At 54.4% G+C, this 70,358-nt stretch overlaps 1 protein-coding gene and 1 long non-coding RNA gene across 3 annotated transcripts; one reads left to right on the forward strand and one right to left on the reverse strand.

The window, feature by feature from the left end:
• Window positions 1–19,131: 19,131 nt before the first annotated feature.
• On the forward strand, window positions 19,132–30,903 carry LOC136398092 (uncharacterized). Of its 2 annotated transcripts, none has more exons than XR_010749991.1 (4): window positions 19,132–19,232; window positions 28,384–28,477; window positions 29,684–29,915; window positions 30,351–30,903. It is a non-coding gene; the product is annotated as an uncharacterized lncRNA (long non-coding RNA). The 2 variants fall into 2 exon arrangements; XR_010749992.1 differs by lacking the exon at window positions 19,132–19,232 and adding an exon at window positions 27,583–27,904.
• A 5,586-nt stretch (window positions 30,904–36,489) lies between these two features.
• LOC136398598 (basic salivary proline-rich protein 2-like) lies at window positions 36,490–45,330 on the reverse strand. The gene is made up of 9 exons (XM_066372769.1): window positions 45,278–45,330; window positions 42,323–42,554; window positions 42,167–42,224; window positions 41,367–41,722; window positions 41,070–41,227; window positions 40,306–40,410; window positions 38,113–38,213; window positions 37,511–37,626; window positions 36,490–36,510 (listed from the first exon to the last, which is right to left on the reverse strand). The coding sequence occupies exons 1-9, from the start codon at window positions 45,328–45,330 to the stop codon at window positions 36,490–36,492; spliced, it is 1,200 nt and encodes a 399-aa protein (XP_066228866.1).
• Between the last annotated feature and the right edge of the window lie 25,028 nt (window positions 45,331–70,358).

The raw sequence follows: 70,358 nt of genomic DNA on the forward strand, positions 1-70,358 counted from the left end.
ATTTCCACACGCCATTCTTTCATAGATCGTCCCCTTCCCCAGCTCTGAACTCTGCGCCTAGAGGCAAGACAGCCATCCCCCGCCCGGGTCACGTCTGCAGGACGCTGTCCCTGACTGAGGGCTCCGCGATCAAGACTGCCTCTGGAGGGAGCTTGCTGGAGGGGGCTCTCTGGAGGGGGTTCTCTGGAGGGGGCTCTCTGGAGGGGGCTCTCTGGAGGGGGTTCTCTGGAGGGAGCTCTCTGGAGGGGGCTCGCTGGAGGGGGCTCTCTGGAGGGGGTTCTCTGGAGGGGGTTCTCTGGAGGGGGTTCTCTGGAGGGGGCTCTCTGGAGGGGGCTCGCTGGAGGGGGCTCTCTGGAGGGGGTTCTCTGGAGGGGGCTCTCTGGAGGGGGCTCTCTGGAGGGGGCTCTGAAGCGGGGCTCTCTGGAGAGGGTTCTCTGGAGGGGGTTCTCTGGAGGGGGTTCTCTGGAGGGGGCTCTCTGGAGGGGGTTCTCTGAAGGGAGCTCTCTGGAGGGGGTTCTCTGGAGGGGGTTCTCTGGAGGGGGCTCTCTGGAGGGGGTTCTCTGGAGGGAGCTCTCTGGAGGGGGTTCTCTGGAGGGGGCTCTCTGGAGGGGGGTCTCTGGAGGGGGCTCTCTGGAGGGGGTTCTCTGGAGGGGGTTCTCTGGAGGGAGCTTGCTGGAGGGGGCTCTCTGGAGGGGGCTCGCTGGAGGGGGTTCTCTGGAGGGGGTTCTCTGGAGGGGGCTCTCTGGAGGGGGCTCTCTGGAGGGGGTTCTCTGGAGGCGGCTCTCTGGAGGGGGCTCTCTGGAGGGGGTTCTCTGGAGGGGGCTCTCTGGAGGGGGTTCTCTGGAGGGGGCTCTCTGGAGGGGGTTCTCTGGAGGCGGCTCTCTGGAGGGGGCTCGCTGGAGGGGGTTCTCTGGAGGCGGCTCTCTGGAGGGGGCTCTCTGGAGGGGGCTCTCTGGAGGGGGCTCGCTGGAGGGGGCTCTAAAGCGGGGCTCTCTGGAGGGGGTTCTCTGGAGGGGGCTCTCTGGAGGGGGTTCTCTGGAGGCGGCTCTCTGGAGGGGGTTCTCTGGAGGGGGCTCTCTGGAGGGGGTTCTCTGGAGGCGGCTTTCTGGAGGGGGTTCTCTGGAGGGGGCTCGCTGGAGGGGGCTCTGAAGCGGGGCTCTCTGGAGGGGGTTCTCTGGAGGGGGTTCTCTGGAGGGGGCTCTCTGGAGGGGGTTCTCTGGAGGGGGTTCTCTGGAGGGGGCTCTCTGGAGGGGGCTCTCTGGAGGGGGCTCTCTGGAGGGGGATCTCTGGAGGCGGCTCTCTGGAGGGGGCTCTGAAGCGGGGTTCTCTGGAGGGGGTTCTCTGGAGGGGGTTCTCTGGAGGGGGCTCTCTGGAGGGGGCTCTCTGGAGGGGGTTCTCTGGAGGCGGCTCTCTGGAGGGGGCTCTGAAGCGGGGCTCTCTGGAGGGGGCTCTCTGGAGGCGGCTTTCTGGAGGCGGCTCTCTGGAGGGGGTTCTCTGGAGGGGGTTCTCTGGAGGCGGCTTTCTGGAGGGGGTTCTCTGGAGGGGGCTCTCTGGAGGGGGTTCTCTGGAGGGGGCTCTCTGGAGGCGGCTTTCTGGAGGCGGCTCTCTGGAGGCGGCTCTCTGGAGGGGGTTCTCTGGAGGGGGTTCTCTGGAGGCGGCTCTCTGGAGGGGGCTCTCTGGAGGGGGTTCTCTGGAGGGGGCTCTCTGGAGGGGGCTCTCTGGAGGGGGCTCTCTGGAGGGGGTTCTCTGGAGGGGGCTCTCTGGAGGGGGTTCTCTGGAGGCGGCTCTCTGGAGGGGGCTCTGAAGCGGGGCTCTCTGGAGGGGGTTCTCTGGAGGGGGCTCTCTGGAGGGGGCTCTCTGGAGGGGGCTCTCTGGAGGGGGTTCTCTGGAGGGGGCTCGCTGGAGGGGGTTCTCTGGAGGGGGTTCTCTGGAGGGGGCTCTCTGGAGGGGGTTCTCTGGAGGGGGCTCTCTGGAGGGGGCTCGCTGGAGGGGGTTCTCTGGAGGGGGCTCTCTGGAGGGGGTTCTCTGGAGGCGGCTCTCTGGAGGGGGCTCTCTGGAGGGGGCTCTCTGGAGGGGGTTCTCTGGAGGGGGTTCTCTGGAGGGGGCTCGCTGGAGGGGGCTCTCTGGAGGGGGTTCTCTGGAGGGGGCTCTCTGGAGGGGGTTCTCTGGAGGGGGCTCGCTGGAGGGGGCTCTCTGGAGGGGGTTCTCTGGAGGGGGCTCTCTGGAGGGGGCTCTCTGGAGGGGGTTCTCTGGAGGGGGCTCTCTGGAGGGGGCTCGCTGGAGGGGGCTCTCTGGAGGGGGCTCTCTGGAGGGGGCTCTGAAGCGGGGCTCTCGCCCACGGCAGGGCCAGGCCTGCTTGGTTCAGCTCCCCCAGAAACCACCCCGGGACCAGAGGTTGAGAGCTGGTGGCTCACTCAAAGGGTGACGCCAGGAGAGGCTAGAAAGGCGGAGGGCAGCTAAACAGGGAGGAAGGGAGCCAGCATGACATCCGTTGTCGTGACAGTGCCTGCCCTGACAAGGGGGTCTCAGGGCTGCCAGGAAGCCTGGAAGTCAGGGGAGCATGTGCCCCCGAGTCCTGCCTGGGTGGAGACGTCTGGCTGTGTCGCCACCACTCTGCTTCTGTTCCTGGTGAGGACCACGTGGGTCCCCCAGCCTCCTCGTGTGTGGGTGTCACAGGTGCTCAGGGGGAGCCTTCCCTGGGCGGAGGGGAGTTCTGAGCAGATAGGAGGGGTCCCCAACAGTGCGTGCCACAGGGCTGCTTCCCCAGGAGCCTAGACCTGCCAACGGTTCGGGAAACCAAAGGTTGCCCTCAGGAGGGGCGGAGGGGAGCAGCAGGGAGACCCGAGGTGCCCTCAGGAGTGGCAGAGGGGAGCGGCAGGGAGACCCGGGGTGCCCTCAGGAGGGGCAGAGGGGAGACCCGGGGTGCCCTCAGGAGGGGCAGAGGGGAGCGGCAGTGAGACCCGGGGTGCCCTCAGGAGGGGCAGAGGGGAGACCCGGGGTGCCCTCAGGAGGGGCAGAGGGGAGCGGCAGTGAGACCCGGGGTGCCCTCAGGAGGGGCAGAGGGGAGCGGCAGTGAGACCCGGGGTGCCCTCAGGAGGGGCAGAGGGGAGCAGCAGGGAGACCCGGGGTGCCCTCAGGAGGGGCAGAGGGGAAACCCGGGGTGCCCTCAGGAGGGGCAGAGGGGAGCGGCAGTGAGACCCGGGGTGCCCTCAGGAGGGGCAGAGGGGAGCGGCAGGGAGACCCGGGGTGCCCTCAGGAGGGGCAGAGGGGAGCGGCAGGGAGACCCGGGGTGCCCTCAGGAGGGGCAGAAGGGAGCAGCAGTGAGACCCGAGGTGCCCTCAGGAGGGGCAGAGGGGAGACCCGGGGTGCCCTCAGGAGGGGCGGAGGGGAGCAGCAGGGAGACCCGAGGTGCCCTCAGGAGTGGCAGAGGGGAGCGGCAGGGAGACCCGGGGTGCCCTCAGGAGGGGCAGAGGGGAGCGGCAGTGAGACCCGAGTGCCCTTCGGGAGAAGTCCTTTCTGGGAAGAGGAAGGCACCTCCTCTAAGGAGGCCGTGTTGGCAGAGGAGAGGCAGACCCCACACTGAATGCGCAGTGCCGGAGGGCGGCTGGGGACACCAGCACCCGGTCATTTCCTCGGCTGGCCTTGGCGTTGTGTTTTCACGCTAATAAAAAACACCGAGAAGCTGTCAAAATTATTCTTCTTTCTTACAATCATGCCAGCGTTCTTTGGCTTACTCTTGCCTCTCAACAAGACCTCCGTGGGCTGGAGACAGGAATCTCAGTGAAGAAGGCGCCAGGGACACGCGTCGGACAGGAGAGGCGTGTCCAGCTTCATCAGATGGGGGAATGCACACTCCTCCTCCCTGCACCCCCCCCCCCCATCAGAGAGCATCAACTAAACTGGAAACATCACCTCCCCGGTTGAGCTGGAGAGAGAGAATTCGGTCTTCCAAACTCCGCTTCTTAGGATCAGAGGCGGCTCGTTCTCTCGGGGACTGTGGCAAATAGAGCTTGAGAACTCTAGCTCTTGTCACGCCGCCCTTAGCCTGGACGGATACACTTGAGTCTTTGTGTCAGAAACTTCCCAGCCGGCTGCGGGTGTAACTGACACTGTACAGCGTTTCTGTGCACTGTGGTCTGTGCAGGGGACCGAGCTGACGGGGAGGCAGACAGCGCCCGTCCTGCCTCTGGGAATTCACGGCCTGGCGGGGGAGATGGTACGGGACACAGGTAACTCACGGGCGAGCTGAGAGCCATGCAGAAGGGCTCTCTCCAGAGGGTGATGGGTGAAAGGACGGGGGCTGCTGAGGGTGTGACCCGGGGCAGGCTCCACAGGAAGGGGCTGTCTGAGACCAGCTTCAGGCGGGTGGCTGCTGACTCCTGTGTCCTGGGGGACTCGGATTTGTGCGTGGGTGGCCGAGAGAAAGCACGGGCTGTGGGTGTGGCTGCAGGGAGATGATGGGTCCTATCACGTGTGACATTAGGGGAAGATCCGGGGAGACGTCCTCACAGAGGTGCAGGCCGGGACCGAGGAGGAGCCATCTGGGCTGGAGCCGTGGGTCTGAGAGTCAGCAGCGTGGACCCCCATCTGTGGCAATGAGGTGGAGAGTGGTCCCTCTCATTATGACAGGGGGTACAAGTTAGGGACTGGAAGGGGCGCGGGCCAGGAAGAGCTGAGCAGGAACGGCACGGGACGTGGGTGTGGGTGTGTTTTCCAGAGGTGGGTGTGTTTTCCAGAGGTGGGGGTGTTTTCCAGAGGTGGGGGTGTTTTCCAGAGGTCGGGGTGTTTTCCAGAGGTGGGTGTGTTTTCCAGAGGTGGGGGTGGAGGCGGCACTGACGTTCTGTGTGGCGCCTTCCGTTCAGCGCTGGGTGTTCATAGGCTGCGTCACTGGTTCCCCACAGCACTGATGACAGGGAGTGGTTACCATGGCACAGAGAGGGACACGGAGACCCAGAGTGACGGGGTGGGTGGCCAACCTCGCATATCCGCCAGGGAGCAGGGGCCGCTGTGGAACCTCCTTCTCCCTTCTGGCACCGAACCGCCACTGAGGAATCAGAGATGGGAGATAGAAAGCGTTCAAAACGCCAGCTCTGTGGCACAGGGAAGCGCCTGGGACTGCAGTTCAGATGTGGAGCCCTGGAGGGGCTCGAAGACCTCCCCGCACAGTGGAATGTGCCTGCTCTGCCGTGGCCTCTGAGCACCCGCGGGAGAGCACACGGCTGTACACGCACACGGCTGTACATGCACACATGGGTGTACACGCACACGGCTGTACACGTGCGCACACGGCTGTACGCGCGCACACGGCTGTACACGCACACGGCTGTACGTGCGCACACGGCTGTACACGTGCACACACGGCTGTACGCGCGCACAGGGCTGTACACGCACACGGCTGTACGTGCGCACACGGCTGTACGCGCGCACACGGCTGTACACGTGCACACACGGCTGTACGCGCGCACAGGGCTGTACACGCACACAGCTGTACACGCACACACGGCTGTACACGTGCGCACACGGCTGTACGCGCGCACAGGGCTGTACACGCACACGGCTGTACACGCACACACGGCTGTACACGTGCGCACATGGCTGTACGCGCGCACACGGCTGTACACATGCACATGGCTGTACACACGCACACACGGCTGTACATGCGCACACGGCTGTACACATGCACATGGCTGTACACGCGCACACATGGCTGTACACGCGCACACATGGCTGTACACACACACACGGCTGTACACGCGCACATGGTGCAGCGGCAGGGCGGCCTGGGGCCAACACGGGCTCTCCCTTGTGAACCAGAGGTCCTTCCGAACTGGCCCGTCGGACAAATCCTTCCCTTGGTCTGGACAGCCGAGCGAGGGACAGAGAGGAAGTGAGGCTCTTTCCCTAGAGAAGCTCCCTGGACGGGAGCAGGGTGGACGTCCCTTCCCGTTCTGGGCAGTACAAGCAGCGGGGCAGCTGGCCAACGTCCCGTGAACTCGAGGCTGCCTGACTGGGGCCGTCGTTGTCAGCCCGCCCGAGAGGCGCCGGCTGGAAGCATGGGCCTCGGAACCACAAGATCAGACATTCACGGCATCCAGTGCCTTCTCGTGCCCACGCTGCCCTCGGTGGCCTCTTCCGGGGAGGAGCACGCCTTCGGAAGCCTGGGCCGTGGGTTCCCATCCTAGCTCCATCTCAGTCTCCTGATGAACCCCAGGTATTCTCCTGACGGCTCTGTCCGCTGGGGTGCAGACCGCGCCGGGGTGGGGGGAGGGTAGGCTGCGTGGGACTCTTCCTTTCTCCGTAGGTGGTGCTGGGAGTTAGGGGTTCCTTTGCTCTGCTCTCAGGAGCAAGGTTTGCCAGTGTTAATGCGACTCGATGAGGCAGCCGCTGTACTCCTTGCACGAACGTACTGAACCCTCCTGTCTTCTACGCACAGCACTGTCGAGAAGGACGTCGTGTGAGTGGGAGGTTAGGGCTGGGCTTGCTTTGTACCCTAGTTCACTGGCGGCAGGGGGGGGTGCGTTCTTATTTTTCTTCACGTTGTTTACTCAATCCTAACACCACACCCTCAGTTTAACCACGTCCACCCAATTTAATTCTTCCAAACGTAACCAGCTCACCGGACGTCATGAACAGAAGAAGTTCTCTGTAAGTCCAAAGAAAGTACTAAATCGGTCCCTCAACCAAACAGTACTGAGAACCGACAACAGTCTGGGTCAGGACAATGTTGGAATAACTGTCCGAGATTATGGAGGTAGTTAGGGTGTGCCGTTGACCGAAACTGGGGGGATTCTGAGAGGAATTGAACTGTGAACTCTGTTTGCAAGGGTGATTCACAGCCATCTTGCCAGAAAAGGGACACCCCGGGCATTCTGGATGGAAGGAAGAACACAGACAAAGTCTCAGAGGTGATAAAAAGGATAGAAAAATCCTAGGAATCCCAAGAAGTTCTATGTGCCTGAAACAGAATGCAGGGAGAAGGCGGGACGGGCGGGTCTGAGGGGGACGAGGCGGGAATGGGGGTCATGCCCGCACCACAGACAGCATTCTGTGCCTTGCCCAGGGCTCTGGCACTGACCCGGAAGGAGCCACCCCTCACTTACTGCTGCAGATGGCGTTTCCTGGTACTGCACTGACCCTTGGGGGAAATCTCAGGCCCCGTCCACACACTGGCCGGCTACGACGCCCCTCACTTGCAGTCCGCCTCCTCTGCCTGTCCCCCACTCCCCCCCCCCCCACATCTTTCTCTAGCTTCCTAACTACCGTCTTTCTAGACTGAGTCCTTCTTTACAGATTTCCAAACAGACGCTCTAATCTAATCCTAGGAGCAACGAGCCCCCTGGGTCGTTGACACTCTGCGTGTGATGGTGAGAGCCCACGGCTCTGCCTGTTGGGCCTCTTCTGTACCCACGGCGTACAGAACACATATTCTCTTTCGACAGAACACAGCTCCCCTACTTCCTGGTGTACTCAGCCACTCGGATGGAGAGAGGAGGTCTGGCGGAAACCCGGACTCTTGTAACGAGGAAATGAAGAACAAAACAACACAGAGGCAGGTGCTCCGTGTCCCCCCCGACCCTGGGCAGGTAACACCGTTCACGGAAAGAGAGGAGGGAGGACCAGAAACCGGGGCTCCTGCCAGCCCCTCGAGACGGGGCTCTGGGACCTGTGGGGAAATAACAGCGTGCTGACTGACGTTCGGACAGACTCCTTGCCTCGTTGAAAGGGCCGCACCACGGAGACCTCCTGCAACCTGGTCCTGAATTATTCTAATGCTATATTTCCGTGGCTAGTTTCAGGAACAAAGCCCCCGGAAATATCACAAGGACTTTAGGAAGCATGTTGAAGAGAGAAAGAGAGAAAGAAGAGAGAGAAAAAGAAAAAAGCACACAATGACCATATTCAAGCAAATAATCAGCGGTGAAATTGGCCACTGAGGCATATTATCTCTCACTAATTATCATTTTAAATAATGAGAAAACTCAGAATGAAGGGCGCTTTCTCCATCCCCGTGCTGCAGAGGGTGCCCCTTCTCTGCAGCTCCAGGTGCCACGGGCCTAATTATTTCACTTAATAACTCCGCCCCATCTCCTCGCGCTGCTGTGAATGGGGCCCCGCTTCTCCCAGACAGTGCCATTGTTACAAATAGCCCCCTTTCCCCCCTCCCCACTCCCTCTCGTGAAGAATGACTATAATTAAGAAGAGCCCAGTGGTCAGCCACAGCTCAGGGCCCATCACCCCCCCCCCCCCACCACCACCACCACACACACACCCGGCAAGCCTACCGGCTGCTCTGCCTCGAGTGGGACATCCCTCCCCGGGGAGTCGAGTTCAGACAGGCACTCCAACTCGCTCTGGGCTCAGCACAGCCCGACTGGCCCTCTCCCAGCTGTGCACGTCCCTCGGGAGGTTGGCTAAGGACCGGAGTGCTGGGTACTGGGCTCTAGTATTAACGCCGGTCATCTGGTAGCCTTCTGGGAAGAGTCCCAGCTCCCACTCTTTGCACGCAGATGAGAGGTGGTATGTTGAGCGCCCTCGCCGATTCCGCGTCTCACTGATCGACCGGCCGCAGGGTGAGCACCTGTCTCGGGGCGAGCATCCCGCTAGGAGATGCTCCCAGGATAGCGTCTGTTCCCGGAGCTCGGGTCCCTCAGAGGCGGGCAGGTTTGCCAGCGATCAGGGCACGGAGAAATGACTGGAGTGGCCCCTAGGGAGCTTCTGCCGTCGGGGCAGATAAGGGGACGTCTCTGAACACTGCAAAATAAGGACACGCTCTCTGCCTCGGCCACGCCGACGCCCCGCACTTCCCCGAAGCCGCGTGCCTGCACGCCTCTGCCCTCGCTGTTTCGTCCCCCGACACGCCTCCTCCCTGTTCTGAATGTGGAGTTCCAGACCACCTCTCAGGGCCCCTTTGAGGCGGCATGCTCTCACGGGAGGGATGTGGACTTCAGAGAGACACTGTCTTCAGTCCTGGCTCTGCCGGGCACTGGAGACGGCAGGCGGTCCCCTCCCTCTGAGCTCGGTCTTCTGCCGAAGGAAGGCAGGGAGAGCGGCTCGTGTTGCTGAACGGAGCCAGAGCTGGGGACTGGCACGGTGGGGCACACAGTGGGTCCTCCACCGGGGCCCCGTCCTCCTGGCTTCAGAACCAAACCGCAGTGAGTTAGCTGAAGGAGACAGACGAGGAACTTGATCGTTACAAACGGGAAGAGATGCACCATCTTCTGTGGTCCGAACCCCGAGCAGCAGCTACAGGAAGTCCGCGCCGTGAGACCAGGAGAGTCCGTCGGGGAGCTGACTGGAGGTGTGACAAGACCAGCGCACCCACGACACAAAGCAGCCCAGTATTTGGTTCTGACATCCACGTGCACCACGGGAGGGAGGGTGTCCATCTTTGACCCTCCGGTGACAAGCATGGTGCCTTTTATTGAACAAACGCATACATGACTGAACTGAACAATTAAATGAATATAATTTTTCAGCACTCTCTACAGCAACTAGTCCAAAGGACGAGCTAAGCAAACGATTATTAAATATTTAATTTAAGGAAGGAGTGGTTGGCACTCCATGTCATAGGCAGTGTATGACTCAGAGAGATGGGCAGCACCTTTGGAATCAGAGGGAACCAGGTCTGACCTCAGACCTGCCTACTCGCCTGCTCCTTGTTCTCTGTGACCTTCAGCAAGCCGAGGATTGATGACCACCCCAAGACTTGGAAGAGCAGAGGTCACAAAAGGACATCTCTCTCTCTCTCTCTCTCCGTCTCTGGCCCAGAATGGGTTTCGGGGGTGTCACAGTCCCCTCTACTCCCCGTTGTCATCCTGTCCACCTGCAGATTAGATGCCTAAGCACACTCCCTCAGGGTCTCCATGGGGAAGGCCGTGCTCGCGTTGGTTTCAGAGGCTGAGCAGGAGTGAGCCAGAAGTTAACGGGGCAGAGGGCACCACGGGTCAGAGGTCATGGTGCATTCAGGGGCCTGTGTGCTGAGCAGGCGAGGGTGGAGTGGGGCTGGCAGGGTGGCTTGAAGGGACAAGGACAGCTGGGGAGGGGGGCAGAGAAGGGCGGGGCTGGGGCATGAATGGCCTCACAAGACACGCTCAGAGGTCGTGATTCGGATCAGGTGGACTGACGTTCTTCCATGGGGGCTGTTGTATTCCAGACTGTGTCCTCATCACCAAACAACGGGCAGCGAGGAAGACGGGGTCCCTGAGCTCGGGTCACCCAGTCCCCAGGGGAACAGCTGGGCAAGGAACGGAACATCTCGGTGTCATCTGGTGGATGCGTGAGGGAGGTGACCGCAGGCGGCTGGAGAGGACGGTGTCCTTCTCACTGTGACGCCGCTCTGGCGAAAATCCCGCTTCAGAGGTGACGAAACCAAGCTTGGCTCGGCTCCCGAGTCTGAGTTGGTTCCGCTGCGCGAGAGACGCAGACAGAACGGCAGCAGTGGTGCCTTGGGCGTGGATCTGCCGTACTGGCTTCTAGGCCACGGAGAGGAGAACTCACCCTCCATTGCCCCTTGAGTGGTCCTCGCTGTCGGGGGCGGCGTGCCCCGGGTGGGTCTCTCTCCGCGTGTCCTGGCGTGCCTGGGCCTTGGCAACCTCCCTACCTTCTATCTCCCTGTCCCCCTGACATGCCGCCAGGCAGTTGCTTAGCAACCCCTCCAGCGAGACGGTGCATCCTGGCATACATAAATCGCTATTATGCACGGAGGGAGATTTCTCTTTCCTTCTCTCTCTCCTGCATTTTAAGCACAGAGACATCCCAAAATAGGACATTTTTTTTTTCTTTCTTTTCTTTCTTTCTTTTTTTTTTTTTTTGACAGACAACTTCTGTGTAAATGTTGAAATCTGTGTTGTCTGTCAGGAGCAGTCAATCTGAAAACTTTGCTAAGGAGAACGTATATTTAGTAACGGGTGACAAAGAAGAAGACATGGAGATGTCAATTATTCTGGGTAGTTAATGCAAAAGCTGGGCGTTTAAATCAAGCGGTTCAGGGAAATGAGAAGGCAGTAGAGAGACAGCTCCGCGCAGACCCTCTTATTTTGAATGGCGAGGGCGCTGTTAGGTTTCACTGCAGCTGTCGCGGGGGCCGTCCAGGTGCCAGCCCGGCCCCCAAGCGTCCGTGAAAGCATCCTGGCCACTAGGTTGCTGCTCACGCTGGACTTGTAGGTGCAGAGGCTGGGTTTGAGCCCCAACTCTGTGGGTTTTCATAATAGGACACTGGTTTGTTAAAATTTTAGACTTCTGAATGAGTTTGTAAATGGCCTGTCTCCACCTCCGACCAATCCCTAAGTCCCCTCCAAACTCTCTTACTGGCCCCTCAGGACCCCCGACCCCTGCTGCACTCAACCTGGGCCTCCAGGACCCTATTCCGGTGGACTTCTAGGAGGTCAGCACCAGGGCTGGATCTCACAACTAGGGCGGGGGCGGGGACGGTGGTGCCCCAGCTTCTGAGAGTCTGCTAGACGTCTGCTAGACACCTGTAGTGCACAGGACGCCTCCCTGCAGCGAAGAGTGGCCTGGACCCCAGAGTCAGTGGCTCGGAGGTGGAGACGCCCACCGGGCCCGGACCGCACACCTTGCAGGTGCTGCCGAATGCCCCTCGCCTCTCCCGGCCTCCCCCACGCGGCTGCTCAGAGAACCCCTCTTCAGCGCGCAGACTGCCGAGCGAGAGACGAAGGACCCTTGGGACGGCGCCGACGTTTCCCTCCCAGTTTCAAAACCTGGAGACGGAACCCTCTTCCCACAGCTTGGGCGGTATATCACTTTATGTCACATTTATGCTGGGTTCATCTCCCCAAAGTAGCAGTCACGTGACTACGAGGAGTACATTCACCATTGAGGAAGAAAGCGGTTGGAGATTAGGCTCCTCGAGTTGCCTTTTGGGGCACGGTTCTTCTGCAGTTGGTCAACCGTTCGTTGATGCCCATAGAGTTTTAGCTGTACCCCTTGGGCGGGGCTTTCTCGTTCCTGGCATCCTCCTTGTTTCACCCTCAGCTCACCCTGACCTTGGAAAGATCTTTAGGTAGTTGGATCTTTGTCTCACACCCTATGATGGGGCAAGACAGGCTCAAGAGAGTCAACATGTCCACATCGCCTGGGTAGTGAGTCGCCCCAAAGAGATGCCCAAGTCCAAAACTCCCAGGAACTGTGACCGAGACCTTATTTGGTAAAACGGTCTTTGTAGATGTATAAGGTTTACTGGAAAGTTCTGTTTGTTTTTGAAATAAGACAAAATACAAATTTGTCTTACCATCAATAAACTTTATTAAATAATATAATTGCCATTATTATTAATGATTTCTTGCCAGCGTGAGGGCAATTTGTATATCCCATTTTTGAAAAATGTTTTATCTTTTGATGCGAAAAATTGAACCAGTGCTTGTTTGATATCTTCTTCATTTTTTATTTTTTTGCCCTTCAAAAAATTGTGTAAGGACAAAAACAAGTGATAGTCGGAGGGTGCTAAGTCTGGGGAGTATGGTGGATGCGACAGACATGCTTCTGTAGCATTTCTTCCTTGTTGAAATTCGTAAAAATTATAGTGGTGTAACTGAACTTTATCAGTAGCCATGGGTACACTATCGCTTCACACATAAGACTAACGTGAATCAATTTTGTTTTAGTTAATTTGCTACGTCAGTATGTATACATTAAGTGATAAAAATAGAGAGGCACACATGAGCCAAATAAACATATGCTTACGTGTCGAAACTTGTTGTGATAGAAAAGGACAGAACTTTCCGGTAGGCCTTATATTTAGTCAGGAATCTTGATATGAGGTTACCTTGGATGTAAGGTGGGCTCTAAAGCCGATGACATGTGCCTTAATAAGAGAAAGGTGACATGAGACTTGGCACCGAGAAACAAAGAGAGACAGCAAGAGGAAGACAGAGACAGAGGTCGGAGTGATGTGTCTACCAGCCAATGAGGGCCAAGTACTTGCAGGGGCCACTGGGAATTAGGGGAGGGTGATTAATTTCACGTGCAAAGCTGACTTGACTCTCGGGTCAGCTATCTGGTTAAACATAGTTTCCGGGTGTGTTTGTGAGGATGCTGCTGGCGGAGATGAGCATCTGAACCGGTGCACTCAGTAAAGCGGATTGCCCTGTCCGATATGGTGGGCATCACTCAACCCGCGAGGGGTGAATCGGCCAGAGGACACAGGACAGAGGACACAGGACAGAGGACAGAGGAAGGGGGGATTCACCCCTTCTGTCTCCCTGCTGAGCTGGGACACTGGTCTTCTGCTCTCTCCTCAGAACTCTCTCTTCTGGCCTCAGGGCTTTGGGCTCAGACTGAACCCCACCACTGGCTCGGCCGGGTGAGAGATGCGTGGGAGGCAAGTCTCATTCCCCTGGCCTGGAGAATCCCGACCAGCGCACTCCCTGAGAGCCTTCTGGATGAGCTGACCCCGCTAACAGCTCGACTTCACACTTCCGACGTCCGTCCACAAGCACCACAGAATACCGTCCTGTTGCTATAAGCCACCAGGTGGTGGGAGTTTGTCACTGCAGCCCTAGGAAACTAATCTGCACCCCCACCTGTGCTGTCTGGCCCCCCCCCCCTTATAGCAGTCACGGCCGGTCAACCCCTCTAGCGTCCATATCTTTCCTGCTTCTCTTTTCTCTCCTCATTCACTTTTATGATTTAGAAACACATCACCGGCCCGTCCCGTGACCGGTCCTTGTGCATGTGCCTGGGCACGCGGAGGTGAACAGCGCGGAGCTCACGCCTGAGCCGGGGAGAAAGACACGGATCATGACTCGCTCTGGTCCAGGTGAGGTGAGTGAAGGGGAGGGGTGGCCAGTGTTGTGAGTGACTGATGGGAAATGGGGTTATTGAGTGGCGAACCTAGTTTAGGGACAGAGAAATCTCTCCCTGAGGAAGCGGCATTTTGCTGATGGGCAGAGAGGTGAGCTAACGGGGGGAGAGAGGGACAGATGGGGACGGCCCCACTTGGGGTGCAGCCTGGCACGCTGGGAACCTGGGTGGAGGCGAGGAGGCTGGAGTGAGCCGTCGGGACAGAGACGGTGTGAGGTCAGTGGACAAGGACAGGATGGGGCACAGGGTCCCAGGGGGCGAGATAAGGGGCCTGGACTTTATTCTAAATAGAAAATGAGAAGCTCTGGAAAGGCTTTAGGTGGGGAGTGAATGGGTCAGACAGAACTGAGCTAGCACGAGGCTGCCCAGGGGAGGTGGACTGAGGAAGGGCAGGCCTTGGGACACGCGTCACACCCGTCAAGAGGCCCCTGCAGTCGTGAGAGGGGACGGCGGCCTGACCCAGAGTGGGGCCCAGAGGTGCATCAGCGGGACCTGCCGGCTGGCCGTGGGGTCGGCGATGTAGAGAGGGAGCCGCCAAGGGGACCCCAGGACTCTGGCTGAGAACCAGGCTGGTCCCACTCACTGAGAGAGAGAAGACAGGGGCGTGGCCGGGGCAGGGGTGGGGGTGGCTGATGTCCAGTGTGAGCCTGCCAGTCCCCTGGCTTCCCCCTCGCCCTTCTCCCTGCAGATCTTGCTCTGGGCACTCCCCAGCGCTGTCGTCTGCGGCCTCGCCACCAGCTGCCCTTCCGTCCAGAATTCCAGCTGTGCTTTTCTCCCCAGGGGTAACCCTCCTCTAGGGAGCCTTGTCTGCTCCTCCACCCTGTGTCTGGTCAGCCCCCTCCCCGCACCCGGAGGACTCTCCCTCCCGGATTCCCCCCTCTGCTCCTCCAGCAGGTCCTGTTCTCGGTATCAAGTCATCACCTCTCAAGGGTGCGCGCGCCCCTGCGCACGGATAACGTCGCTGGGTGAGAGGAGGGTTGCCTGCCTCCTCACAGGGGCACATCTGAGCCGGCTCACACCCAACCGGGACCCCAGCTGCCCGCCCCAGTGCCAGAAGGACCCCTCTCTACCTTTCCACCTGTGGCAGCTGTGAGCGCCTGGCGAGGGAACAGGCGGGACAATGTTTGATAGACTCACGGCACCCCTGATCCGGGAGGCGTGCTGGGACGCAGGATGGGATCTGAGTCTGGACTCTCTCCTGCTGGAATGCTGAATTCAGTTATGGAAATTTCCAAAAGGCTCCTTCTGTCACTTACATGTGTTACTGAAATATATCCTCTAAATCAGGAAAACCAGAGACAGTGATGTCTTGAGAATCTTGGACATATATTTTAGAGCAAATGTTCCCAAACCCGGGTCTGTGGGCCAAGATGTGCATAGAATGAAGCTGTTACCTGTTCACAGTAAACATGTCAAAATAATGTGGCCAACTCGCCTATTTTACATTGCTGTCTTTTACATTGATGTTAGTATTTTTAAATTTGTTTTTAATGGACTGTATTGGGGATGACATGGGTTAATAAAATTATCTAGGTTTCAAGTGAAGCAGTCTATCATACATCATCTGCACATTGTCTTGTGTGTGCATCACCCCAAGTCAAGTCTCCCTCCATCGCCAGATGTTGTTGTTGTTTTTTTAAATAATCTGTATCAAAAGAATAATGTTCTCACCTTAGCCTTGATTATTCAATTGCCTTGATCATTATTTTTAAACAGCCAAAATAGATAAAAGTTGTGTGCACTGTTTTAGGATACTCTTTATTTTGGAGTTTTTTTTTTTTAACCTGTTGAATTTCTTGTAAGTGCTGAAGGAACCCCAAGGGAAATAAATCGAGTTGTAGCGCCGGTCTATCCGCTCAAGGTCTTCGTGGGGCTGGGAGTCGAGGAAGAACCATGATTTATTGGGCTCTGACTGGAACAGACAAGTTATCCAATCCCACACCCACCCCGAGAGACGCCTCCGTGCCCTCAGTAAGGTCCCCTGAGGTCTGTGGTTCACTTCCAGGGGCCGAATTCTCACTCAACCCCAGAGGGCCCTGCCGTCCCTGACCGGTCTGCCTCTCGGAATGACCTCCCCGATGCCCAGCCCAAACCTGTCTTCACCACATGCTGCGTACTGATCGAAATTCCCTGCCTGGAGTCCCAGAGAAGATTCCAAATGTTCTCTCCATGGGTGTGATTCAAATAAGAGAAGTGAGCATTCTTGATATTTTTCTAAGGTGATGCACTTGGGTTCCCAGGAAACACACTGGACGACTCGAGCAGAGCGCCTTCTCCATGTTGGTGGTTCCTCTCCGTCCCCACCTCTGACCACGGGGCTGACAGCCCCGTGCAGAGGCCTGGTGATGAGGCTGGTCTGGACGAGAAGTGGAACCAGCTGGGTTTGGGGGGCATCTCTGGGAAGAGCAGGGGGACTCATGATTAGGCCTTTGTGGCCCTGAAGACTCAAAGATGTCAAGGTGGCTTCAGCACATGCGCTGCGGCCACACTGCATCCCCGTCCATCCCCGCGGCCGGCCACGTGGGAGGGGGGGATCATCGCCGGCACCCCGAGAAGCCCTGTAGGGAGCGGGAGAGATTCAGTCTTGAGGCACATGGGCTGTGAGGACCGGCCGGCAGACAAAACAGAGGACAAGGAGCCAGGGGGCTTTCTCAGGGGTCTGGGCGCAACGTCCGCGGCTTCAGACCTCTCGTGCACTCACAGTCCACGGCTGGGGGGGGGGGCCCAGAAGAGAACAAGAGGCCCCGCCCGCCCCACCCGCACCCCGCAGCGGAACCTCCGGGGGTCCTCTGCATGCCGAAGTCCATTTGTATCAACAGCAGCTCTGTGAGCACAACGCAGATCTCATTATCGGTACACCAGGCCGGCTGAAACGCTCGGGTGCGTCCTTAAGGAGAACACTATTGTTACGGCTGATTTGTGGTTTCACAGCCATGGAGGGGAGGGGCAAGGAGTCAGCAGGGTGATGAAAAAAGTATCTCCCAGACATACCATCGGGGTGTGTGTGTGTGTGTGTGTGTGTGTGTGTGTGTGTGTGTGTTTTAATGCAAAATCTAACATGGAAAGAGAGCCTCGATCCTCGATCAGCAGGAGACTCGAAACCGAAGGGAAATACATTGTGCTCCCTTCCAGGGACGCCCATCTCCGGCCTCGGTTCCTGCGCTCTGCCCGGCGGACAGACAGGGCGACGGTGGATTGCTCACCCAAAGGGGAGACAGGGGTTGCAAACAGTTAGCTTCCTTGTTGTGTCTGATGCTCTCCTCAAGGGTTGCGTCGTCCCCCCCCCCCGCCCTCCCCCCGCCCCAGCGTTATTGTACACCTGACACGGCGATTATGAGCGCTTTAAAGTGCATGTGGTGCAAGGATTCCCCTCACGCTCATTACCACCTCCATCAGCTCCCGCAGTTCTCTCTCTCTCTCTCTCTCTCTCTCTCTCGCTATCCGGGGGTGTCACCTGCAGCCCCGTGATGGGCGTTAGGTCCGCAGGCCTACTTCATCTTGCAGCTGACACTTTGTACCCTTTTACCAACCTCTCCCTGTGTTCTCCACCTCTCAGGCCCGGGCAACCAGCTTTCTACTGTCTCTCTCTAAGACTTTGATTTTTTTTTTTTCCTTGTTCATTTTTAACTCCAAGTCTTCCCTTGAAATAGGGCCTTGTTGTACCATGAGAGATTAACCAGATTTCTAGAGACCAGAGAATCCTGTTAAAGGAGGTCGTCTGGCCCAAAGACTAAAAAACAACCTACAGGAATAATGAGCTTCACATTGGGGTGACTGACGGTCGCAGTACAGGGGACCCCGGGTGGTGGGAAGGGTGGCATTTTTGTTAAACCGTCTGGGTGGGCCCTGGCTCCCTTTCGTATAATCTGTTAAACCAGTTGACTGACTTTGATTCTCAGTTTTCTTTCTTCCATGAGGACAATGAGGAGAGCCCTGTCCCGTGGGGAGGGCGCCGGGTAAACAATACGACATCAGATGGTGTGTGAGGACAGGGACCGGCGGAGCCCTGGAGAGAGGTGGCTCTGTATCAGCAGCTCTGGGCCTGTCTCCTCACTCGTTAAATGACAGACTGGACCAGTCTCTGAGCTGCTTCCAGTTCCGAGACAGCCAGCTCACAGAGGGCACACACGGCCGGCTTCTTCCACGGTGAGCAGGTCATGACCCCCTACCTTGCAACGCATTGACTGAGACCAGCAAAGAACCAAGATGAAGAAGACAGTGCCCTCCCAGGGAAGATGGGCATGTGAGTAAACTAACCCCAGCAGGCAGGGAAGGCCGAGGGAGGGGGTGGGAGGTGCCAGTTCAGGAGGAAGAAGAGCATGGACTGAATGCACCCCCCTCCCGTCTGAAGGCTCCACGTTGGCGTCGGTTCTAAAGCTTTCGACCCTGACATCTCAGACTGGCCCACGGGGTGGCCTGGAGGTCCGGTTCTTAAATTCCTTCTCGGTGGCTTTGTAAGAGGTGAGTTATTGGCAGGGAGGAAGGAGGTGGGCCTCCTGTCCCCGTTCGGGCAGTGGAATCCTAGTTGCCAGCCCGGCTGTCCTCCAGGTGTGAGGCCGGGCTAAGTGTCTCATCAGGGTCAGAGTCAGGCAGAGGGGCTCTTGGGGGGCCGCTCACCCACTGTTGGAAGTAGCAGCCCCGAGGATGAGAGCTTCCTCATTGTTATGAATCTGTCTTCTCCCACCCTCTTCCCTCCTCTGCGCCATCCGACGCAGAGGGTTCCCAGTCCCGACCGCCCCCCAGAATCGCGGGAGAGCCGGAGGGCCTGCAGACTGCGCCCTGGGCCCGCGGAGATGGAACCTTTGAGGGTGGGACCAGGATATACCGGGGTTCTTACTGTGCCCCAGCTGAGTCCAACGTGGGGCGGGTGGAGAACCCCTGGCCTGAGACTCCTCGTCGGTGCTGGCTCCCCGGGTTGCTCAGCTGTAGGCACCCCATCTCTGTCCCGAAGACTCGCTCTGCCCAATTCCTGAGTCAGGGTGGTGGAGGCAGGCTCGCCCCAGGGAGGGGGGTCCAGACTGGGTCTCCTGGCTCTCACAGGGCCGCCGGGCCACCCAGCCCCCTCCTTGACTCCGTCTCCGCTGCCTGTCTCCCCGCTCCCTGTGCCTCGGTCGGTCCAACCTGCCTCCTTCCCGGTCACCCCGCACTCAGGCCAGACCGGCTGGGCCGCAGGGTCCTGGCAGCTGCTCCCTCCCCTGGTTGGAAGTTTCTTCCTTTCGAACAGCTGCGTGGGGGTTGTTTTCCAGCCAATCAGAGCTCCGCTCAAAACTCCCCTCCTGACCCCCCCCCCCCACCCAGGTACTGTCAGTCAGGGTCACGTGGGGGTCTGTTCTCCCTGCGGCTCTGACGAATGAGTGGCTGGAATCTTCCTCCTACTTGTGAGGATCCCTCTGGTTGCACGGGACGTACAGCCGGTGAGTGCAGCAGGCCCGTGCTCCGGGGCAGGGGGTAACTCCCAGGTGGGGGCCTTGCTGCTCAGGGCTCAGGCGTCTTCCTGAGTATTTACCGCTGGTTGGTGTTTCCTGCCCGATTCCCAGGTTGTTAACCTCACCTTTGTTTACCGTGGACCTAGCTCCATTCTTAGCCGGTTCTGTTTCCTGCGGTCTCCCCTCCTCCCTGTCCTCCACCATCAGGAGTGGACGTTCACGTCCTGGTGGGAGGGATCTACAAAGCCTTCAAGCCCCGGGGTTGGACCCGGAAAGTGTTAAGTACAGAGAGCCTCCCATCCGCAGAAGCGACGTATCCCTTGGAAAACCGTTCTGTTTTCTTCCTGCTCCGTTATGCCCCTGGTTTGGAGAACACTTTTCCGGAACAGAACGTTTCGTTTGAGAGCTGCCTGTACACTCTGCTGCCTTCCCTTTCTCGAGGGGGTTTATTAACTTAAAACGGAAACTCTCCCTTGTGGGAAGTAGGTTGATTTCAGAACACGCTGGACCGCAGGGTGCAGGTGGGTCCTCACTGGGCCCCGTCCCCCGGCTCCACCCTGTAGCCCGGGGCTTTTCCCACGGGACACACGCAGGAGGGGCCCCCCAGGGCCCCGAGCCTAAGTTCAAAGCTTCAGCCGTCTTGGTCACAAAAACAGAAAGGGGGAAAAAAAAAAGTAAAAGGGGCTGAAAAGAAGATTTCAACCCTAAACCCGGACAGGGCCGCCAGGAACCAAGGCCAAGGCAGCCGGGCACTGGGCCACAGAGCCAAGAGGTCGAATGACACGCAGGGTCAGTGGCCTCCCCTCCCTGGGGCACTCGCCACGTGGCGGAAGCTCCTTTTTCATCTTCTGGATGCTTGCACGGCTCCCTTGCACGCCCATGCTCTCCCATGGCTGAGACGATTGTGAGCGGGGCAGTTCTGACATGAGGACGGCGTCCTGCGTCCTGCTTTAGGGCGAGGAGCGCATGGGGACAGAGTCCGAGTGTGCAGGGCGGCTGCCTGGGGCCCCACAGGGGACGGCCCGGAGGCTGCGGCTCCGCCCCCCAGCCGTGTGCATCCGCGTGCAGGGTGGGCCCACGGTGCCTGCGTTCCGGCAAAGGAAGGGCAGGGGCTACTGAGACCGGGATCCACAGCTGCTCGGGTCAACGCGCAGTGTGGAGATTCACCCGCTAGACTATCCTGAGCAAACGCCTTCCCCTCTCTCTCTCCCGGGCAGATCCTCGGTCTGTGAACTGCTCAGGCCTCAGCTGGGGGCCTCCGAGACCCTCTCCTCCCGCTCCTCTGTGTCTCTGACACACTGGCTACCGTTCCCCCCAAAACATAAAACCATGGTGGGGGTCTCCGGGGTAGTGTTGCTATTAGAAGTTTAGAGGCTTTTAATGTAAACATGGATGCCTCCATTCTGACTAGTTTTTGGTCAGATTTTCCCTGGGTGAAGAACTACCCTTCACTGGGACATACGATGGGAGAAGAAGAAGTGACCATGAACACGGAAACTGGAATGAGGACCCGTCAGGGCGCCAGCTCGCTCCTCTGCGAGTCGTGTGTGGTGTTGCTACCTTCTTCCAGGTGTGACGCGATGATGAACGGGAGGGGGGGTTTGCACACAGGACGCCGGCATCCCCAAGTGCAGAGTGGGCAGGGAGCACCTGGTTCCAGGGAGGGTCTCCCTGCTCCCCTGAACTCGGTGCCCCTGCCCTGGTGGGGGCTGCTGGACGTGACCCCTTTGCTTAGGGGTCCTGCTCTGCCCAGGCACAGCTGCGACCTCCGTGGCTGGAGGACTGACAAGGTTCCAGTGGACGTGGTCAGCTCAGCCCAGACCGTGCCCTCTCTTCAGGAAGCGGTGTGCATGCAGACGTGCGGCTGCGGGCTCCTGCGGTGTCTTTCCTGTGTGTGGCTGGCAGGAAGGGTGTCCAGGCCACCACGGAGGGCGACCAGGAGACAAGTGGTCTCCTTCCACAGTTCACTTAACAGGCCACTTGGCTCTTACTCTCCGGTGACACTCTGACCTTGACCCGCCTTTCCGTTCATGCAGTGGCTCAGGGTGTTGAGAACCTGGGTAGGAATATATACTAATAATGTGCAGCCCACCCCCACGCCATGCGACCCCTCCCCCTCAACTCCCACTTGACTACGCCTGGGCTTTTCCCTCAGCACCCAGCACCTGACTTTGAGAAAGACTGCATCACCTTGCTGGGATCTTTAAGGGGGCAGGTGACAGCCTCATTCGTCTCTCACCCCGTTCTCTCACAGCTCGCCCGGACACGCTCCCCTTCCGGCCGAGCCTACATTCCACACGCCGTTTATCAGACCCTCCCCTCTGGGCGCAGGGCACCTGGCCTCATTCGGGAGAAGATGGATACCTTGCGCTGTTTGTTATGTAGAGAGGTCTCCAACAACGTGGTTTTTGTTGGGTTGTCTTTCCCAAGCACAGCTGAATGTCGGGCTCATAGACTGCCGGAGTAGCAAAGTGGGCAGGACTCTCCCCCAGGGGGTCTTGCTCTCCCCCTGGGCACTAGGCGTTCAAAGGTGCTGGAGGTCAGCTCCGTCTGCCCCTCTGCCCACACTGCCCAACAGACGAGAGATGTGCCTGGCTCAGACCCCCCACTGCCCTGTCCCCGGTGACTAACTGAGCTTCCCAGCTCTGACCACCCCACCAACCACATCACAGGATAGTCCAGGTCTGGAGTTCCTGGGGAATGGGGGCCTCTGTATGTTTCTGAGACGGTCCACGGACCCTTGGTAATAATCTGGTGACTTGTCTGAGAGCTGGGCTCTGAATTCGGGCCAAGGACAGCATTAGCGCTTGGTTCCATGAGTCCCTCCCCTGACCGGAACCCTGTGCCCTGGAATTCAGTGATCTGTCCCCCTCACCGTAGCTCCCTGGGTCAGTCAGGATAGGCTGGGTTGTGCTGCAGTAACAACAACTCCGCAGTTTCAGGGTCTTAACGTGTTGGTCAGCAGAGAGGGCTCTGCCCACGGTGGAGATCAGGCCGAGGGAACAGACACCATCCTAAATATTGCCAGTCTCTACGTCAGAAGGGAAAGGGAGTTGGGATGAATTGTGCATGAGTCCTTGAACAGTCCCACGAGAAGTGACCCGTGTCACTCTGTTCGCACATCACGGGGCCAAAGCAAGGAACGTGGGCGTATTGAACTTCACCGGGGTGGGGACAGCAGTCACAGCACGCATCTGCCAGCAAAGAGCCAGAAATACTTGGCAGACCCACCAGTGCTTTTTACATCTTCCAGCTCCTTTTCTCTTTCCAGAGGGGGGAAATTCTGTAAAACGTCAATTAAAACGGAGAAACTATCCAAGCATGTATTCTAATTTATTTAGTTTATTTCTTTAGTTTTTAATGTATTTATTTTAAACTTATTTATTGACCTTTTTAGAGAGAGAGAGGAAAGGAGAGAGAGATAGACAGAAACATCGATCTGTCCTGACCGGGGATCTAACCGGCAACCTCTGCGTTATCGGGATGACGCTCTAACCAACCTAGCTATCCAACCATGGCCTAATTTGTTGAGTTTAAAGGGAATGACCAGATGGTGGCACAGTGGATAGAACGTCAAACTGGGACACAGAGGACCCAGGTTCAAAACCCCAAGGTCGCCAGCTTGAGCACAGGCTCATCCAGCTTGAGTGCAGGGTCACTGGCTTGAGCATGAGGTCATATACATGACCCGATGGTTGCTGGCTTGAGCCCAAGGTCACTGGCTTGAGCCCAAGGTCACTGGCTTGAGCAAGGGGTCACTCGCTCTGCTGTAGCCCCCTGGTCAAGGCACATGAGAAAGCAGTCAATGAACAACTAAGGTGCCGCAATGAAAAACTGATGATTGATGCTTCTCATCTCTCTTCCTTCCTGTCTGTCCCTATCTGTCCCTCTCTCTGTCTCCCTATCTGTCCCTCTCTCTGTCTCTGTCCCTATCTGTCCCTCTCTCTGTCTGTCAATCAACAACTAAGGTGCCGCAATGATGAATTGATGCTTCTCATCTCTCTTCCTTTCTGTCTGTCCCTATCTGTCCCTCTATCTGTGAACTTTAGCCAATTGGAGAGTGTGATTGTCCTAAAATCACAGAGAGCTGATGGCACATTAATTAGTGCTAGAAACCAGGTCTGTTGGCATCTTTGTTTTTTCCCTTTTGGAACCACAGGTCATGTGGACCTGTTGTTTCGTGGATTCATCCAGATCCATGTGGTTTTCTGAATCAGTACGGTTGTTACTAATTTTAGCGTGAATGGCTGGAGGGCAGGGATACTACGGTTGACAATCAGTGAAGGAGCTAATTAATTAATTAATTAATTGTTTTAAGAGTTATTCTTTATTAAGACAGGCATTGCTCTAACCTCTTTGACTGATGGACAGCAACCTATATACAGCAACCCCATAAAAGAGAACCTATTCTTTTTTATTGGATTTATTGGGGTGACATTGGTTAATAAAATTATATAGGTTTCAGGGATACAATTTCATAATACATTATCTGTATATTGTAAAGGGAGGATAAATGGTGATGGAAGGAACTATTTTAATTTAATAACCCTCGGGCTTGCAAGGTGGAGCACGGGGAAGGTTGTCTCCTTGGGAACGTACATCTAAACAGCAATGCTGCCTGTGTCTCCTGTGGAGACGCCCAGCTTCAGGGGAGACCCAGGTTACTGAGCATGCGCTCACGGTCCCGCGTGCCGCTGGGCACGTGAACGGAAAACGCCGCGGGACGATTACATCGGACAGCAGCCGCTGCCTGTGTCTCCTGTGGAGACGCCCAGCTTCAGGGGAGACCCAGGTTACTGAGCATGCGCTCACGGTCCCGCGTGCCGCTGGGCACGTGAACGGAAAACGCCGCGGGACGATTACATCGGACAGCAGCCGCAGCAGCACCGAGAGTCTCCTCAATGCCCTGTGCTGGGCTGCTTGTCATATTTTCATGGCCTGACCTGTGTGAGTCTCACGCTAACTTGGCTGGCGGAAATTGGTAGCCACCATTTATAGTTGAAAATATTGATGGTCACAAAGGTTCAATAACTTGCTGGTTAGAGAGAATACCTTTGTCTTGACCACCATCTCCATTGATTGGGTAGAAAATCCCATATCGAGTTATTGTGGTCATTTATTTATTACTTTTGAACAGTGTCCCCCAGTGGTGGCTTACACACCTGTGAGGGCAGTGATCAGGGCTGTTTTGTCAGACCCATAGCCATCGCTTCTAGCACTGGGTCTGCCGTAGCATAGCTATTCCACAAATAGGGAGTTTCCATTATTACAGACCTGTGCTGCCAGGGTCCCCAGCAGACTGGGAGTGCAGCCTTCTGCCCGGTGTCGCCCCGTGCTTTGGAATCCGCGTTAACCCCCTGCCATGCCCTTCCCTGCCAAAGCCTCATTCATTTCTCTGGAGTGTCTTCAGCTTCTGCACACAGAGTATCTGAATTGTAATATGTTTGTCCCTCTCTTTCTCATTCCTGCCTTTACTCTTGTCCTCTCTTGCTGTCCCTCCCTTCCTATTTCCCTCTCATTCTGCTGTTTGTTCTTTCTCTGTTTTAGTGATCCAGGCACGGATGTACCGAGTCTGAAACTCACACTGGGTGAGTGGCTCCTTGCTGGGCGGTCACCTTCCGAGTCGAGGATGCACACCTCGTGTGCACGCCCCAGAACGCAGCCTGTGATGTGGCGTCCTGCCATCCCGTTTAGGGTCTCTGCCAGGGGTCCCCAAACTTTTTACACAGGGGGCCAGTTCACTGTCCCTCAGACTGTTGGAGGGCCGTACTATAAAAAAAACTATGAACAGATCCCTATGCATACTGCACATATCTTATTTTAAAGTAAAAAAAACAAAACGGGAACAAATACAATATTTAAAATAAAGAACAAGTAAATTTAAATCAACCAACTGACCAGTATTTCAATGGGAACTATGCTCCTCTCACTGACCACCAATGAAAGAGGTGCCCCTTCCAGAAGTGCAGCGGGGGCCAGATAAATGGCCTCAGGGGGCCGCATGCAGCCCGCAGGCCGTAGTTTGGGGACCCCTGGTCTCCACTCATTAGGGCACTGAGATTCCCTGTAATTATTTTAGTCACCCAAGCTTAATTTTGCAATTTAACCATGGAATGTAATAATTGGGTTCAGTATATCCGAGCCTTACAGAAAATGGATGCAGCCTCTCATGTCCCTTTGGTCTGGGCTGTCTGGTGACTTCATGTTATCAATTGGTGAGTCGTCAAGTGTGTACCGAGCATGTGCTCTGTGCCAGGCAGTGCGCTGGTTCTGATGAGGTAGCAAAGAGGACAGGGACATGTGGCCTTCCAGCAACAGGCTCACAAATTATTGGGGGAGGAGGGCATCCGACCAGAGGATCGTTTATTCTTGCTGGCAGTGGTAGATACACTCTGAGATGGCTCCCAATTACCCTGCCCTCTGGTACCCTTGTCTCTGTGCGATCACCTGCCCCCAGAGGGCCTGTCACTTCCTCTACGCAATGCAAAGCAGCAGAGATGACTGGTGTCACTTGAGTACATTGTGGGGGTATAACGTCCACTTTGTGGGGGTATAACGTCCGCCTTGCTCCCCGCCTTTCTCTTGCTGACTTTGATGAAGCCCGTGGGCACGGGAACTGCCCTGCGGAGAGACACATGTGGTGAGGGATTATAGGCAGGCTCAGGCCAACAGCCAGCGAGAGACTGAGGCCTTTGGCTCGGCGGCCTGCCAGGGACCGGGTCTCGCCGGCAGCCACACGGGTGGTGAAGGGCTGGGAGGAGAACCCAGCTCTGGCCGGAACGTCAGTGGCGGCTCTGTAGAAATGTAACTGCCCGAGGTTCCGGCCCTGCGGGGGCTGGAAGTGACCGCTGAGCCGTGGTCACACCGCTGGGTAGCCGTGCATTGCTAACGTGGTGCTCCAGGAATCCTTCCTGCGGGAAGCGAGGCCCGTACTGTGCCCTGAAGAGTGAGCAGGGCTTGGCCTGGGAGCCCTGGTGGAGTGTGGGTGCTCAGGGGACGGGGACAGTTAAAGCTGGATGAAGGACATTCAAAGCAGGGGTGAAGGTTTGGGACAAGAAGGTCTGGGTCCTAAGGGGGCCCATTAGGCAGAACCACGTGAAATTGTTTCTATTCAACAGGTTTGGATTCACAGAAATGCCAAGTCCATTAGGTCTGACCTATTTTAAGCGTTCCAGCGAGGCCAGAGCTCAAATTTTGACAGGAAGGAGGTCCTATGAACTCACTTTGACTCGTGCAATGTGTTTTATTTTTGTTTGTTTGTTTTCTTTTTACATAAGAAAAATTAGGGTGGTCGGTCTTTGTGAAATATCCTCCATTTTCCTGAATTCCTTTGAAACGTAAGACTTTCTGCAGGCCTAAGTGAGCTTCGCAAACTTGTATTTTCCCATGGTCACAGCCAAGCAGGGCTGCTGAGGGTCGAGACCCCCCACAGCTGGCACACAAGAACATGGTAGTTTAGGGAGGTTAGTCCAGGGCTGGGTGGGAATGCCCTCAGTCCCTCCCTACCGGATGACCTACACCCGCCCCCGCACGCTCTCCACCTCTGAGCATGCGTCCTTTCCCTCCCGCACCAAGCCGGCCCCTGGCCCACGGGCGTGACCCCGCCCACTCTGCAGGTCCTCACCATGGTCTCCCCTCTCCTCCTCCTCCTCCTTCAGGGAGGGCTGAGAGGCTGAGCCTGGCCTGCCCACCTCTGCAGTTCACAAGGCACCCAGGTCATTGCCTCTCTGCTCAGGTGACATGGCTGACCACACCCACTTCTGCCTTCTGGGTCAGTGCCCGCCCCTGTGCTCTGCTCCTGTCCTCTGATTGGCCCTCCCGGCTGAGACCCGAGGGAGGGAGAGCAGCTAGGTCACTGGTGGGCTCCGGTGGGGGTGGAGGGGTGGGAATGTTGCAGGTGGCAGGAACACCTGTGCAAGGATGCAGAGGTGACTGAAAGCATGACTTCCTTAAAAAAAATGAATGTGGCCCCAAGGCCTGACGTGCTGTGTGAAGTGGAGTCTGCACACGGCTCTGACAGCAGCAGAGAGAACAGGTGGCCGGCGGGGGTCAGAGGCACCAGGGAGCCCCGCAGGAGACTCACAGCAGCACAGTGGGAGGGGACACTGCAGAGCGCTAAGTCAGATGGGGTTGATCTGTGCTTGTCACAGGTGTTAACAGATGACAAGTGGCAAAGGCAGCTGCTGAACCCAGGCCTCTCATGACCACACCCCTCCACACCACGTGGTCAGGGGTGCAGGGCCAGGCGACACTTGTCTGGACGGAGGTTTGTGACTCACACAAGCCTCCGCTCTGACTGCGGCCCGCCCACGGCTTCTCTTGGGAACAGAGGAGGGAACAGCGTGTTAACTCAGAACTGGCAGCCGCGGATGCTGCTTCGGGTTTTGAGTGACCACATCGACTCCAGCTTCTCTGCCAGCATCGAGTGACAGGAAGAGAACAGATGTCTCTGCTTCGCATTTTTTCAGTCCGCCTTGATCAGAAGCAATCAAGGCGATGGGGCTGCTGCTGAGCTCTGCAGGGAAATCAAGCTCGGGCCAGCCTGGAGCGCAGTGGGAGCCGGGACGCGGGAGCATTACAGAGGCGGCCCTGCAGCAGAGGGCCTGGGCACCGCCTACCTGAGGCTCTAATGCCGGCTGGCTCAGTGGGGCGACTTAGAAGTAAATTTGTCTGTTTCTGGGCACTTGGAAAAGAACCAGGAGGAAAGATATTTATGTTAGATGTTACCGTTCCCTGTGTTTTCTTTCAAAAGCCCTGATTTCCTTTTGTGCCAGTGCCCCCCCCCCCATGCATTTCCAACCCACCTCCCCCAGCAGAATGCAGCTGTGCAGTCAGAAATGTGGGAGTGTGGGGGAGGGGCTACGGGGAAAACGGCTTTTCTCCCGCCTGTAAGGAGGGGCCTAACAGTGGCATGGGCCCGCTCACCTCTCTGAGGGCACCTTTGGGTATCCCTCCGACTCTGACAGGTGGGCGGGGTGGGGAGATCCCTGCAGACCCGCCTGGACTTTGCTGGAAAGGCCGCAGGCCTTCTGGCCACGATGGTTTCGTTTTCCCAGTCTTGGGTGGGGACGGTTTCCTCATCTTTTGCTCAGCAAACAAAAATTAAATATATATTTATATATACTTTCTTCTTTTACAGGTGAAGAACCTTGGGCTTAGGGATGAAGTGAATAATTAACTGCCCAAGGTCACGCAGACACTAAGTGGCAGGAGTCGTATGTCAGCGATTCCGTGTAAATTAGTTGCTCCACCCTTACAAAAGTGAGCTGTTCCGTGCGCTCAGGACTGCGTAAGCTGAGTCTCAGCGAATTGACTTCTGAACCCGCGTTGGTTATAATTTAATGGGGAACATGAGAGGCGCAGGGGCTGAGAGGGGAGCAAACGCCTTGGGCTGTGGCACACAAAGACGGGGCTGGTAGGCTCACAGGGTCTGGAGAAAGGAGGGCGGACCCGCCACCGTGGAGAAAATCTAGGAAGAGAGGAGAATTGCAGATGGTCCAGGAAGAGTCAGACCAGAGGAGGCGAGGGGGAGGGGAGAGGGCTGGTTGTTCTAGGTGATGGGAACCGGTGGGTGGAGCTGTGGACACAAAAGGTCAGGGCCAGTCTGAAAGCCCTTCTGGCCTGGGCCACATCAGTCACACCGCTGGCAGGCTGTAATGACTTGGGCCTGGCTTATTAAGCACATTTGAAAATTGGGTGAATTGCTTGATTTGGTAAAAAAAAAAAAAAAAAAAAAAAAAAAAAAAAAATATTACACGGTCCATTTAATCAGGCTTCCTTTAAGGAACAAATGTCATTAAACACCACATAATTAGCTGCCCCTGCAGCCTGACTGGGTGAAAATTATACCCTTGACAAATGACAAAACATAATTTTAAGGTCAAATAGGGAGAATAAAAATACTGCTGGATACCCCCGGGGAAGAGGCCCATCAAAGCTTGACTTATTCTTGGTCCCCGCTGATCAGAACCCGGTGGGCTTCCTCTGTGGCAGACCCTTAAGACCCAGGGTGTGTGGGTCTTTCTACAAAATGGGTGGAAAATAAGAGAGCCAGAAAAACAGACACACACACACATATTCAATTATACACGTGCTTATCGGCCTGATGATTTGCTACTGGCATAAAAATGTCTGCTTGCGCTATTAGTCCAGGACACCATGGTATCTTATAGCGACCTGCGCTCTAGCTGTGCCCGGATAGTGAAATCTGACCAGAGAGTAGCGGAGGGACGGAGTGAACGCTCAGAGCCATCGCTTACTTTACCGTATTTTAAAAACAACTTTTCAGTAACACTGTGCACACACTGCACACAGAGATGGAGATGAGCGTGCCTCTCCCAAGGGGGCTGCTTAGTCCACGTCCAGCTGCAGTCACTGGTTAGCGCCACATAATCAAGGACGCAGCCCCCTAACTAATGCATCCTCTCCGTCTTTCCCAGCTGCCTCTGCGCCCTGGGCGGCTGCTGCCCTGACTCCTCACTGAGGACACTGGTGTCCCTGCCCCTACTTCGCGGGATGGCCACATGCAGCAAGCACTCTCCTTACACCTGGCCGCTTTTGCGCAACCGTTTTCATGAGATTTGCCAAGTGGTTGCGTGCACTGTAATCGCTTCGCTCTTACCGTTATGTGGCATTCTGCTTGGTGAATACATTACAGTTTAATTCATTTAGGTGATATATATATATATATATATATATATATATATTTTTTTTTTTTGTATTTTTCTGCAGCTAGAAATGGGGAGAGACAGTCAGACAGACTCCCGCATGCGCCCGACCAGGATTCACCTGGCACGCCCACCAGAGGCAGATGCTCTGCCCACCAGGGGGCGATGCTCTGGCCCTCCAGGGTGTCGCTCTGCTGCGACCAGAGCCACTCTAGCACCTGGGGCAGAGGCCAAGGAGCCATTCCCAGCGCCCGGGCCATCTTTGCTCCAATGGAGCCTTGGCTGTGGGAGGGGAAGAGAGAGACAGAGAGGAAGGAGGGGGGGGATGGAGAAGCAAATGGGCGCTTCTCCTATGTGCCCTGGCCGGGAATCGAACCCGGGTCCCCCGCATGCCAGGCCAACGCTCTACCGCTGAGCCAACTGGCCAGGGCCCATTTAGGTGATATTTTGACTCAGGGATGTCTGGGCAGATTTTTACTTAGAGCTACTATTAACGAAGCTGCCAGGAACCTGCCTTTTGTTGAGGAAATGTTGGCATCTGTGGGTCTATCTAAGCATGAGACTCCTGGGCCTAGCGTACGTGTGCATGATGTAGCCAGAGTGTACAAGACCTCCTTTCCAGTTGTTAGTACGGAGAGTAATACCATAATTAATAAATAACAATAGAGGAATAAACTGTGTTCTGCGTACTCACAACTGTAAACCTACTTTTGTGTCACCACACATATGTATGTATATATATAAATATATATATATATGAAGAAAGAGCATGACTATATATTAATAGCATGTATTTTACATAATATACTATATAGATGTGCAGTACTTATATATACACACAAAAACCTCTCTGTCTGTTCCTATAGGTCAGGGGTCGGGAAACTTTTTGGCTGAGAGAGCCATGAATGCCACATATTTTAAAATGTAATTCTGTGAGAGCCATACAATATATTTAACACTAAATACAAATAAATGTGTGCATTTTATGTAAGACCAACACTTTTAAAGTACAATAAGTCTCTGAATTCTTTTAATAACGTTGTTATGCTGTTTCTAACCAACGATGAATAAAGTACTTCATACCATTAATGCAACTTCTGGTGCTGCATGGTTTTGCTGATGGCTTTGTAGTCTGGTTGATACATGGTGAGGTTAAGCTTCATGCAGGTGTTGAGACTTCCATCCATTAAACGTGATTGTAGGTTGGTCTTAACATTCTTTAGATGTGAGAAAGACTGCTCACATGCATACGTAGAGCCAAACATTGTCAGTACAGCAATACTCACACGCTGCAGTTTGTGGTATGTGATGGGAAGCGCGTTCCAAGTTTTGACAATCAGCTGGTCCGCGGGTTGAAGTTTTTTCATTTCTCCCCACTTGTGTTTGCTCACCAACTCTGCTTGCTGTCATGCAAGTCTTTCCAAATCTTCATTCAGTGACTTGAACTTTTCACACACATGTCTGAGGCCTTCAGGTCAGCAGCTTGTAGCTCAAAATCTCTGACGGAGACACCGGGGATGTAACTCAGGTCAGCACTGTCCAATGCACACTCGTGTGGATGGGTGATGAACTTAAAAAGACAAGTGCGCTCACGAAATTCTCCAAAGGGCCCTTTGAATGACTGTAGGAGATTAGATGTGAAGCCCGCTAGCTGCTGGAGATCAAGATGTTGAGCAGGGTCACTTGCTGTGCATGCATCTTTAAACTCTCCCAGTTTTTCAAAGTATAGTAAATGACCTGTTTCAATGTTGGCGATGAAGAGTTCCAGCTTGTTTTCAAATGCAATCACTGCTTGTTGAAGGGATAAGACTGTATTTCCAACGCCTTGCATTTTCACATTGAGCTGGTTCAGATATTTAGTCATGCCCACGAGATAGTAGAACTTCAGGAGCCACTCAGTGTTAGCTAACTCAGGATGCTAGATGTTTTTCATTCCAAGAAAAGTCCGGATTTTGCTCAGACAAGCCGAGAAAGGCTGAGCACCTTCCCTTTTGACAACCAATGCACATTGCTGTGCAGAAGCAGACCAGGATAATTATTCCTAACTTCATCCAGCAGTGTTTTAAACTGGCAATCATTTAAAGCTAGGGCAACAATAAAGTTGACCACCTTAATGACCAGCAACATCACCTCACCAAGCTGCTTGCCACACATATGAGCACAAAGCGCCTCCTGATGTAGGATGCAGTGAAAACTTAGGATGGGTCTCTTTTCATGTTAACAAAAAAGTGCTACGAATCCTGTTTTTCCCCACCATGCACGGAGCACCATTAGTACACACCGAAATAAATTTATCCATCGGTAGATTTTTTTTCTTTAGCGAACTCAGTGAAAGACTTGAATAAATCCTCCCCTCTTGTTGTCTCTTTCATAGGCAAAACAGCAAGACTTTCCTGACTTAGTGTGTCACTGACAGCATACCTTGCAATCATGCTAAACTGGGATAAATGGCTTACGTCTGTTGACTCATCTAAAGAGAGAGAAAAGAATGGTGCTGCATTTATGTCCTTCACTTGTGTTGCCTCAATTTGATTTGCCATCACGATGGTACGATCGTGAACAGTTCTTGCCGACAGAGGCATGTCTTTTATTCGTTTATTTTTGTCTTTATCCAAAAAGTTGTCAAAAAGTTCATTGGTGACATCAAGCATGAATGTTTTGGCATACTCCCCATCTGTGAATGGCTTTCTGTTTCTCACAATTACTAAAGCACCACAAAGCTAGCCGAATTCCTGTCACGTTGTTGGGTCCAAACACGAAGTTGCTCCTTACTAGCTTGCACTCTGCACAGTAGCTCTTGACATGCTTTCTTCCTGCTGTCCCCCGCTGGATATTTCCATGCAAATGTAGAATGGCGTGTGTCAAAGTGCCGCTTTATATTTGGCCATTTCATCGATGCAATTTTATCATTGCATATTAGACACACTGTAGGACCTGCTCTCTCCACAAAGGTGAATTCTTCTGTCCATTCCTGCTGAAAAGTACAATACTCCTCATCTTTTTTTCTTTTAGCCATCTTCTTCATCAAAAGGGTTTCTGCAATTAGCTAGCTGACTACTTGATTAAAAGGAGGGAAGTTACTTCCTGACCTCACAATGACCCATGTACATTAAGCATTATCCAATAAAAATTTGGTATTGTCCTGGAGGACAGCTGTGATTGGCTCCAGCCACCCGCAACCATGAACATGAGCAGTAGGAAACAAATGGATTGTAATACATGAGAATGTTTTATATTTTTAACGTTATTTTTTTTTTTATTAAAGATTTGTCTGTGAGCCAGATGCAGCCATCAAAAGAGCCACATCTGGCTCGTGAGCCACAGGTTCCCGATCCCTGCTATAGACCATCAGCTCTCGTGGGCAGTGACTTCTGGGTTATTTACCTCTTGGTCTGAGAGCCAAGTGGACTGCTTGGCACAGAGAAATTCCCCATAGAATACACTACTCACAAAAATTAGGGGATATTTCAAAATGAATATGAAATGATAAAAAAAAGAAGCATTTCTTTTTTTTTTTATTAAAGAAGAACATCAGAAAAGCAAATGACAAGTCAAAGAAAGTTGTTTGATTATGCAAATGAGATGCAAAACCAACTTTTATTTCATTGGTGAAAATGCAGGGTACAAAGGCTGAAAGTACTGGAGTATCTGCACATTCATATTCATTTTGAAATCTCCCCTAATTTTTGTGGGCAGTGTATATTTGTGCAACAGAGAGACGAGGATTGGGGTCCCGTGACGGGGACTGGAGTCACTTAGACTCTCAGGGTCTCGGTTTCTTTGTGGGTCTAGCAGGGAATGAAGGCTGCTCAGCGGCTGTCTTTCCTGGGAGCGACCCAGCCGCGCCCCTCCCCCACCCCTCACCTTTCTAGAGTGAGGACCCTGGGTTCCTGTTTCTCATCAGACTTCTCACTATTTTAACCGAGATTGGGGCTCTGACAGGATCTCACCCCACCCCCACCCCCACTGAGAGAGAGGAGCCTAAGGGCAATCAGCAAAGTTAAGCCAAATGTCAATCAGTGCTTGTTTGCACATGGTCTGCTAGTGAGAGCAGCTTCTGTCTCTTCTGGTCACTGCCGCCCCCCCACCCCCCCAAGTCCCTGCTGGGCCTTTTCCCACTTTTCACCTCATTTTAAAGGGTTGACTAAATATCATCTTCTTATACACTGATTGTAATCCAGGTGATGCAAACTAGCAAATATAATTTGAACACAGTTTCTCATTTATAGAAAAACATTGAGTAGATTTCAAATCTTTATATATATATATTCTGTGGCAAAGCTGTCCTGTGGGTTAGGTCACAAACGCCTGACACAGGTGGGCTCAGGGACTTCATGCGACAACGTCCGACTGTCTCCCTGCCCCCGCCCCACCCCGAGGCCAACCCTGGCACTGTCAGAGGTGGCCCTGTTGACCAGGCACTGGGTAAGTTGATGCCTTCCCTGATCACTGGTTAATTGATGCCTTCAATTTCTCATCTATAAACTAGCATTTTTTGGTAAAATTACTTACCCAAACAAATTTGGGGATGACTTTTAGAAGCATTTTGGGGTGCTGTAGATGACAGGGTGTAGTAGACTGCACGATCATTTCTGGTTTCTCACCCCTTCCTGTATCCTCTGCCTTAAGACCCTGCAGTTCCACCCACTCTGGTGGCGGCGACTGCCCCACGCCCCCTCGATGCTGGGCGGGGCCTTGTGACTGGCCTGGGCCTCTGGAAGTGCCTCTGGGCGGCACCAGGAGAAGCTCCGTGGATTTCCACTTCCCTTCTCATGCTTCCTGCCTCCCTCAGGAGGAGATCATGCTCTGGGACAGTGGTTTTCGACCTTTTTACACTTGGGGATGAGTGAAAATTGGAGGATTACTTTGGGGACCGCTAAGGCAGAAATCACCCTGAGCCTATGCGAATCTGACAAAGATCATTGGGTCTATAATCTTCATACAACGTCAGGGTGGTTAACTCTTTGGTGGACCAGCATGACATTTCTGGCAGACGGGTCCATGGACCGGCGGTTGAAAACCATGGCTCGTGAATACAGCTGTTCCCCTCCATCCAGTCGGGCCCCAGGATGGACACGTTTATAACAGAGCATTCCCGACCATCCCACTGACCCTGGGGCTCACTGCTGTACGGCTGGCTGATACGGATTTTGGAAGGAAAGGAGCAATGACAAAGCTTACCTTTGCCTGTGGCCCTCACCATCCTCTCCACGGTCTCCTTGGGAGCCATGTGTCTCAGGTGGTGTCGGAACAAGGGGGAAGCCGCCTGTGCCCAAGTGTCACCGAGAGCTACCTGCCCCTCAGAGGACGGCGACCTGAGTAACAGAACGCTCTTTGTTGGCACGCTGAGATCGAGAGGGTACTTGTTGCCCCGCTCTAACCTGCTCTCTCCTCACTAAAGGTGTGACTCTTCTCTCTGGAGGGACACCCAAGGTATTCCAGTGTCTCATGGCAACAATTTAAGATGAGGAAGAGCCAACATGACCCGCCCAGTGTCCTAGAGTCTCTCTGAACACGAGTGCACAGGCATGCTGGACCTTTCTTGTATTTTTTATACCCTCCGGTCCGAGCAAAGTGCCTGGAGCCTGGCGGACGTAGGTCAGATAAGAAACACAACAGTGAGACAGACGGACGAGGGGAAGGAGGAGAGCTCAAGCGATAAGACTGTCTGAGGAGGTAACCGGGGTCTGATGGTGATGGAAGGGGGTCTCCTGGTTCCCTCTCTGGAGGGGGGAACAGGGGCACCTGTCCCGCCCCTTCTCTGACCTGAACATCAGCAACATCGAGGCAGGAGCTGCCTGTCAGTGGACAGTGGACGGCGGCGTGTGTGATCGTCAGCCTCTGGCCCTGAGGGAACAGCACTGAGGCTCCGGAGCTTGTGGCCAGCCCCACACCCGCCCGGCGGAAGCCCACGGCCAGCCCCACGCCCGGCGGAAGCCCACGGCCAGCCCCACGCCCGCCCGGCGGAAGCCCACGGCCAGCCCCACGCCCGGCGGAAGCCCACGGCCAGCCCCACGCCTGGTGGGAGCTTCCTCTGGACGGCGCCTCTCCTCCCGGCGGCGGGCTAAGGCGGGTCATCCTCCCGGGACTGTGTCAGGACGGCTCTCAATGAACAAAGTTCCACCTGGAGTAAGCTCGTCTTTTTGTGTGTTTTTTTTTTTTTTTTTTAACAAATACTATTTTTTTTTCTCTCTCTCATCTGGAAAGGTGAGCTATAGAGTGTTTACAGTTAATTCCTCACACACACTTTGAGAAGTACGTCTCTAGCCACCCATGGGGGGTTAGAATGGCGAGAGCACAACAAAACAGCTGTGAATAAACCTGGGGTTTCAGAAACATCTGCCAAACAGACAAGAGAGCTGAGGCTCAGTGGGGCGACCGTGTGCTTCACCTCACTGGACGGAGCTAACAGAGCAAACTGGGACCCTGACCTTCTGCCACCAACGCTCGAGCTGTTTTCATTATAGCTTGTTGCCACTGGCTGTCCCGGTCACAAAACTGTCCTGTCTTCCCTAAAGGTGTGACTGTGAATACAGGACACAGAGGCAGGGACGATGGCAGAGCACAGCCAGACAGCCTCAGGAGCCGGGGTCCAGGACCTGTGGGGACCACAGTGCTGGTCACTGGAAGTCAGATCAGAAGGACTCTGGGGCCCCACCCCTTCCCACCTGACTCCTCTCTCTCCCATCATCCTTTTGACCTCATTCCCAACCCGAATCCCCATCGCACATTATTTGAACCATTTACTTCCTTCTCTGGCTTCTCCCACTGGGATGTCACTGCACGAGGCCATGAACCTGTCCCCTCTGTTCGTGGTTCCATTCCCAGCACTGTCACGTAGAAGGTGCTCCATCTTTCGCAGAATGAAGGAGGGTAAGAAAATTGAAGCCCTGAAAAGGAACATGATTTATTAACATCATTGATTCAAGTCAAAAGGAGAGGATGCTGCCTGCCCACACTCCCCTGCGCACTCCACACGTCCGGTCCCTTAGGGCGGGAATCACCATCGCTGCCATCCATGTTTTCATAGGGGTGGATATCCCAAGCCACCGAGCGAGCTCCGGACCCAACATCTTTCCACAATAACAGTTGGCTGTCCCTGCCAGACCTAAACTTGAATCTGGTCCTATTCACGTCTACGTGCCTTTGTTAGATGCAGAGAAATAACAGGAAGGTAGGAAGGAATACTTTGTTCATCCGAGTGTAATCTCCAGGCCGGGTGGAGAGGGAGACACTTTCTATGTGTTGTCTCTTTCAGCCGATGCAACAACGTTACACAGAATCAGGTGTCATCTCAAAGATTAAGAGGGAAGGTACGGGCCCAGGGTCTCTCGTGGAGAAAGTGGTCTACACGTGATCTGAAATCAAAGCTGATCCAGTCCCGTCTGTGTTCTTCATGACGTACCGTGCTGTCCGCTCACGCCTCCTCACTCAGAGGTGCCGACCTCGTCACAGAGTCCTCAGGGGTGAGCTCCACGCATTTTGGGAGAAGTTTTCTCGTAAGGAAGACAACAAGTGAAAACAGCGGAAGCTGCTTTCAGAGATAGATTTTAGAGCCATCATGCTTCTGGGTTTTTGCTTGGAGCCAGTCCGCCTCACCTCAGTCTCCTGTGCTGCCTTGGGTGACGGGTGATGAGTTTCCGGAGCCCCCGCCGGCACAAACACCCACCTGCGTGCTCCAGTCTTTCCCTCCTCGGCCCCAGAGGTGGTGCGACCTGTTTCAGAAACAGTTCCAGAGAGGACTGAAATGGAACTGGGTTTCTGATGGGTCCTGAGTTCAATAAACCTCTTTCTTCCTGCAGCGAGGTCGTGAGTTTGGATTAAGGTGGACTTGGGTCTGAATCCCGACTCGGTCCTGTTTTAGTGGCGACATCTTGAGCAAGGGGGTCATTACTGCCCTTCCTACGTGTTCGAGAGGTGGAGCCACCTGGCTCGCAGGGTTGATGTGAGGCGAGTGTCCTGGTGCTCCGGGTCCCTCTCCCGTGCCCGTGCTCTGTGGGTGCTGTTGGTTCTGGGGGTTTGCCTGGCCTTTCGATTGGTTGAGGACGGCACAGTCCCGGGGAAAGGGCTGACGGGGGTTGGGAGGGTTCTCCCGATGCTCTCGTTGTGTCCTGAGTAGAGATACCGCCCTGCACGTGTGCCAAAGTGGAGGGTACACGGGCGGTCTGAAGAGTGAAGACCTCTCCCTGCCACCTTATGACCTGGGGTGTGGTTGGGTGAGGAACGCTGGGCGAAAGGGCAGTGAGCAGCGGACACTCGGCCCACTTGGGGCCGGCGAGGGGGTGAGAAGGCGGGGGTCCCTCTGGGTGGACGGACAGCAGACACGTTTCAACAAGGAGGCGAGCACGGCGGGTTCCGAGGACGAGAGTGGGCGTGGCCAAGGGCGAGGGGTGCGGGCGGAGGGAGGGGCGCCCCGTGCGATCACGGTCACCCGAGTGTGCTCATAGAGCGAGGCCTCGTTGGAACAAAGCCTGGCTTAAAGGTTACCCACGACAGATTACTAAGGAGAACACATAACATTAAAAGTCCTCAGAGGTGACTGTGGAAGGGAAACGTTTTACCAGTTGTTGTTTTTTTTTTATTATTATTATTTTCTAAATTATTTGGAGTGTCATTTGCAAATAATTGCTATGCTAATTATAAAGAAACATCTATATCTCTTTATTAAAAGAAAAATCTAAGAAACTGTGGGAAAATTATATTTTAGGTAAAACTAGACTTTTTCCTTTTGCTTTCGAGACTACACAGTGGCTCAGATAAAGTTCTCATGAATCTACTTGCAAGGACCCTGCGTTCTCGCCAACACCAGCCACACATTTCCTTGATTTTCAGGTAAAGTTGGTCTTTTTTTCCCCAAAACTCAGACTGTGGTTGCCTGGGCGGTCTCAATTAATGAAGTTTTATTCAACTTGTCGCGTGGTAGGAAATTTATCCACTGGAAAATTAACAGCAAGACAACCGGGGAGCCTTTTCGGAGTAATTAACGTGTTTGGGCTTGGCCGTGGGACGCGCATTGCTGGTTGGGGAACGTCGAGCCTTGCAGCTCCGGTTTCCGGGCTGATGCGGCCTTGGCCTGGGGGCCGGGGGGCTGGGCGAGGGGCGCCGTGGGCTGCCGCCTGTTAATAACTCTGTGTCCTGACACATCCAGTCCAGGCCTGCCGATCCATGCCCCCTGCCACACACACACACACACACACACACACACACACACGGCGTGTTACACACACACACACACACACACACACACGGCGTGTTACACACACACGGCATGTTACACACACACACACACACACACGGCGTGTTACACACACACACACACACAGCGTGTTACACACACACACACACACACACACACGGCGTGTTGGAGTCCGCTGCAGATTCACGGGGGATTTATCTGGGCTGTGTTAATATGAGCCACGTCGTGGGGCCGGGGATTAAGCATTCATGGCCGGCTGTCAGGTCCTCTCTCTCTGCTCTAGGACGGACAGTGACGGATGATGTCTCCCCACTTCGGAAGGAACGTCAGGAAGGACCCCATACCCAGCTGGGAGAAGGTTCCGGCCTCCGGGCCGTTTGTTTCAGAGGCCACAAGCTCCTGCTGCCATTTTTTTTTTTTTTTTTTTTGAACATGAGTGAATGAATTGCTGCTCCCGAAAAATTCATCTCGGCGCTATTGTCTGGTCGGGAAAGAGTCGGGGTGTGTGCCAGGCAACCTGGACTCTTGCCCGGCTCCTGATGCCAGCCAGCTGTGGGAAGAGCTGGCAATTTCATTTCATCAGGCCTTCGCTTGCTGGCCGGCTTGCCGAGAGGCACAGCGCCTTTGCCTCTACCTCCAGGTTGCTTTGCGGTCAGCGGAGACAATAGGAAGACCTCGTAAGAAGGGAATTGGAACAATAACCCATCTCTGCGCTGGTCTGTGTCTTTTTATAGGAAATGTGTGTGCGTGTATTCAAGTCATGGAGGGTGAGCACGTGCTCTATGCTGGAGGGTGACTTGCTGACCCTCTGTGTCTCTGGGATTAAACCTTTTTCTGGTTTTCATTTTTATGCTTTTCAAGGTAGTCGGACCCCTATTCAGTGAATTGAAACCAGCCTAAACAGAAAACAACATTTTTATTTTTAACCAATACCTGTGTGTCTGGTCAGTCTGTTATGACACACAATTCTCAAGTTTATTGTTCCTGTCCATGTCTCACTAGGCATATACAAAGACTGTCGAATATAGCAAAGGGCTTAGTGCAAAAAACAGAAACAAATAAACAAGAGAGCTCTGACAGTCTAGTTTCCGGTTCCGAGCGCTCCTGACTCTGAGTCCTGGGCACGTGACCCCGCTTGTCTATCTGAGCAGAGTCTAACTTCTTGAGAATGCAGCCATATTTCTGCACCTGTCCTTACCTCCTGGACAGGTGGCCCAGGAAGTGGATGGATGAGCTCATTCGAAGTTTGCAGCCAGCAGCCCCAAGGGGCTTCCTGTAAGAGGGTAACCCGGCCTTCTCGGGCCTTTGGAGACTGAGACAACAGTCAGAAAACACCGTCCTGTAACTTGAAAAACATTCCTGTCTGCCAGCAAGAAACAGCCTCCTCGTGAGCCACATCCCACATGCCCTGGGTTTGATCTGTGTGCTTTTCCTCAGTGATTGCTCTTTAATTATTGCCATGCTGAAACGACCGGCTCCGTCTGGAAAGCTCTGCGGCAGGAAGCCAGGACCCAGCTGTCCGAGGTCAGCTGCCCCCACACCCCAGGCAGGAAGCGGGTCCCTGGAGGGACGTCTGGGCAGCACGACACAGTCGCTCCCACGTGCGGTGGGGTCTGACCCGGGATCCCGCTGGACCAACGCCTGAGCCGGACAGCTCCCCTCTCCGGACCTCAGCTTCCTCAGCCCTGACGCAGAAGCAGGGTGTCCGTGGGAGGTGGACGGGTGAGCACTACCGAGCGCCCTTCCTCCGCAAATACGGTCACATTCTTCTAAGTTTGTGAATTAGCTTCTTGGGACGAGACATCAATCAAGTGTCAGGCCTGTTTTTAAGGTACTTTTCGGTAACTTAAAATCTTTGGGACTTGGACCATGTCTCACAAACTTCTCTGTGCCTCGGAGATCCCAGTGGCAAAAGGCGGAGACAGAGGTTGAGTTTGTGGGGCTCCCCTGAGACCTCCTCACTCCTTTTCCATCCCCCTCTGTGGGGTCTCCTCTCCCAGCTCGGGGAGGTGGGGCCACAAGGTCGGGGTCGTCCCCCTCTGTGGGGTCTCCTCTCCCAGCTTGAGGAGGTGGGCCACACGGTCGGGGTCATCCCCCTTCCGTGGGGTCTCCTCTCCCAGCTTGGGGAGGTGGGGCCACACGTCAGGGTCATCCCCCTCTGTGGGGTCTCCTCTCCCAGCTTGGGGAGGTGGGGCCACACGTCGGGGTCATCCCCCTCTGTGGGGTCTCCTCTCCCAGCTTGGGGAGGTGGGGCCACACGTCGGGGTCATCCCCCTCTGTGGGGTCATCCCCCTCTGTGGGGTCTCCTCTCCCAGCTTGGGGAGGTGGGGCCACACGGTCGGGGTCATCCCCCTCTGTGGGGTCTCCTCTCCCAGCTCGGGGAGGTGGGGCCACACAGTCAGGGTCATCCCCCTCTGTGGGGTCTCCTCTCCCAGCTCGGGGAGGTGGGGCCACACGGTCGGGGTCACCCCCCTCTGTGGGGTCTCCTCTCCCAGCTCGGGGAGGTGGGGCCACACAGTCGGGGTCATCCCCCTCTGTGGGGTCTCCTCTCCCAGCTCGGGGAGGTGGGGCCACACGGTCGGGGTCATCCCCCTCTGTGGGGTCTCCTCTCCCAGCTTGGGGAGGTGGGGCCACACGGTCGGGGTCACCCCCCTCTGTGGGGTCTCCTCTCCCAGCTTGGGGAGGTGGGGCCACACGTCGGGGTCATCCCCCTCTGTGGGGTCATCCCCCTCTGTGGGGTCTCCTCTCCCAGCTTGGGGAGGTGGGGCCACACGGTCGGGGTCTTGGAAGACCAGAGCGCCACATCTAGATTTTACTAATTGGCCCCAGGTGCCCAACACAGTGATTACCTCGTCACCCAAATTAATTTAACGTGATCCTTATAAAACCCCAAGATCCTCAACAGGCAACGTCCCAATCATTCCCATTTTACGGAGGAGAGTGAGAGCGAGAGGGAGGGCAGGAGGGAGACACTGGGGTGCGAGACGGGAGGTGTCAGGAAGAGGCGCGGGGGAGGGGAAGAGGGACCATCTTCAGAAGGGAGACGTCACCCACGGTACGCTGACGCACGCAGAGCTGCCGTGGAGACGCGGCACTCCCCTCGACGAGCAGCAACGCCTTCTCACCCACGAATGTCAGAAACAGGAGAGACAGCGGCAGAGTTTGAACTGAGCAGAGGACCCCTTTGTGTTTGGTTTGGATGCACAGATGCCTACACATTCCGACACCCCTCGGGAGATCCGAATGAGTGAGCGTTCTGTTTGTCTCCTCGAATGCTGAGCCTGAGGTCCCTGAATGGACTGGTGGCCTGAGCCAGTGGGTGGGATGATGGCAGCGCTCGGCCGGTGGTGCTCAGAATGCCTCGTGTGGATGAGGCTGGACCGGGCACTGAGAGCAGCAGGGATGCTATTCAGGGACGAAGGGCTTCCGTCTTGGTCCAGCTTTCGTCTTTGGGATGGAGAGGAGCGGATGCGCAGGCAAGACCGTGGGATCGACAGTTTTTGGAAGTATAATACTATACAAAGGATTTTGCTTGTAAAACTCTTCTTCGCTTTCTGGTCTACCACACCCAAGCATTTTCAGCTTGGAGACTCTGGTTGACACAATCCACGTAGAACAACTTGGATCATCTGCAATTTTTATTCTTTCTTCAAAAATTGTCATCGTATTTAATCTATAAAATGGGCACCATCATGTTCATCCCTAAACCACAGGGCAATTCAAGGATTATCAGCGTCCTCTGTATACTCTACAGTACCCGCTGCCCCCCCCCACACACAGTAGGCTTTTTAAAAAGAATATTTAATAATGTTTGGACATCTTCAGAACCTTTCCGGCTGGGAGAGACTACCTATCCCTCCAGGGTCCAGCTAATGCTTAGAGATAGCAAAAGGAGCACGCCTTTGACACGCAAACGCAGGTCACACCTCCTCCGCGGCGGCCGTGCACCGCAGGGGGCACTGTCGCTCTTCTTCACTGTCCCCTCAGTATCCGGCCACCAAGGACCACTCATGTAGATTACAGCCCTCCCAGATTATTCAGATGAGCCAGCCCTACAATGTTCACCCTTCCCTGTCTTGCCCTTCCTGTGAGACCCGCAATAAAGGCCAGGGCCCAGGCTCTCCCCTCCCTACGATGTTCACCCTTCCCTGTCTCGCCCTTCCTGTGAGACCCGCAATAAAGGCCAGGGCCCAGGCTCTCCCCTCCCTACGATGTTCACCCTTCCCTGTCTCGCCCTTCCTGTGAGACCCGCAATAAAGGCCAGGGCCCAGGCCCTCCCCGCCCTGCGGCCCCTTCACCCTTCCCTGTCTCGCCCTCCCTGTGAGACCCGCAATAAAGGCCAGGGCCCAGGCTCTCCCGTCCCTGCGGCCCCTTCTGCCTCCTGAACACACGGGGACCTCCCCAGGTGGGCTTGTGTGACCTGTCGTTTCTCCTGCTGCTATAATGAACTTTGCGTCCCTGAGCCCCCTCCTCTCCTCTCGTGGTCCTACCCAGCTGACCACTCCCTCAAACAGCACGCCATGCACACAGCATGACTTCTCAGTAAATGGCTTTCTGGTTCTTAAAGCAACTTGACATTCACTATTTGGAAAAGTCACAGCCACCTTTTTAAATGGTCACCCCTTTCCCTGGTTGCTAGATTAGGAATCTGAGATTCATTCAGAGAGAGAGGTGGTCTTGCAGGCTGACACGGTACATTCAGGGGGCCGGACTCAAACTCAGGTCTTGGGAACCCATGTTCCAAGTCCTGAGATGCAGAGGTTCAGCCCTGCTGTGAGATTTCAATTACCGTATTTCCCCAGCTATGAGACGTTTCTTAATTTGGGGACCAGAAATTTGAAAAAAAAAAATGTGTTACATAAAGTTATTGAACTCAAGTTTTTATTCATTATCAAATTCACACAACACCTCATTACTGTTAAAACTCCCATCCATGAGCTTTTCCTCATCTTTGTCTGATGACAAATCACTGTCTTCAACAATGAGCGCAAAAACAAGCGCGAAAAAGCAAGACATCAAGTAACAAAACTATAACCACTGCGTAAGACGCACCCAGTTTTTAGACCCCAAATTTTTCGAAAAAGGTGCGTCTTATACAGGAGGAAAGATGGTAGCCTTGATACTGGTAGGTCTTTTGTGAAACTATTGTAGACCATGCTGGAAAAAAAATTGCTGTATTTACATGTCATCAGAAGAAAGGGTCAAGGGAATCAGCCCGGTCTGGGCGCTGTCAGTCACATGGTTCAACCCTACAAGAGCTCCGTGAAACAGGTTATTGTCTCTGTGTTACAGGTGACGAAGTGGAGACTCCTGGAGTGACCTCTAGGCCACGGCCATCCAGCTGGCACATCAGGAAGTGCCACTGGCACCCCCATGCCCTTCGGTGACATAGCCCCCTCCATGGCAACCACGTTTAGGCTCTCAGGGTGATATGGTTCCATCTCTAAACGTTTCTCATGATGCTTTGCATTTTCTGATCGGAAATTCCCAGAGAGAATACACACTGGGAGGCAATTTAGCCAAATATCCTTTTTAGCGAATGATTTATTCACTGCTGCTAGGACAGCGTTTTCTCCGGTCCCTTCTCGGGCCCTCTTCTCTGCTTCCCGGCTCTTTCGTTCATTTCTTGCCAGGAAGCCCTGGTCTTTGCTGATCTGGGGCCAGTGCAGGTCCCCACAGTGAAACGGAGACTGGTGGGCGCCCAGAAGGAAAGCAAAGGCTAGAGCCACACAGAAGCAAGCATAACCGTCTTCTCTTGGAATAAACAAGTTATTTTTTTCCCTTAAATTCCTAAGTGGGGTGCCCCCTGATAGCCTTTATTTCCCTCACACTGCCTCCCTTTTCGTCACACGTCCATCCTCTTCCCAGCCAAGGATAACGGAACAAACTCGGGTTGTTATTATGGGAAGTAATTTTGGTCAAAATGAGTGTGCCCTTGTTTCTTGCATAAGTTTTAGTATCTGAGAGGAAGGAGGCTGGATCAGGGGTTCGTGAGGAATAAGACACACCGTGGCCTTGGACCCTGAGCCCAAATGCTTAACATCACCCCCTCATCCTCAGAGGACGGCATGGCCAGTGACTGGTCCGCTGTGAAGACAGAACCAAAATTCACTGCGAGGCTGTTTCTCTCTCCATCATGCTACCTGTCCAGGTGAAAAGTAAGACCTCACTTGTAAGGTTGGATGGAGGCTACCTCGTAGAGCAAGATGATGTCCAACAGCATGAAGACCAACCTGGCTCAGCCTGGACTGCTGCTTCCTACGAGTCACCAGGGCTTCCTCCCTCCCGTCCTCCGGTGGCCCTTTCCCGGTGAGGCCCTCCCTGTCCGCCCAGCTTGACTTGCCCTTCCAGCAATCCGTCTTCCCTTCCTGCGTTATATTTCTCTGTGACGTCTGTCGTTATCTGCCATGTTACACATGACACTTATTTGTTTGCTGTCTTTCTTCGTTTACTGCGGGGTACGCACCTCAAGACTGCGATTGTCAACCGTTTTGTTCACTGGCGCATTCCCAGTACCTAGAACTGTGCCTGGCACGTAGTAGATGTTCAGTGAATAGCTGATGAATGAAAAAATATGAATGGAAAGAACAGTTATGGATCCAATGGGAAGACCCGGAACTCTGTCCCAGTGCCACCTTGGTCTGCTCTCTAACACACGGAGCCTGTGAATGTATTCCACATGAAAAGATTTGCAATGAACATAGCTCCCTGGCTCGCTCTCCTCGACCTAGATGGCTGCTGCCATCAAACCTCTGAAACCCAGACGGGGACTTTCTATTTGTTCTGTGAGACCTTCCTCTCGGAAGAAGGGGCCGTGGAGTTGGCTGGCAGCCCGCGGCCAGGGAGCCAGTGTGCCCAGGGTCTGGTGGGTGCCTCTTCCTGGGGCCAGCTTCTTGCTGTGTCTCACGTGGTGAAGGGGAGTGGCGCCCAGGGCTATATTTTTGCTGTTTGTACGCACATTGGCAGCACACCCAAGAGCGGGGAAAGAAGGGAAGGCGTTGTGGCGAGTCGTGGGAGAGATGAGCACTGCAGCCAGGAGAGTGAGAGTGGATGGAGCACATGTGAGGTCTGTGTCACCGAGAGCCAGCAGGGGGCTGGAGAGCAAACCCGCACTTCCCCAAGCTGGACTTCGCGTGTACGACATTGGCACACACATGTACGACATCGGCACACGCGTGTACGACATCGGCACACGCGTGTACAACATCGGCACACGCGTGTACAACATCGGCACACGCGTGTTTACTTGACCCAAAGGTTACGTCCTGGTGCAGAGTGGAGACGGAAGTAGATCTGCATGAACGCAAGAAGTCCAGCAGGGGTGAGATCGGTCTAGTTAAATTAGACGGGGCTTGAGAGATAATGACAGGCAACTGCCTACTGAAGAAGAGGCATGCAGTGAACAAGTATGATATTTTTAAATTTTGAATGGACGACTGAATGGCCACAGTCTGACTGTGGTCATTACCAGAACTGAGTATCTAGCATTTAAACGCTCCAGCGGCTCGGCTGACGTCCTGGCTGGTCTCCTCAGAGACATTTGCTTCTCCCGGTATGCAGGGGAGAGGAGCAGGTGAGTCTGCCTGACACGCCTGACGCCGTCCGAATGGCCGTCTCCGCCTGGTCCTCACACCCGAAGAAGGCTGCGACTCCGCAGAGAGGGTGGGGTTTCCAGTGCGCCAACCCGGGAGGAAGCATCCGTGAGGGCGGCAGGGAGAAGGCAGGGAGAGGCCGGCCCTTGGGGCCCAGAGACCTGGGTGGTCTTCAGGATCGTGGAAGTTTCCGTAATCATCCAGAACTTCGGTTCCATCGCTGGTGGAGGGTGACTGGAAACAGGTTCCTGGCACTAGCGTGGGGGCGACGGATGAGATCATACCCACGAACACGGCCGTTTCAGGCACGACAGAGGGAACGCGGTTAGACGAGGTGGCTGCCGTGTCCTGAGCACAGACGTCTTGGCGCCGGGAACGTCCTGACTCCGCCTCCTCCAGATTCCCAGTTACCGGGAGAGCAGGAAGGAGCAATCCTGCGTGTCCTTCCAAAGCCATTTAGCAGTGAGTCTGAAAAATCTTTAAAATGTCTAAGAGAATTCATTCCCTGTAAATTAGGTTAGACATGCAAAAACAAACAAACAAAAAAAAACAACAGAAAAGTTCCATTCTGCCACTTTCCGGAGGAGACTGGACCACGGGGAGTTGGGATTCCGCAAACCCTCAGGTTCCTGAAACACGGGGCCCTTTGCAGGCTGGACCGGGGGGGGGGGGCCTCCTTCCAGGGCGGCTGCTTTGCTCGTACCCTCAGGGTTGGAAGGGGCAAGCTGTTCGGGGCCACGCAAGCGGTGTTTGGTAAACACAAGAAAAGGGGTGAGAATAAGACGAAGCAATTCAGCGGCGCGGGGTTGGAAACCGGGGGGTGGAGATGCTGGTCTCAGCTCTCTCTTCCAAAGCTGCACGGTAGCCTCCAGGCGCGGCCGGGGAAGGCTGGCGGCCGGTGGTACGTTCTTGGCTGGATCCCTCCTTCCTGATGCCAGAGCCCGAGACCCTGATGGGAACGCTGAGCGGCTCCCCTGTGGACCACGGCGGTTCCCAGGCACCATCTTTCACTGTCCGCTCTGCCGGGTCCCCTTTCCTGGTGTCCTGGCTTCTGTCCGCTGACCATCGGTGGGATTCCTCCAGACCCGCAGCTCAATGGCTATTCTCTGAGCGCCCTTCCTGGGGTCACAGCCCACGGCCTCCTGATACATCCCCTCCCCGATGCCCGCACTGAACTCCTGGTGGTGTCTTGGTGGTGTGGCCCTGTCCAGTACCAGCTCGGCAGCCCAGCATTGATCTGGGAGCTGACGGTCAACTTGACGTTCAGACTCGACCTGCTCTGGGGAGGTTTCTCGAGAGCCCACAGCCGTCAGCGATTCCTCTCGTCTCCAGAACGGAAGCGCAGGCTCTCTCCCAAGCGGGACCCGACCTAGCAGCCGTGTCTTCTCTCCCTGCCATGCCGGGGTCCAGGCGGACTCAACCGGGGGCCACGTGTGACGCACTCTGCCTCTGCTTGCTGCCCGCGCAGGGGTGGCGGCCGTGGTCCGATGCCGTGGCCGGCACAGCCTCCTCTAACGGAATCAGGGCGGGACCTCTCCTCACGGTCGTGCCCTGGTGTTTGTCTCTCTGGAACGCTCTTCCCTTCCTGTGTCCATCCTTCGGCTCACAGCCTGACCGTCACTCACCCAGAGACACCTGCGAATCACCCGCACCGTGACCCTCCGTGTCTGACGCCCACCACCTGTCTCCGGTGAGCGGCAGGCGCTCCATCGCCAGACCCTTAGCTCCGTGATGGCGGGAAGCGCGGCTGAGTTTGCTCACCATGCTGCACCCAGCATCTACAACAGGGCTTGGCCCACGTTTCATTACAAAAAGAATGAAGTAAATGGTCTGCAGGTGAACGACAAGCTTGTACTAAATGGACGGATACACACTCGCCTGGGGTCCTGGTTTCCGTTGTCGGTGACAGCGGTGAAGGAACTTCCTTCCTCTCCAGGCTGGTCACCCCGAGGGGTCCGGTCCACACGAGGGAACGCAGCCAGGACGCGCGCGGCGCCTCCCAGATCCCGCAGGCCGCCCAGTGGCAGGAAACCACGCTCTCTGCAGTGAGAACAGCGGGCGCCAAGCCTCCGGGCCGCACATAAAAAGACCCATTATCCTGGGAGCCAAATGTCACCGCTGCAATGGCTTCCCCACACTGCCAAAAAGAACATTATTAATAACAGTAATGACAATAATGGTGATCGTAATAACAGATATTAAATTTTAATTGATATAGCACCCGAGCTCCAGAGCTCTGGGAGGGAACCGCTCTCACCGCGGAGGGAAAGGAACAAAGGAAAACGCCGAGAGAGGAAATACGATCCCGTTTGGGCCACGGGCCAAGCTGCAGGCTGCTGTGCGGGGACAGGAAGAGAACAGGGCCCTGCCAGGCTTCAGACCCAGCGGGCTGGAGGCGAGGCTTCCCGATTTCAGGGCACCGCCCGAGGAGAGGACGTAGGTGGTAGTCTCATTTCGGGATGAGCGCCCCTCTTCATTTCAACTCCAAACACGGCGAGGCGAACATGACCTGGAGGGCCCCTGAAGGGTGCAGAGGGGGGGGGGGGAGACCTGGCCGGGGGCGGTCTGAGCCTCTCGGACCTGAAATGCCATAGAGCAAGATGATGGGGTGGGCTGGAAGTCGAGCGGTCTGTGCGTTGTTCACAGGAAGGGCCAAACTCTCAAGGAGTGGGGCGGGAGAAAAAGTGGACGCTCCGGTGGACGTGAGGACACAGAAAACGTTTTTCCCAGAGGGAACCCAGCGACTCTCACAGTGGGCACTGGCAGAAGGCAGGAAGAGCTTGCGTTTAAGGGGCGGCACAGTGTGACGTTGGGCTACGGGCCTAGGGACGTCCGTCAGTCAGACTGGCTTGGGTCTTGCTGTCCTGGTGACCTGGACTGTGTCACACAATTCCCTAAACTTCCCTTCCGTATTATTAAATTGAGAGCAGTAACAGGATTTAACCTCGTAGGTTAGAAAATGCTCTGTGTCAGGGTCTCTTACTCAATCAAAAAATATTTACTGACATATCCAACACCTTCCATTTCCCTCATGTTGTGTGTGTGTGTGTGTGTGTGTGTGTGTGTGTGTGTGTGGTGAGAACACTTAACATGAGGTCTACACTCTTCACCTCTTAAAATTTGAATTGCACAATACTGTATTTTTAATGACAGGTGCTACGTCTATTACTGGGATTATGCGGGTGGTATCATTTGCATACATCCAAATGCATCAAATCGCACACATTAAATATGTGCAGCTCTGTGTCTATCAGTGATGCTTCCATAAAGCTTTTAAAAGTTAAAGGCAAAAGTATGGAATGCAAAAAAACAAATAAATAAAAAAAAAATTTTGAACACGATGAAGTTGTTCAGACTTGAAGTAAAAGAGGAAAGTCATTCCACCAACCTTCATGTACTTGGGAGTGAGATTTGATGAGCACCAGCACACAGAAGTTCCGTGAGGCCGTGTTTAGGCTGAACGGACCTGCGGGCCACTCTAGTTTGAGACTGAGAACTTGGAAGACAGGATCCCCGCCTGCCTGCTCTCTGGATGTGGTCTGGGGCTGGAGGGAGTAGACAGAGCTGTTGAGTAATTACTCTGAGATTAATCATTGTGTAGCCTTCTTCTCCGGCCACAACCTCCCCCGGGCTGAATTCTAATTCACGGTGACATTGTTTTCTACAAAGAGCATTAGAGCTAAAACTCAAAGCTACATACTACTGGTCTTAATCTACAGTGGATAAGGAACATGCTAGCTTTTTACTACTATTATTATCATTATCATTATTAAAAATATACCTGAACATGCTAAAACATTTAAACTATCAGAAGGACAGACAATTGACTGAATTCTTCCTTCCTCGTCAAACCTTGAATTCTCCTCCTCATTAACATCATCACTTTTTTTGATGTTTGAAACTTGATTTGACGGACATGGTCACAGACATCACACACACCTTACAACAAACTGCCACACATGTAACCCAGGATACTGTAAATCAATATTCAAATAGCACGGAATGCAAGGTACACGTCAGGCATTTTCCTAAGCACTTTATACACATCCTTCCATAGAATTTTCATGGCAGCTCCCGGTTTGCAAGCTGTGTGGCGGAGTCAAGTTTATTAAACATCTCTGAAGCGGCTTAGACAACGTGGACTGTTAATTCGCTCACAGTCTGGAGGCTGGGAGGGAGATTGAATGCAAGCTGTCACCAGGGGTTGTGGTCACCCTGAAGGAGCCCTTCCTTGCTTCATCCTTGCTTCCGGAGGCTGCTGGCCACCCTGGTGCCCCCTACCTTGTTGACACATCACTCGAGCATCTGCCTCCATCTTCGCATGGCATCTACCCTGTGTGTGTGTCTCTGTGTGACCTCCTGTTTTAAGGGCACCAGTCACTGGATTTAGGACCCACCCTAATCCAGTATGACCTCACGTTAACTAATTCCATCTGCAAAGACCCTGTTTCCAGATAAGGTCACACCCAGCGGTTCCGGGTGGACATGAATTCTGGGGGGACACGATTCGGCCCATCACTCCAGATGTTATTTCTATTTGAGGTCAGGTATTTGCTTGTTCGTTTATAATTACTTCATGCTACTAAAATCTAAATTCCATAGAGATACGGTGTTCAGCTGTTCTGGTTATTGGTGTATCCACAGTGACTTGTGGATGGATCGTAAACATCTGTTGAAACAAGAAATTTTGTCCTAGTGACAAAGAAGTGTAAACAACATGTTTTTAAATCAAATCTGAGAATCCAATATTTATTGTGATTAGGCAGCTATTTGGGCTTATTTATATATCTTGTTTTGCATTTCATGTTTAACTTTTTTATTGCTCTGTTTCCTTTTTGCCCCAGCTTATTTGAGAAAGACTGAGTTTTATCTATATCCACTTCCTTTTCTCGCGTAACACAATTATTTCATGGCTCTCCCCCACTGGATCAGGCACTTCGGGGAAGTCGAAAGCGAATCAATCCCTTTACCCTCCCTGCTAATGCCATCAGCCGTGCAAGTTCCGCCTTGTTCTTGAGAGACTCTACTTTCTCATCCTCATCCTTCTTATTCTCACAACTTGTGTTTATTTAAACTGACTCTATCTGACATGGAACACGGGGCTTTTAAAAGCATGTCACTGCCTGTAAAAAACAGACAGATGAACGGCATAGCTAGGTCAACACATGCAAACAAACGATCCATTTGGAGATATCACACCCAAGTGGGGAGGAACGGGGCGGGGGGGAGCCTAACACGAACCCGCTTTTCCAGCGCACGGTTCACCTGCACTCGTCCTCTCGGACCTCCACCTCCTCCCCTCTTAAGGGAGGCTCTCCCGGGGCAGCATTCCTGAGTAAGAGCCTGCGAGAACTGACCCGGGACCGCTGTGATTGTCCTCCCTCTCCAGGGGTCCTGTGTCCGGCTCTGGGACCCCGAGTGGTCAGTGGTCAGCTCTCTTCCCTCCGTACTTTGGAGGGACGTGTCTTCTGTGGTTGCTGCGGATGAGAAGTCACCTGGCTGTCTGCTCGTTCATTGTTCCTGGAATTGATCTGTCTTCCGTTCTTCCTGGTTGTTTGATGTTCTGCCAGGTTTTGTTGTGGTTTGTTTATTTATTTATTTTTTCATGATGAGACTAGAATTTCTTCGTATGTCTCTTGCTTAGGTAAGCGCAGCAGGTGGAGAGTCATTCCTCGGTACGGAAGCCCTGATGGTCCAAGTTTCCGCAGACAGCAGTCCATCACGTCCGTTTATTCTTTGAGCTCCTCTTAGACGTATGTTAGACTTCCTGACTCTCTTCCTCTTTCACGCTGCTGCTGGTTTTCCACTCTGGGGCTCCGATGTGCAGGTCGGTTCCCTCGGATCTTGCAGTTTTACGGAAAGTTATTTCAACCCTACCCACGCTCGCCTAAATTTATTCTACTTAAACTTAACTGCATGATTATTAGTGAAAAGCTTATGCTGCACCTTTTCAAATTTGCTTGTTTTTCACACGCACTCTCATTTATTTTTACATTTATATCTTCATCTCTTTTACCTCTTTACTATATACATTTAATACTCTTTTTTTTATATTGTGTTGCTGTTGTTGCCAGTGCTTAAGACATTAATTCTCATCTGATGATCCATTATATCTTTTTTATTTAAATGAGACTTAAATTTTTTAAAAAATACCATTATATTTCCCAATAGGAGAACTATGAGGAGTTTCCTAATTACTTCTGGAGGAGCACTGGGTTTTTATCAAGCTGGACTAGGTGTTGTTTTTTTTTTCTTTTAACATTTCATTTTTTTTTTTTTTTGGATCAGTTTTAGGTTCATGAAAAAACTGAGAGGCAGGTACAGAGGTTTCTCACATATTCCCTCTCCCACACAGACAGAGACCGCCCCCACGACCAACACCCCCACCAGAGTGGTGGATATTTGTATAATGATGAACCTTCCTTAACATGGTGGACATCATAGTTAATTTTTGGCGTTGTCCCTTCTAGGGGCAGGACCAATGTGTAACAAATGACATGCACCCATTATCATCAGATTAGTTTTTAAAGTTTAACTTATGATCTTAATGACTCAGGCCTGGGTTTCAGTTTTTAATTGGGGCCTTTCAATCCCCTCCAATCCCCTGGAGGGAGTCAATCACCCCCATTATTTCCTGGACCACAGTGGGAGGGACGTCCTTCACGGGAGGGACGTTTACACAAGGACTCATTTCTAGCTCTTGGCTTTCTTGGACCTAAAACTGTATCTTCTCTACAGTGTGTCCATAAAGTCATGGTGCACTTTTGACCGGTCACAGGAAAGCAACAAAAGACGATAGAAATGTGAAATCTGCACCAAATAAAAGGAAAACTCTCCCAGTTTCATACCTATTCAGTGCAGTTCGATGTGGGCTCCATTTGTTGCCCTACACACATCCGAACGATAGTGAAGTTCTTGCCACACACGGGTAAGGACGTCTGGTGTAACAGAGTGAATAACGTCTGTGATTCTCTGTTTTAAGTGATTAATGTCGTGGCGCTTCGTTATAAACGTGCCGATTTTCATGTTGCACTTTGGTCTCGGATTCTAATTTAGTGAGCCACAGAACACACTGAACTTTCCTCTGTACCGTCCACATTTGGACTGGCATGGCTGTGGGCTGCTCCGCTGTATACATGGTGTTACATCATCATCTGCGCATGTGCACATGCTGCCACATCATCCTATAGAAACTGGGAGGGTTTTCCTTTTATTTGGTGTAGATTTCACATTTCTATCGTCTTTTGTTGCTTTCCTGTGACCAGTCAAAAGTGCACCATGACTTGACGGACACGCTGTATATGCCCGGATAGCAGCACCCTGCTCTCAGCCCCCACGACAACATGCCGCGGGCCCTCAGGCACCAGTCTGAGACAGCCACGCTGCTTTCAATCCTCCCTACTTCCTGAAACTCGGGGCTCCCGCGCTTCCTTCGGGGTTCACTTAGGTGTCAACCAGTTGGTTCTTTGTTTTGAGCAGACATTTGACTTTGTAACAGGAAGGGACTCTCATCTCTTTTCTTAGACTGCCCAGGTTGCTAACAGCATCCTTTTTATTTAGTGCAGATGCAGGGATCACACACCGTTCTCAGCTAGACCTTAGCTTGTGTTGCGTGAGAACAGTAGGGAGTGATACCAGTCGGCAATGTGCCTGGGAAGTGGGGCGAGGCGTTCTGTGGGGGTCAGAGAGACCCGGTCGGGGGTAGTTTAATGAGAGCCTCCCTTAGCAACGGTGTGTGTGTGTGTGTGTGTGTGTGTGTGTGTGTGTTTTACTTTCTCACTTACTTGTTGTGTTACTTTATTTCTCACATGTTCTCAGATGAACAGGATTAATTTTGAAATGATAAAAACTGATCAAATATAGCAAACATCGGGCAAAGAGTGGTGCCCAGGGGACTGAGAGACGTCACCTGGTGTCTCTGCCTCTCATTTCTGATTCTGACACCACCCCTCTGCAGCCCCCCGGGTTTTGATCTTTGAACAAAGCCACACTTGACCCTGGTGTCCCCCTTTTCTCCATCCCACAAGTCTGGGATGAGCTTTGACTTTTAGTTGTTGCTCTGTTCCTCTCTCTCGAGAATAGGTACTTACTGACGGATCTGTAAGAACCAAAGGATGAACTTGTGCAGCAAGGGGGGGCCGCCTGCTCTGAGCCGCAGGGAGGCAGGGTGCCGTCTTTGGGCAGTTTCCTGGACGCCGGTGTTCCGGCCAGCCGGCTCTTCCTCACTGCCACTCGCCTGGTTGTCTCGTCCCCAAACAATAGCCCCTTCTTCTCCTCGTGCCCGCCCACAGCCTGTTGATGTCACGTGAGGGACCATGTGACATTAGCTGTACCTGGCGTGTCTCTTTGTCAGATCCAAGTGAGAATATACATACGTGCTCATGACAAGTCCATCTGAACTATGAAATCATCGGAACCCCTCCCACTGAACAGGGGAGGCTCTCACCAGCGAGCGTGGAGCGGGAAGGAGCTCGAGTCCGCCTCACAGATGTGCTGACTGCTTTGGGGCGTCTCCTCACTTTCAGCCAGGGGAAGGGAGAGGAGGGGCAGGGCTCCCTGACATCTGGGGGAGCAGGGGCTGCGTTCTAGAAGCACAAAGGCTTCTGTCCCCAGTGAGTGCTCAGGCAAGTTCCCCCCCGGCCCCCAGGATGGGTGCTTCTTTCGGGCTAAGAAACGGTCCCGCACCCCGTTCCCAGCAGAAATGGATTCTTTACTCCAAATACCTATTTTTTATTCTTCATTTATTAACATCTTCATCCAGCACAATTTAGCTGAATGGATGCTTGCCTTGACTATAACTATATTTCCTATCCGCCCGTGATGTCCAGCGCGTCCAAATGTCCCATGTTCTGGCCAACGGCATGTAAGCAGAAGTGTCATGTGTGTGTGGTTTTAGAGGATATGTTCCCTTTCCCCTGCTGCAGGGAGATGTGATGGCTGGTACTCCAGCAGCCACATTGGACTCTGAGGCCGCAGGGGTATGCTGAGGGACAGAGCAGCAAGATAGAAGGGCTTTAGATCCTGTTAAATCCAATTCAAGAAGCTACCCTGCCCTAGATTGCCAATGTCCGTTTCTCTTCCGTGAGAGAGGAATATATTTGTGTCTCGCTTACTTGTTAGTCTAGATACTCTGCCATTTTCAGATGGCCCTTATCTTTGATAGATCTCATTTCAAATGCTTTTGCCTTGTCTCATTTCACCACTTAATAGCACTTAAAGACTAAAGTCACAATCTCACCACCCGCTTCCCTTATAGGAAATCCTAGAGCTTGTCCATTAGGTACATTCTCTGGCAGAGAGAAGCCAGCACCTTTGGACTCGGGAGTGTTGGAGTTGTTTGGGTAGGGAGGCTCCACTGTGATCATTAAACAATTATTGAGCACAGACATGGTACATTTCCATGCCTTGCTTTTCTGATTACCTTTCTTTTTCTTTTATGGGGGGGACTAGCAAATAGCTAATTAAGTTAGAATTACACAAATTTACAATACACACCTCATTAATGGGCAGTAGGCTGCAATGTAAATCTCACAACTAATTTAGAAAGAATGCCGCTGAGAGAACTATTTGCCCGAGGTATTTCCCCCCAAATTTGACTTCAGATTGGGGGAAACTGCGCTTTAATTACAAGCTAGACAAATACAATCTGCAAAATCTTGCTTAGTGGGTTCAGCTATAACGAGCTTCCAGAAAGCAGCGAGAAGGAAAATGATCACTTATTTATATGGGTTTTGCTCCCTGGCATTTTGTGAGTGCATTTGTTTGGTGTACTCTACTGTTCAGATTCACAGGCAATGTTTCCAATATAAGGTAGAAAGATGCCAAAATCAATCTACTCCTGGCTACTGACTCCCGAAGGCCCCTTGTTGACACCAGCCGATGGGTGGCCTGTTGCACATTCCGCCAGGAAGGAGCCTTGTCCACGTCCCAGGCTCCACTCAACCCTCGCTCTGACCTGCCTGTGTAGTCAATGCCTTGTTCTTTCTTTTCCAGGACCTTTTTTAACTTCCCAGAAGTAGGAGGTAGGACCCCGGGACCACCAGAGGGGTAGTGAAGGGACGACTTGCATTATTTCACCACGATGGCACATTTTGGCTCTCTCCTCCAGCTGGGACAGTGCTAGACACCCAGCCCCATGCACCTGTCTGCGGTCCCTATTTTCCTCTAGACAGCAAGTTCCCAGGAGACAGAACCACTCTGTCTTAATCATTGTTGTAGCCTCGGTTCTCATCACAATGACCGGCAGAGAGCAAATGTGCGATGAATATTATTTTTCAAAACAACAGATGGCTCCTTTATCTTCAGCATCAAGTTCGGGCTCTTTTGTAGGATATTCAAAACACTTCAAAATGTGGCTTTAACCCTTTTCACGAGCCTCAGGTCCTACTTTCGCCTTGGCAATTACTTCCCAACTGTACCGACGCCACCCTAGCTCCCCAAACAGGCGTGGGTCCGCAGGCTTTAGGGCGCCCTCGGTCAGCTTGTCTAATACAGCTTGAAGGTCATGGCTGCTCAGCGGCTCCTGAACCCAGCAACCGCTGGTGGGATGACCGTAACCACAGAAACGTGTGGCTTAGCTCCGCCGTTCCAGGAACGACTCAATGTCCTGAGGCGGCCCTTGCCTCAGGGTGAGTGGACACTAGGCTGGGACGAAGGAAGTGAGGGTGAGCACACCGGCCAGGTGTCAGCCGAGTCCACGGGAGACGTCCTGTCTAGTCTCTTCCTCAGGAAGAAAGGCGGGCGGGTTGAATGGAGAACCACTAGATCTAAGAGCTGCTTGCTCTGTTCTATAGACCAGGGGTCCCCAAACTACGGCCCGCGGGCCACATGCGGCCCCCTCAGGCCATTTATCTGGCCCCCGCTGCACTTCTGGAAGGGGCACCTCTTTCAGTGAGAGAAGCACATATCACTTGTTACAGCTAGCAGTGACAAATATGGAACCAGACATTGACCATCTCATTAGCCAAAAGCAGGCCCATAGTTCCCATTGAAATACTGGTCAGCTTGTTGATTTAAATTTACTTGTTCTTTATTTTAAATACTGTATTTGTTCCTGTTTTTTTTTTTTTTTTTTAACTTTAAAATAAGATATGTGCAGTGTGCATAGAGATTTGCACATAGTTTTTTTTTTTATAGTCCGGCCCTCCAACGGTCTGAGGGACAGTGAACTGGCCCCCTGTGTAAAAAGTTTGGGGACCCCTGCTATAGACTTGGCCTGGCCTCACCTTCCCTTCCTCTCCAATCACTTTGGCTTCCCACGGCACCGAACGCTCACCGTTCCCCACGCCACCCACCCAGCCTGTGTGCTATTGATCACGCCCTCCCTTCCGCCTGGTCCACAGCCTCCTCCAGACTGGCTCGGCCGACTCCTCTTAACTCCAGAGAAATAGAACAAGAGACCTCCTCCTCCAGGAGCCCGAGCGCCCCTTCAGCTTGCATTAAACGGCTTTCCTGGGCACACGTCTACCTCGGCTTTTTTCTACTCATAATCAACGCTTCCTATTGTCTCACCCTCTCAGGAGAGCCCGAGGAGATCTTGTTGAAAAGAACAATGGTACAATGCCCTCAAGAGTGAAGCCTGGGAGGCCCTGGCCGGGTAGCTCAGGAGGAGCCTTTTCCTCAATATGCCAAGGTTGCAGGTTTGATCCCCGGTCAGGGCGCATAGAAGAATCAACCAATAAATCATTCGGACAACAAATTGATCTCTCTCTCTCTCTCTCTCTCTCTGAAATATCGATTAAAAAAAAAAAAGAGTGCTGTCTGGGAGTTTGAATTTTAATATCTTGCCCAGATGATGTCATGAATATTCAGAACCACTCCTCTGGGTTGTGAGTTCTTTGAGACTGGCTGTCTCAAAGAACTCACATGTGTTCTATAAGCATGTGTGCTTGTCAGGGTGACTTTTATACAGAAGGTGGGCAAGAGCTGACCATGAAGTGAGTGAGTGCGAGAATGAGTGGCAATGCCCTGAGTGTCACCGGAGCACACCCGCCCCCTGTCTGCCCCGTGTCCCCGCTCCACACCCGCCCCCTGTCTGCCCTGTGTCCCCGCTCCACACCCGCCCCCTGTCTGCCCCGTGTCCCCGCTCCACACCCGCCCCCTGTCTGCCCCGTGTCCCCGCTCCACACCCGCCCCCTGTCTGCCCCGTGTCCCCGCTCCACACCCGCCCCCTGTCTGCCCTGTGTCGCCGGTCCACACCCGCCCCCTGTCTGCCCCGTGTCCCCGCTCCACACCCGCCCCCTGTCTGCCCCGTGTCCCCGCTCCACACCCGCCCCCTGTCTGCCCCGTGTCACCGGAGCACACCCGCCCCCTGTCTGCCCCGTGTCCCCGCTCCACACCCGCCCCCTGTCTGCCCCGTGTCGCCGCTCCACACCCGCCCCCTGTCTGCCCCTTGTCACCGGAGCACACCCGCCCCCTGTCTGCCCCGTGTCCCCGCTCCACACCCGCCCCCTGTCTGCCCCGTGTCCCCGCTCCACACCCGCCCCCTGTCTGCCCCGTGTCACCGGAGCACACCCGCCCCCTGTCTGCCCCGTGTCCCCGCTCCAGCTCCCTGCGCTGGTCCATCGGCTTCCCTCAGACTCGCTGTCTGCCTCAGCCGCGCCCGCCGTCCCCAGGGACTCTGTCTCTGACCTGAACCTTCCTTTGACATCTGTCTCTGTTATCACGGTATATCATTTATTTACTGCTTGGGTGAGCTGTCCTTGGTCACCCCACCACCATCGCCAACACCACCAAAATGTAACCTGCATGAGGACAGGGATCTTTGTTACTTCTGTTCAGTGGTGGAGCTTTAAGTACTCAGACAGCATCTCAGAAACTATGTGGGAATGAATGGATAAATGAGCGAAGGGCAGACTTTCCTGAAATGGGTCTTGGAGATCTCTTCTCCTGAGAGTCGTGTGTGCGGGTACCCCGTCCCGCCAGCCGCCTGGTATCTGCCCGCGGACCTCGTGCTCCTTGTCAGCCTGCCAGTCCCCTGCTGTTCCCCGCGTTGCCCGGGCTCTGTCCCTGGACCACCGTCTCAGCTGCGCCCAGGACTGGTCCTGCCTCTGCCCTTCAGAAAGCCCCTGACCATTTCTGATCTGCGAGGGATCAAGGAAGTGTCCCTCGTTCTAAAGCAGCACCAGTTCCCTGAACGCCGAGGTCCTGGCTGCTGCCTTTGATCTGTTCCGAGTCTGGGCAAGGGAGCCTCTGCCTCCTACTCGGAATGCACAGCGCTGCCCCCGGGACATGAAGATGGCACCACTTAGACTCATCTCCACAGACGGACCCGTCGCTGCGTCCTCCTAAGTAATTCCGTGTTTGAGCAAGCCAGTCGGGGCAGGACGGCCGGCTTCAAAGGCTCTCCGGCTTGCTAATGAGCCGCTTGGCTGTGTCTTCTTTTTACCTTAAGGTCATGGTTTGAAAACAGTCCAGATTCCTGGTGATAAATGTGTTTCTATTTGACAGCAGGGCCGCAGTGTGTCTGAGACATGATGTGTTTTCAAGCCAGGCCCTGGTGAATACTTGTTTCTCATTCTTATGGGGGTGACAGATTCGACACCAAGCCCGTCCCTTTCTTCTCTGCGGGCATGGCCACTGAGGCAGATGGCACGGGCCATTTGGAGAGGTGGCCTGAGATCTTTGACTGGTAGATCTGAGGATGTCCACGTGTGACTGGGGGCCACAGGGAAATACAGAAGTAGGGGAGCGTCATTGGATAGGGACCGTGAAGAGGATCTGAGGATGTCCACATGTGACTGGGGGCCACAGGGAAATACAGAAGTAGGGGAGCGTCACTGGATAGGGACCGTGAAGAGTATCTGAGGATGTCCACATGTGACTGGGGGCCACAAGGAAATACAGAAGTAGGGGAGCGTCACTGGATAGGGACCGTGAAGAAGGGAGCCGGGCGTTGGGGTCAGCCGCGGGGTGCTGCAGCAGAGAGACCAGGGTGGTGGTCCGACAGCACAGTGTCAGATTCTGATGCTGCCATCATTGAGAGAGCCAAGAAAATAAATTCTAGACTCTACTCTCCCAGCCCGTAAAATAGAAATACCAATGTCTATCTGATGAGGTTAGTGTACGACCCATGGGTGGGCAAGTTGTATATAAACTATGAAGTGCTGTACGAACGGGAATCAGGGCATCCACAGCTGAGCAACCCTCCAGTTGAGAAGTAACAGATTCCTTATTTTGTAATCCACATTCTGCTGTCAAAGACACAACAATGATCCTCTTCCCAGCTCAGATTCAGTTAGAGAATTTTACCCAGAGATCAGCTGCTCTCACCAGCTGTGGCGCTGAGGAGCCGCCGTCGAGAGATGTCAGCCCACATGGAGCTCACGCCTGTGCGTGCACGTTGGCCGTGCGTCCGCAGAGACGGGGACCCGCAGACGTGCACTCACACCGCGGGCTCACGGACACCTGGCCGTGGGGTCGTGTCGCATATTCTAAAGCCTATATGCTGGGACCACCTCTGGGAGAGGAAAGCAGGGGAGAACAGGGGGACAAAGCCTCCCTGGATGGGACAGCAGGGTGAGCCCAGCTGCAGTGGTTTCACAGACGCCGTATTCATGTCCTGGGAACCTTTGGGAAAGGAGGGAACCGGCCCCGGCTCCTGACGGAGGTTCATGAAGCTGCTTCCAGTTCATTCGCCCACTCACCCTCTCAACAGGCACCGCCGAGTGCTGAGTACGCACCCGATGTTGCCCTGGGGCCCCGGAGTGCCAGGCCTGATGAGTTAGGCAAGGCCGCTAGCTGGCTACCTTCAGAGAACGATCTGGAAAAAGGTGAAGCATTTCCTGGGCAGCTGGTTTTATTTTCCACGTGGTTGTACCCCCTTTGGAAGGAATTAAAAGAGAAATTTTATGCCTAAAAGTGTAATCTGAGAAAAATTGCAGATTGCACAACTATCTATCTCTTAGATTATTTCTCGTACCGTTATTTATGTTCGCAGGCAAGTGAAGAACGACCCGGATGTCCACCAACCAATGAAAGTCGAAGTAAATCGCCATCCGAGCCTCCGGACGGTGTTTTAGATCTACCGTTACCCCATCCATGTGACAGTCCCCAGTTTGAGGAAAGAAAAAACCCTCGGATGTCCACGGGTAGAATAAACACATGGAAGACGCAGTGTGGGCCAGAGTGGGTCTGCGGTGGTTCATATGGAAAATAGCACAATAATCAATGAACAATAACACAGGGATCTACTGTTTTGCGTCCTCACAGCTGTAACTGTACCTTAGCCCACCTGTGTGTCAACGTCCATCATAGCTCCCCCAGGCCACGCAGAGCTTCTCGTCATCTCTGCCGGGCTGTCCAGGACGCTGGGTGGAATCCTTCCCAGGGGTGTGACCCTGAGGAAATGTCCTGCGTCCCCTGAGTGTTCCTCTGAGACGGGCACGAAGGTGACCTCGCAGGCCTGGCGGGAGTTTTCAGTGCCATGGCGTGTGCTCACGCGTGTGCAGCGCCGTGTCCGCCGCAGAACGAGCAGTCAACTGTGACCTGCTTCCCCGTCTTATTCTAAGGCGTCTGCAATGAATGCGCGTCACTCCATTGCTCAGAGTGAAGCCCAACCCCTGTTGCAAACAGGGAGAGGGGGGCCCTGCCAAACTGGCCCTCTGACCCGCCAGGCCTCAGAGGTCCTTGCTCTGCGTCCCTCACAGCCGTCTTCGGCCTGGGTGCCGCGCGAGTTTTCACACCACGCAACACGGCGCTGTTTGGTCGGGGGCACTGGCCTCTTTTCCCTGCGATTGTCAAATGGGAAAATGACAACAGCCAACACAACAATAGCTGCCCAGCGTGAATGAATCAAAAGTATACTTATTATTTTTGTGTCAGAATGGCAAAGAATATCTTTTTGGGTGTGCTGCAGAATTTTAGTAATTTGTTTGTGTGAGAATCACTGATCGATGATGTCGTCTGTAACGACTGTTAGCTTAGCAAACATCCAGCGGCCGTGTGCCGGGAGGAACTGTCACTAGAAGTGCTGTTTTCCAGAACTGGAGCCCTCAGGGGAGACATGACCCTCCCGTCAGGTCCCTTGTATTCAGCAGGTTCAGCTTCGAGGGCAAGGCCACCCCCAGTGAACAGGCTCTGTCAGCTCAGCCCGCCGAGGGGCGGTGCCCTTGCGCAGGGTGCTGCTGTGGGAAGGAGTCCAGCTGGGCGGAGGGCCCGTTCCCCTGTCAGGTGGTGGGGACGATTCCTGCATTGCGTGGAAGTTAGACTGGTCCCCATCAGTCCCTGCGATGAGTCCCTGACCTATCGGGAACTTCTTTCCCTGTGTCTTCCAGGAACTGCCGCCGGCACATCTGTGTCCTAGCAACACTACAGATGTGCTAAGTTTCTGTTCAGCCCTCTGGCCCACCCCCGCCCATGGGAGCTGAGCCCCTCGGGGTGCCCGCGGTGACGCTGGGTGGAACTCTCTTCCTGCAGAGCAGACCCTCCCAGCGTGGAGAAGACAGCCTGGGCTCCGACCCCGGAATGTTCCATTCAGATCTGGTCTCCCCCCCCAATGGATAACAGAGTTACTTGGGACAAGTTTTGCAAACTCTTTGAGCCCAGTCTTCCTCCTCTGTAAATAAGGACGAGAAATCCTTCACCGTGGGCTTTTCTGGGAGAACGCAATGAAGACCAACCAGGAAACACGACAGGATGGTGCCGCGCGTGCAGACGGTTCCCGCCTCCCTTCCCCATTTCCACCTTCCCTGCCTCCTGCCCCCTCCTGACCTCCCCCTCTCCCTCCTCTCTCCTTCTGTATTTCCCGTCACCGCCCCCAGGGACAACAGAAATCTCTTCATGTTGCTGGATCCTTTCAAATCTGTAAATATACATTCTGATCCTTTTTCAGTGGGTCCTCACTGAAAAATGAACAAGTTTGCAGAGAGTGAAGGGTAGAAAAGAAAGAAGGAAGGAAAGAAGGAAGGGAGGGAGGGGGAGGAGGGAGGAAGGAAAAGAATAAGAAGGAACAGCAAAAAGAAGTCATTCACAAGAGGCAGGCAGCATTGTCTCAGCTTTGCCGGTGGGAGAAGCAAGTTCAGGTGATTTTAGGCGACTTGTCTGAGGACACAGGAGTGGACCCTGGTCGCCCCTGATATCAGCTCGGGAACGAAAGGCTCCCACCTTCTCTCGTTTGTCAGATGCTCTCACTACATTTAAATAAAAAACAATAGGGGGAGATAGCAGGTTGTACTCATTATAAATAACCGCTTTTAAGACGGCTACAGAAATCCCCGTGATGATTTATAGACGAGGGTGGGCAAAGCGAGGCTCACGGTGGCGAGGACGCGAAACACAGAGCTAACAGACTGTTGTCGGCCAGAACCCGGGGGTCTCCCTCCGTAGGAACTGGAGATGGAGGTTTGCCCAGCCCTGGATATTATCACTTAGAAATAAAACAGCAGCAAAGTTTAGAATCTAAATCAGAGGCTGCTCCTAAAGGTCACCTCAGGCGGAGGCCGGATGGCCTGTCACAGCTGGCCCGCCCACAAACGGCCTGGCTGCTTCCTGGTGGGAAATCAGACAGGACACGGCCGGCCGGGTGCTTTGGCCAAAGGTGGCTGGCGGACTTCTCAGTGAAAGTCGGTTGGAGTGAGTTGTCATTGGAGCAGGGTCCCGATGGCCGCAGAAAGGCAGGCGCCGATGGGTTCTGAGAGGCTGGTGTTGTTCTGGGCGGCGCGTGGGCACGACAGTGTCACAGGGCCAGCCCCCCGTGGGCTCCAGAAACGCCGGGAACGGCGCCATGGTCATCATCAAGCTGGGCTGAGCCCCGGACAAATGCTGTTTATTGGACCTCAGGCCGGGCAGCCAATTGGATTACAATTTGGCAGACGCTTGGTCTCTGAAGGAATTTCCAACCTGCCCCAATCACGGCGATCATCAAGTCATAAAACGGAGGTGCCGGGGGCGGGGGGCGCCTGCTCCAACCCCTCCGTTTTGTGGCCGAGCAGACTGGGGCTGGCGGGGGGTGGGGTGCGGGAGGAGCCGGGACTCCGCGCCAGCCGGCCTGCGCCGGGGTTCTGTCTGTCCACGCGCCTGCCGGTCTCCTGGCCGTGGCCGTGTGCCTCAGTGACCCCAGGCCCCATCTCCTGACATGTCAGATGATGCCGTCCTACCTCTCTCACGGTGTTGAGGGAACGAGACGGAAGATCCTGAGCCGCGAGCCTGGCATGGAGGGAGAATGGGACAAGTGACAGCTAAATACCACCTGCCAGGGACACAGGCAGAGCTAACGGCGAAGCCAGCGCTTATGTTGGGGCTCTCTGATCTTAAATCACGCTCTCTTCACTGCCTCCCTTACACACAATCACAGTAGTGGGCTCAGCTGGCATGAGTCGGGGGGCCTGGGAACCAAGGTGGAGGGGGGTTGGTCGTCACAAAATCACCGAACGCCAGGCCAGCGCCTCTGACTCCCCCTCTTCTCCTGACGAGCCCAGGAAAGTGACTCAAGAGTCCGGTGTCCCTCCACAGACCCTGACCCCTCCCAGACCCGCTCTCAGGGCACTGCCGGCTTGGCTTTCTCTCTGAGGTTCAGCTCAACGAAGCAGCTTTGGCGCCCTTGCTCCGGGGAACCTGCTCTTTAACTCGGCCGCAAGTTGAGGCTTAAAGAGTCCAAAGCTAATGGTGACGGGATTAGCTTTAACTAATCAGTGAGAGGTTTAACTAACCGACTTCTGAGGACGTTGCCTTGTGTCCGGATTCAAGGACTAGGTCAGCCTGCGGCCCTCGTTCCCCTTCTGGAACGTCACAGGCGTCCCCAAACTACGGCCCCTGGGCCACATGCGGCCCCCTGAGGCCACTTATCCGCCCCCCCTCCCCCCGCGCTTCCGGAAGGAGCACCTCTTTCATTGGTGGTCAGTGAGAGGAGCACTGTATGTGGCGGCCCTCCAATGGTCTGAGGGACAGTGAAATGGCCCCCTGTGTAAAAAGTTTGGGGACCCCTGGTCTAGCACCTTCTTCACTTCAATAGACCAGGAGAAGCCGTTCATTCAGTCACTTATTCGGGGTACCCGGTTAGGATACAGTGAGGTTCTACAAGATCCTCGACGCAGCCACTGACCCAGGAGAGGCGGAAGTGTGACGTCGACCACACCGGTTAAGCTGAGTAGTTCTGGGATGGAGATCACACCTGTGACCATGGGGAGGCCATGCCTGGTGGCCAGGGGCTTCAGGGGATGAATTACAAAGGAGGTAACATGAGTGGAGACTCAAAGGAGAAGGTCTCCACGTGGCCCGGGGGGAGGGCATTCCAGGTGGGGACGGGTGCCGGTGTAAAGGAAGTGGGTGGGAGTCTGTATGCTGTGTTTGGAGATTTTTAAGTTACTTCATGAGGATGGATCATGAACTATGTAAGAGTGTTAAGTACTAAGTTGTGAGAGCTCAAGAGGCTGGCACGGTGCCCTGAGGAGAGGGGCGCCTTAGGAGTTGTGCACTGGGACGGCCCCCCGCTGTGTGCTGAGGGCCTGCGTGCTGGGGACCACGGCGCTTCCCTGAGGATGAGGGGCAGCGAGAGAGAGGCCGTGTAGAGTAGAGACCCAGCCTCAGGCCCCACAGCACCAGGGCGCTATCCTGGTTCCGCTCCTGGGTGGTGCTGGACAAGGTGCCTAACCACTCTCTGCCTTGATTTCCCCATCTGCAAAAAGGGACCAATGACAGTATCCTCTTCAGAAGGTTGTTGAGAGAATTTACTGAGTCAAAGTGTGACACACATTTAGAACTGTGCTTCTAACCTAGTGTGGCTGTATTATCATGATGCGTGGGTTTTCAGGAGGAGAAGCAGTTAAGTGGACGGTCTTCTAGACAAATGAACTTTATCGTAATGAGGAAGACGGGCTAGAATCGGACGGGAAAGGGAGCAGGGGGACCGTGAACAGGCAGCTGAGAGAATGCGGGCAGGGAAGACAGAGACGTGGGTTCGTCAGAGGAGACGGGGAGGGAGGAGAGCTGGGGCTCAGTCAACGACGGCCTCAGTGACTGGGCATCAGGCTGCACCACCGCCTCATCGACGGAAGTGCTGTATTGGTCTGGGTTCTCCCGGGAGACAGCATCAACCAATGGACTCAGTAGGGGCGGGGAGACAGCATCAACCAATGGACTCAGTAGGGGCGGGGAGAGGTAGAGAGGGGGAGGGACTTGCTGTAAGGAACTGGTTGACGTGACTGAGGAAGCTTCTCTCCGCTCTCCAGGAAGCTCTGACATAAGGGAGTCATTAGCGGAGACATTGGACATGCTGAGCGTTGAGGTGGATTTAAATATTTACTCACAGCTTTGTAAGACGAGAATATCCCTGGGCCGTACAGCACTGCGATGAATCACTGCTCTGCAGGGCATTCCCGAGAGAGACATCACGACCACCCCCACTACCCTGTCGGTCCTGCTGCCCTCTGTGTGGGACGTGAGGAGGGTGGGCGAAATATTATGATGTCAGTCCCGTCCTGCCTTTAGGTCCGGGACTGGGCTGTGTTCCCTGTGGACACAGGGTCAGCCACCTGCCTCTGTTCTCGGCAGGAGGGGACGGCCAGCCCTGTAGGAGCCCACGCCCTCCTGGGGACAGGATTGGGAGGAACAGCTGGGACGGCGAGCTGGCGGGTCCCCGGCCAGGAGGGAGCGTGAGAAGAGACTCAGGACTGTCAGACACGCACGACCACGCCAGAGCCAAGGGGGTGGGTGGCCCTCCTCACCGGCCCCAGAGCTCTGAGCAGGGCTCTGTCTCCAGGAAGCACCTCACATTGCAAAGGCATAGGAACAATTATTCCCTGGGCACCTGGCGACAGCTGACCCGAGCTGGAAGGGGGAAGGCTGTGTGGGGAACACGCTCTGAGTTAGACCTGGGACCATTCTGCTAGGAACCTGTGGTCGAGGGAACAGGAGTGAACAAACATGGAGCCCCGGGAATCAAGGCTAAGAACAGACAATGTTGTAGAACGTTCCAGACTCTGACTTCCAAGTCGGGACACTAAAATTACAGTATTCGTGTGGCTATTTAAAAATGTCCTATTGTTCTTGTGCTTAGGATCAATGTCTTGCACTGCCTGGACTTGTGTGAAAATAGGCTAACTTTATTTAGTACTATGTTACCATTGGAAGAAGGGAATTTTTGCACCTTTCCTCAAGAGGGAAAATAAGGAATTAACAATCCACGACGGAAGCAGAAGTAACTGAATAGCTGATCAGAGAATCTGGGGGAAGAAACTGAGCACGACCAACTCAGTTTCTTCTTTCCCCTCTTTCAAATCTGTCTGTCCAGAGAGAGGGCGAGTCACTCACGGAACAAGCTCACCTGGGGCGGATGTTAGGGAGGAGGGTGGCGTTTTGGTCAGGATGGGCTGGGCGTGCTGCAACAACAAATGTGAACCTCAGCGGCCTACAAGTGCCAGGATGCTCATCCGTCACAAGCCATCTGTGCCTCTGTCACCCAGGGTCTTCCCTCCTGGTCCCAGGCTAACGGGGGACCTCTTTCTAGAACACTGCTAATTGCTGCGGACTGAATTCTGTTCCCCCCAAATTCACCTATTGAATCCCTAGCCGCTGCCGCCCTGTCCCCTGCAATGTGATGGTAACTGGGAGATAATTACATTTAGATGAGATCACGAGGGTGAGGCTCTCCTGATGGGATGAGCGCCCTTTTGAGAAGGGAGGCCAGAGAGCTTTCTCCTTCTCTCTTCCTCTGCTCCGTGAGGACACAGAAGGGAGGAGGCCCCCTGCCAGCCAGGAGGAGAGCCCTCACCATACTGTCTTTGGTCCCAGCAGGCACGCTCAGCGCCCAGCAGGAGTGTGAGACCTGAACACAGCTACTGCTGAATACAGTGGTCCCCGACCTTTTTTGGGGGCCACGGACCGCTTTAATGTCAGAAAATATTTTCACGGACCGGCCTTTAGGGTGGGACGGATAAATGCACAAAATACAATTATGTGACCGGCGTAAAAACTGGTATTTTTAAATATAATTGTCGAACTTACGAGACAAGCATCAAGAGTGAGTCTTAGACGGATGTAACAGAGGGAATCTGGTCATTTTTTAAAAATAAAACATTGTTCAGACTTAAATATAAATAAAACGGAAATAATATAAATTATTCATTCTTTCTCTGCAGACTGGTACCAAATGGCCCACGGACTGGTACCGGTCCGCAGCCCGGAGATTGAGGACCACTGGCTTAATAGATACTTCTAGAAACAAGGCAGATTGGGGTCAGAAAGGCTGGACTTTGCCCCTTCATGGGGCGATGCTGACAGTGACCTGCCACCTGGAGCCTCAGCCTCAGCGACACTGACACTGGGACACTGGGACACTGGGCACAGCCCCTCTCTCCTTACATGCAGGTGACCTGTGGTCAGCGGGTCCCCACAGGGCTAGTGAGTCAACAAGGCAGGTGCTGCATAAACGCTTCTGCCCACACTCTGTGACCGCCCCTCTCCTCTGTACCAGGTGTGGGCACGGAAGGCTTTTGTCAGCCACTAGAGCGCCGGCTGACACGGACCCGAGCGCGTCTTCCCCAGGAAGCACCGCCGGCTGACACGACCCGAGCGCGTCTTCCCCAGGAAGCACCGCCGGCTGACATGGACCCGAGCGAGCGCGTCTTCCCGAGGAAGCACCGTGCTCACGCGGCGGAGGCAGCTGCGGTCTCTGAGGTCTCTGAATAGCTGGGCACTGGCTGTGCGGCCGCTATGGGGCAGGTGGGAGCCGGGCGGGCGCATGAATCAACAGAGGGATGAATGCGCCATTCAGCTGGGGCGGCGCGGGCAGCGCAGGGTCTGGGCTCACGTGTTCGCTTTGCCCACGGGCTCTGTTTCTGTTAGAGGCTTTGCAGGCCAACCGGAACATCCGCGGCCTGAATAACAACACAGGGCCTTTTCCAAGTTCATTGACAAGGATGAATGCTGCGATCGAGTCACGGACACAAGGACGACCAGTGTTCTCCAGGAACTCAGAGATCATCCCGTCCCAATGCCCATTTCGGCCCTCCCACCACAAGCTGGACCTGAAAGGTCATACAACTCACTCAAGGTCACACTGTGTCTCCACTCCCCTTCAGGCATCCCCAAACTACGGCCCGCGGGCCACATGCGGCCCCCTGCGGCCATTTATCCGGCCCCCACCACACTTCTGGAAGGGGCACCTCTTTCATTGGTGGTCAGTGAGAGGAGCACTGTATGTGGCGGCCCTCCAACGGTCTGAGGGACAGTGAACTGGCCCCCTGTGTAAAAAGTTTGGGGACCCCTGGACATGCCGCACTCCAGGTTCGGTGCTGGGTGCCGGTGACAGACGAGGAAACCGCTCTGTTCCTGGGGAGCTGCCACAAGCAGCCAAGCGACACTGGTGACTACAGCTGCGCTTAATGATCTTGCCACGCCTCCTCCATTTGCATCTGGGTCAGGTGGGTTCTGAAGGACCCCGTTTTCTTCCTCAGGGGAGTACTGGACTGTCCTGTGCTCCAGGATTTGCGGGGGGACCCATATGCAGGGACCCTGTCTATGGATCTCCAGTTGGCTCTCCCATTAGCCTGCTGCCCAGGAGGCTGACCAGCAGTGGCCCCTGACAGTTACTGGGTTAGCCAATGGGAGGCCCAGCGACATCCGGGCGCAGTGGAGGTGAGGTCTCTCTCTGTAGGGTCACCCCTCGGTCGGGCTGCTTCCTTTGAAGGAAGGCCTTTTCCATAAGACCCTCCTTTCTGGAGTC

This window comes from Saccopteryx leptura, chromosome 3, assembly GCF_036850995.1.
Source record: "Saccopteryx leptura isolate mSacLep1 chromosome 3, mSacLep1_pri_phased_curated, whole genome shotgun sequence".
In the NCBI taxonomy this organism is placed as follows: Eukaryota; Metazoa; Chordata; class Mammalia; order Chiroptera; family Emballonuridae; genus Saccopteryx; species Saccopteryx leptura.

Bases quoted from the DNA above. Each gene is read 5' to 3' on its own strand.
- LOC136398598 (XM_066372769.1), bottom strand. From the start codon at position 45,330: ATGCTGTTGGACATCATCTTGCTCTACGAGGTAGCCTCCATCCAACCT. The intron at 41,723-42,166 runs GTACCGTGGGTG...CACCTCCCCAAG, and splicing joins GCAGCTCTGCGTGCGTCAGC to CTGGGAGAGGAGACCCCACA. The intron at 37,627-38,112 runs GTCATAAGGTGG...TTTCTGAAACAG, and splicing joins CTCACCCAACCACACCCCAG to GTCGCACCACCTCTGGGGCC.